The sequence below is a fragment of the Polypterus senegalus genome, chromosome 15 (genome assembly GCF_016835505.1).
Source record: "Polypterus senegalus isolate Bchr_013 chromosome 15, ASM1683550v1, whole genome shotgun sequence".
Classification (NCBI taxonomy): domain Eukaryota; kingdom Metazoa; phylum Chordata; class Cladistia; order Polypteriformes; family Polypteridae; genus Polypterus; species Polypterus senegalus.
The window spans coordinates 58,070,455-58,142,543 of NC_053168.1; the positions used below are offsets into that span (position 1 = coordinate 58,070,455).

The 72,089-nt window shown below is 38.7% G+C and overlaps 1 protein-coding gene across 1 annotated transcript; it reads right to left on the bottom strand.

The window, feature by feature from the left end:
• Positions 1 to 1,220: 1,220 nt before the first annotated feature.
• On the bottom strand, positions 1,221 to 57,264 carry LOC120516035 (leucine-rich repeat-containing protein 72). The gene is made up of 9 exons (XM_039737466.1): positions 57,201 to 57,264; positions 52,602 to 52,675; positions 44,391 to 44,460; positions 23,376 to 23,457; positions 19,271 to 19,384; positions 9,298 to 9,387; positions 4,468 to 4,605; positions 2,676 to 2,706; positions 1,221 to 2,023 (listed from the first exon to the last, which is right to left on the bottom strand). Exons 3-9 carry the CDS (start codon positions 44,421 to 44,423, stop codon positions 1,861 to 1,863), a joined length of 651 nt encoding a protein of 216 aa, XP_039593400.1. The 5' UTR covers positions 44,424 to 44,460; positions 52,602 to 52,675; positions 57,201 to 57,264; the 3' UTR covers positions 1,221 to 1,860.
• Positions 57,265 to 72,089: the final 14,825 nt, after the last annotated feature.

Below are 72,089 nucleotides of genomic sequence, written 5' to 3' on the forward strand. Positions count from 1 at the left end.
CCGTACCCCTTTTTACATCCCCCTTGTGAACACTGCCCACGGTGCCACCTGACAACAATGTTTCAAAATATCTATGGCAAAGAACTGGATTAAATCTAAACTGATACTTTATTTAGAGGTATCTCTTACTGAATTGCATGCAGCACACTGCTGGGGTGTGTGGTGTGGGGTACAAAATCTGTACATTTTGGTTTATATTTCCATTATATTTTTGTTTAAGACAGGGTAACAGATGAATTACATTCAGGGCAAATCAAAGCATGTCTTCTTCCCAGTTATATCTCACTTTTAAAACAGCTGTTCCAACAAAGAAAGGAAGACATGCTGGTGGCACAGGCTATCAATTACTTTATAACCTGAGAAAGGATGGACATCTAATTATTTTACAGTCCGGAAAGTAAGACATAGCAACACCTCAGAGAACATCAAAAATGTTTTATTGTTTGGGAAAACAGGCTGGGATTGGCTCCAGCAGACCCCTGTGACCCTGTAGTTAGGATATAGCGGGTTGGATAATGAATGGATGGAAAACAGACAGTGAATTCATTCATCACATTGACAGCCAGCCAATCAAAATATCTTATCTTGCAAAACCCCCCAGTAGAATTTCAGAATAAATGCGCCTTGTCTGAGGAGCGATATAGTAAGAAAGGAGGGAGGAAGAGAAAGGAATGATGACTTCAGAAGAGAACAGAACGACGGTAACGTGCGGCCATTTCCATCTGGTCATCAGAAAAGCATCATGGATGAGTGCTAGATCACAAGCCGCCTGTGATATTCTTCCTTGTCATGTTTACTTTTTCGTAAGCTTTTTCTAAAGACTATATATATCCAGACTTTACTATCAGTCCTATTTTCTATTATTCTTTGTTCCACTGGTATTATTATTATTCCTGTAATAAATACCATGCTGCTTTTAACTTTCTATGCTTTGTCTTTATGTCTTGAGCGATTGAAGTAATAAGTTCAATTTCTTTGAGCACCTGGTGCGGCCGGAGGTTTGCCATTACCTCAGTACTGCGAGGTTTATTAAGGCTAAGGGTGAGAGCTCCACTCAATAGTAGGGACCAGTACATACAGTAAGGCATTTTTGGCTGATAAATGGCCTGTAGTCAAGAGTGCTGAGCCTTTGTATGTTTAAATGTATTCTTGTAGACCAAAAGTAATATTTCGGTCTGAGATATCTTTAAAACATCGTATGTTGTTTGTACCGATAATAAGTAAGTCTCTTGAAGTGCTGAGAGAGTGACAGGCTGTGTTATTCCCAAGGCACTTGTGTGGTTTAAAGTGCTAAACGTTCACTATGTTTGCTTTTTGCCTGACACCCAGTGCTGCTGTGATAATCCCCAGCTCACTGAACAGGGCATACAGGATTAAATGTATACTTCTGTTCAGTTCCCTTCCCATATTTGCACACACGACACACGTGCTTAACCTTCTAGTCCGCTGTCAGTAGACGGCCGGAGCACACATGTGCACAGTGTTACAGTGACAGCAGCATGCAATGTCTTTATGCGAAATAATGTTATAATGTTGCGATTTAGCTTCTGTAGTGACATTTTAAAGTAATACAAGTGTTTTCACTTCAATAAAATAAGTTCTGTGTTACATTACTTGTTACTTTTCAAAAGTAATTGGACTGCGTAACACACATTACTTTTACTTCGTTACTCCCAGCATTGGTTACAAAGCATATTAATCACACTTTAATTTTACAGGAATTTATAGCTGATAAATTAGCACTTAACATTAATGGAACCTGTTTGGATTCCAAGAAACCAATACATGCAGATCTTGTTTGATAACAGAATACTAAGGTGGGAAAGGTATGTCCATGAAGTCGGATGGCTATGCAAGGAGTCATCTGAATCGGATAATCACTCGATGTGGCGTTTCAAACGTCTCTCCCTCAGATGTTTGTTTGGAAGTCGCCATGGTGTTCCAGTCCACAGTAGAAAATTGCATTAAAGATCTTTTCATTTTTCTTGTAATCAAAGTGCCATTTCTTCCCCTTAATAATGAGCTGAATAAAGAAATACAATAACAACGTGTTTACCATGTCTGTAATCCACCAACTTCCCCCAAAATAACCCCACAAAGAATTTGTTACATGGAAAACATCCAACTAATGTTCTGTTTTAGCATTTGCTTTTCAACTTTGTTCACTCTGATGTTACATATCCTTGCATGCACATTATTAAATTTCAGTTCATATTATTTGTTCTTTAATTTGCCCTGTTTTAATAGGCACCCTGTCAGAGATGCCTTTTGTGAAGTGTACCAGTGTTGCTAATAGTTTATAAATGAATACGTAAAGCCCCTTCTCTTTGAAAAATGTCTGAAAACAACTACAGAGAGTCTTTATTTGTTTATTTTTTCTTTTCTTCTCGTTCAGTACTCAGTGTTTTCTGTATCCAGTAATTCTGGCACAGATGCTGCCACCTAGCTAGGCAGAAAATGTGAGATATCACCTGGCCCAGGGGGCACCAGTATGACACACGGTACACTTAGCATCAGCGATAGCCCTGGCCTTAGTGCTGCTCTTAATTTAATGGAGGGACAAAAGGACCCTGGTGCTATCAAAAAAACAAACTCCACACCACGTGTTACTAATAGTGACAATTTATCTTCCTTAATTTTCTGGAGGCTCCCATTGGCTGAAGTACTTCACTTACCAAGTCTGGAGTCTTCCTGTGGCATAATCACCTGGGGAAAAAAGTTATTAAAATGAACACTTTTTTTAAATAAATACACTGATATATCCTTGTATTATGCCAGCCCTTACTTTGATGAAGTACTTTGCATTAGATATGCAGGAAGGCATGTTGTTTATTGGCCATTTTCTTTGCATTCATTGATGAACAACACATGGTAGGAACCCTACCGAGAAAGCTCTGTTTGTCAAGACAGACATTTTACTTTATGGTGTTATTAGCTGAGGATCACCATTACAGAATAACGATACTGGTTCTGGATCCGAGTCTTGGTTAAATGACCCCTCAAATAAATACAAGTTCAAGATTTTGAGTTCTATGCACAGCTTTAGCATATTTACACACAGCTGGACATGTTAATGACACAAAGGAAAGCTGAAGGAGCTTTATAGCCAAACAGAACAGCAGGATCAGTGGTTGGATCACAGCGTGATCACCCTAAGCTGGCCAGTTTGTCTCTGGCCTAATGTTAACTTTACAGTGCAGATGTTCGCTCATCACTTTGTTGGTGGGTAAGCCTACCATTTTAATGCAGCAGCACATGCTGGTAAAATACCATGGGGGCTACAATGCAAAGGAGTGGAGTGGGCTATAAGAAGCCTGAGTAAATGCCTAGATTTTCATTTTGGAAAACCAGAAGCTTCATTTAAATGTATGGATGTTGTAGTAAGAAAAGCTATGTGAAGGCATTAGGCACAACTTTATTTTGCAGTAAGATTGTTGTAGCAATAGATGGAGATGATTCAAGAACAGTGCTGCAGCCAAATATAAGCCTTTACTGGCTATGTGCTCTACATGGAATATCTTTTATTCATAATTTTTATAAAAGAGACATTGCTAAGTTGAAAAGGGGAAAGGATCTAGCCAAATACTTGGCAGTAAATGCAGTTGTTTTAAACATGAAATAAACGTACTATTATATAGTAGATGCATGTTCATCTAGCTTTAACAATTGATTGGCTGGCTTTAGTTTTGATTGTGACTGAATGCTCGGTGTTGTTCTAGAAATAAATGTCTCTAAAATCATCTGCTCATTTAAAGTAGTGTTTTTCAAGTCACCTCCTTTCAGCATTCATGCCTTAATAGTGCTGGTGTCGCCATCACAAGCCAAGCAAGACTACAGGCACTGATCAAGCTTGGTGCAACTCTGACCTGGGATAAGGTCACTGTTCCTACCAAAGCTGACTGACAGAGGGACCAAGAGAATGAAGAGCTCGGTGAGTAAGTTATTATTTTGTGTCCTGGAGATGGACCTCAGAATGGACAGTAGTAAAACCACTTTCAGAATTCTCATTAAGTGAAAATTGTTACGCCATCATTGCAGTGCACTCTAGAGGAGGCCAGCAAAGTTAGACTCTTATTTGACTTGTCTGTTTTACTTTCTCTGGATCTGTTTACATAGGAGTTTTCATTTCTTCGTCTTTATTTCCTACTGTCTTTACCTATATATTGCTTACCACTTACTTACAATTACCTAGGAGCCTTAACAGCCTAATTAAAAATTTTTGTACATAAGCAATGTATATGGATTGCACATTGCATGGTGTGTGTTGTTCAACACTGGTAAACTGGTGTAGTTCTTGGAGTTTGTTGAGTATTCTACAGTATATTCGTGGTTCAAATGTACTTCTGTTCCATATTCTTTTACAGGAAAAGTATTTAAAATAGGAAGATGTAAAGTATAGATAAAATAAACAAAACCCCTGCATTGGTGAAGGCCTCATAAAAAGACAAAATGGCAATTATTGCTCACCATGCTGAATGAGAGCTCTGGACTGGCTGTTTGGCACCACAGACTCCACACGTTTCCCAAACGCTATTGACTGCAGAATCCTGAAACGCTCAGGGCTGTATTTTCTAAATGCTGCTTCTTTTTCTTCTTGCTTAATCTCTGTAAATTGAAATTGCTTCACATTGCTATTAGTATCAAACTAGTTAGAACAGATCCAGGTCAACTGTTAAAACTGTACAAATAAATGAAATCATTTCCTTTTGCAATGACAGTCCTCTTTTTAGTAAGCATTGCTACCCATAAATAGATAGATAAATACTTCATTAATCTCAAGGGAAATTCACAAATCATAAATTATCTAAGCAAACAATACTCCATTAAAGAGTAATTTTATTTTGTCTGTTTATCCATTTGTTAATTTAGATTTTTGTTTCAAATATTTGTGGGACACTTTCTGAACTTGACATTAAACACTAGCATTGGCGAGAGTCTGCCTGATGTGAAATACGTGCTATAAATCATTAAAAAAGGGACAGACACCAAGGATCAGAGCACAAACCATTACAAAGTGTGCAATGAAGAGCAGCGAAATCTGGTTTCTCCAGTCTGTGCATTTTAAACTGCTGCTAAGGGCTTTGGGGAGAAAAGAAAAGATTTGACACAGAGAAGTAAAAACTGCTGTTATCCATTCAGGAGCTCAATAGCACAAGGTCAGTGAAGTTTAGTGATTAATGCGCACCTTATAATGAGTACTGCGACAGCAGACACAAACAAACACACATTGACCACCACATCGACTGTACTGTGTGGGCTCCTTTGTCTGCTACTGTATGTTTCTGTCATTTGAACTGCTGCATCACTATATGACATAACAACAGCAAACAGAGTTTATATAAGCATTACAATTTGAGTTTAAGCGCTGCAGCTATTTAATTATGGCATGCCTGCATTTCCAATTAGACAGTAATGTTAAGTTTATTTAGTTATTTATTCCAACATGCGGTCAGAAGGTAGATGTTGTGCAGCCTCATCTGTGTATCTGCTGGTGTTGTTAGGCAGATTTGTTGATTTGGGTGTCTTGAGTGCTGAAATCTGTAAGTCACCCCTTTTATTGGCAGTCCTTTGGATGGAGTGTGACAGACAGTTTACTTCAAATGCATATTTTTCAGTTAATATTTTCATGAATATAGCTGCCAGTTCTTTGAAGCTTACATCGACTCCTACGCTGTTGTAATGCTGAACAATAGACAGCACACACAGCACCTGCAACAACATATCCATATTTACCATTCATCCTCTGATGCCTTCAAATGCCAATTTTTAAACTGATGTCACAGAAAGATGTTTCTATTGAAACAGGTTATGTTTATTTTTAAGAGGTGTGATGTGCTCTATGCACGCTCGACACACATTTATAGGACTAATGGGGCATTTAAGAGACCTTTTTGACTTTAGACAGTTTATCATAAACACAAGCCTGCTGCCTGTCTGACCAGGTTAACAAGAGCACATCTGATTTTTGTAGTTCAAAATTACCAACCCTACTTTGAGTGATGCCTTCATGAAGCATTGGATTGGTTTAGGAATGTGACAGTGAGTCGTCTCATGGTTCCCATCCAATTTTGAGCAAAGTTCACTATTGGTCGTCTCCAGACATATATATATTATACGTCCAAGGATCTAGAAACGTCTTGGGTGTTGGAGAAAATGAATTAGAATTAGCTCAGCCTAGGGTTGGACAACACCCGCTTTGAACCAACAAGTTATCCCCTATGGCTTTTCTGAAGAAAAAGTGTGGTATGACCATCCATCTTCAGTATTTTAGCTAGAAAGTACATATAGCTTTTCACAAATTCAAAGCCCTGCAAGGCTTTCTGTATTATTTGTGCTGAATATTTCAGGTAATACTGCAAGACTGTGACTGGCAATGATTTCCATTACTGTAATAAGCTGCATTTTAAGCTTTTAATTTTTCTAATTGTCTTTGAAACATGTATAAAAATTAACTTCCAAAAGCTGTTGAGGATATGTTCTCAATCATTCAAGTTCGAATTTATTCCTTTGCCTGAAAAAGGCCATAATGAGTCACAATCTGTGAAAGTACTGGCACTGGATGGGGACACCAGTCCATAGCAGGTCTGTTTGTAATGCCAAGATACTTGAGCATACAATATACACAAATGAACAGTTTAATTCAAAATTGTGTTACATTACAGTTGTGCTTGAAAGTTTGTGAACCCTTTAGAATTTTCTATTTTTCTGCATAAATATGACCTAAAACATTATCAGATTTTCACTCCAGTTCTAAAAGTAGATAAAGAGAAAACAGGTAAACAAATGAGACAAAAATATTATACTTGGTCATTTATTTATTAAGGAAAATGATCGAATATTACATATTTGTGAGTGGCAAAAGTATGTGAACCTCACGGATTAGCAGTTAGTTTGAAGGTGAAATTCGAGTCAGGTGTTTTCAATCAATGGGATGACAATCAGGTGTGAGTGGGCACCCTGTGTTATTTAAAGAACAGGATCTATCAAAGTCTGCTCTTCACAACACATATTTGTGGAAGTGTATCATGGTACAAACAAAGGAGATTTCTGAGGACCTCAAAAAAAGAGTTGTTGATGCTCATCAGGCTGGAAAAGGTTACAAAACCATCTCTAGAGAGTTTGACAGATTGTGTACAAATGGAGGAAATTCAAGACCATTGTTACTCTTCCCAGGAGTGGTCGACCAACAAAGATCACTCCAAGAGCAAGGTGTGTAATAGTCGGCAAGGTCACAAAGGACCCCAGGGTAACTTCTAAGCAACTGAAGGCCTCTCTCACATTGGCTAATGTTCGTGTTCATGAGTCCACCATCAGGAGAACACTGAACAACAATGGTGTGCATAGCAGGGTTGCCAGGAGAAAGCCACTGCTCTCCAAATAAAAATTGCTGCTCATCTGCAGTTTGCTAAAGATCACGTGGACAAACCAGAAGGCTATTGGAAGAATGTTTTGTGTACGGATGAGACAAAAATAGAACTTTTTAGTTTAAATGAAAAGCGTTACGTTTGGAGAAAGGAATACACTGCATTCCAGCATAAGAACCTTATCCCATCTGTGAAACATGGTGGTGGTAGTATCATGGTTTGGGCCTGTTTTGCCACATCTGGGCCAGGATGGCTTGCCTTCATTGATGGAACAATGAATTCTGAATTATATCAGAGAATTCTAAAGGAAAATGTCAGGACATCTGTCCATGAACTGAATCTCAAGAGAAGGTGGGTCATGTAGCAAGACAACGACCCTAAGCACACAAGTCATTCTACCAAAGAATAGTTAAAGAAGAATAAAGCTAATGTTTTGGAATGGCCAAGTCAAAGTCCTGACCTTAATCCAATCGAAATGTTGTGGAAGGACCTGAAGCGAGCAGTTAATGTGAGGAAACCCACCAACATCCCAGAGGTGAAGCTGTTCTGTACGGAGGAATGGGATGAAATTCCTCCAAGCCGGTGTGTAGGAATGATCAAAAGTTACCGGAAACGTTTAGTTGCAGTTTTTGCTGCAAAGGGGGTCCACATGCTGTACTTTTCCCACTCACAAATATGTAATATTCGATCGTCCTCCTCAATAAATAAATGACCAAGTATAATATTGTTGTCTCATTTATTTAACTGGTTTCTCTTTATCTACTTTTAGGACTTGAGTGAAAATCTGATGATGTTTTAGGTCATATTTATGTAGAAATATAGAAAATTCTAAAGGGTTCACAAACTTTCAAGCACAACTGTATATCCTCATACTGTATGTGTAAACTTAAAATGCATGAACTAGGTCGTGAATATGCATTGTTTATGTGTTATTCTGTAAATATAAATTTACTTCAAACTCAAGCAAAATACATTTTGTAGATAGTTTTTTTTTGAAGAAAATACCATTGTCTTGTGGGAGCCAAACATTGATTCCTATATTTTATACATTCTTCCTTTGGCTTGCACAGGTTTTTACGTTTTGCCATTCATTTGAAAGACATGGCAGTTAAGCTAACTGGTCTGGTATGAGTCAGTGTGGGTTTGAGTGAAATTATGGTCTGTGGTGGACTCTCAACCTGTCCACATTTGCCTTCTCGCTTTTGAATGATGCTGCTGTGATTGTCTCCAAAAGTCTCTCACAAATGTGTATTTAAAAGAACTAAAGGACATGGATGGACAGCTGAATGATTTTTCAGATATCAAAAGTGATTTCTGCAGTCTTGTCATCCAGTGCCTTATAAATGTTTTGATAATCCAGATGTTACATTGTATACTGACAATACTGCTGGACTCTGATATTTGGAACTATAATAGAAAATGTGAGAGAAGTTACTGTGGACATATGGGTCCATTTGCAAGCTTTAATGTGTTTATGACTCCCTGCACAGCAGATCTCGGGCAGGTGGATTGTGTGTTCTTTTATATAAATATGATTTTTAACATTTTTTTTTCATTTTTTTGCTCTGTTTCTCCCTTTGCAATTTTTCTTTTTTTGTAATATTTATCTAGCTAAGTTATTAGAAAATAGAATAGAATTTTATAATCATGGAAATATGTATCATATTCTTCATTCACTAGTATATGTTAGCATTTTTTAGAAAGTTTCTTTGGAATCATTATTCACCACATGAGCTCCCCTTGCTTAAATGAATCTCCTTGTTCAATGAATGCTCCTTCATTTTTGTGTTTCTCTCTATTGGTGATCTTCTCTTCCCTTCTCTTCCTCCATTTTTTCCCTACACAGGCTCACTGGCAGTCAAACTGACATACTTCAATGGACACACTTTATATACATTGTTATACTAAATAAAGCATATAAAATACTTGCAACCTTTTTTGTCAAGCATCTTCAGTAATGGCAGATGATGAATTACATAAAGGCGATATGGTGACTCTTGAGCCAAGGGATTCAAAAATAAACCTGTAGAAATACAAGCCAAGAACCGTAAATTAACAGTATCTGTTTTGGAAAAAATTCATTGCAAGATAAATCTGGAACAGCACGACATGGTTTCTAAATTGATGTATTGCATAATTTTAACACACATTGCCAGCACGGACAAACTAATCCTGTCTTGTTACCGTAAAGCTGAATGGCTTATGAGCAACTGACTGCACAAAATGGCTAACCCAGGAAAACATGTTCTCATAGTGTCAGGGCAGATGTGGTTTTACCTTTAAACAGAGAGTAGTGTAAGAACTGCAAACCAAAAAAACAAAGCACGCTGTATTGCATGGGTAAATTGATGTGCATGTTAAACAACAGATTTTAAACAGTATGTTAGCAGAAGATGCCAAATAATTAAGAACAAATCTTACAAATGCATGAGTTATTGTTTTTTAGATCTTTGTTTGCCCTCGTGTCTCTCTCAGCAACAATACAGTATACACATGTCTACTCCATGTATTGTGTTACCTTTGTCCTTTGTTCCTCAACTTTTTGAAATATTTGTTTTACTATCTCCAGGAGACCAGTTCATATCCTGTGCAGGTGCAGTCTGATTTATTTTAGCATATTCTTCCCACGTCAAAATGGGGTTCTTTTCCCAAGCAGTTCACTTTTCCTCCCATGTCCTAAAGTCAAGTCGGTTTAGTTGGTGAATCTAACAGCACCTGATGTGAATGTACAGTAATGCACTAACATCCTGTATGGGGTTAATCTTTTGGGTTTCATTGAGATCTGCTAGCTGAAAAGATTCAGTTTATCATTTATAGTAGGAGGTGGCAGAGGGTTAGTGCTGCCGCCTCACATATTCAGAGGCCTAGGGTTAAAATCACATGTGGGCCACCATCTGTGTGGAGCTCACACATTATCCAAGTACTTCCCATTACCTATGGATAGCTATTAATTCTAGGATGGCCCAATGGGATGTGTACTGTAGAAGTGTGTCATACGATAGATTCAGGGTAGGTCCCCACCATGAGTCCAAAGCTGCCAACACAGACTCCAGCTCTCACAGTCCTGAATCAACAATATCTAATTGGGGTTAGAAAATCGATGCCCTGAGATATAGTCAGTAAAAGAAGAGGTGTTTGTACAACAAATGTTTAACTGGAGATATGAAATGGTGCTTGTGGTATTCAGGCATCTGCTAGGACTAAAAGCCAATTTATAGTAGTTATGTCAAGTCATTTTTGTATCAGTGCATCACTGGTCAATGACATCATGAAATGTATACTTGTGAGACAAAATCAGACATGATTGATTTCTATTTGAAATACGTAGCCTGATCATGATGTGCCATGTTTTGACAATACGATTGGCCGTTTTCAAGTGTCACAGTTTTTATTTTCACTTTTCAATGAATAATATATTTAGAAAGAATGTGATTATGTGATTGACCTGAAGGAAATAATATATAAAGAATATCTAAAGCAGGGGTGTCTAATTCCATGGCTGCAGGTTTACATCTAAACATTTTCTTAATTAGTGACATGCTTTTCCTATTAAATAACATTGCCTAAATTTTAATTGAATTGATATTTAAGACTCTTGTTTCTTGTTTTCTTAATTAGCAGCCAAACAATAATGAGATAAAAAAGAAGCCAACACATTACCAGCTAACTTGTGTCCATCATGCAGTATTTGAAAATATGTTTCAAAATGTCAGGCAGATCAGGAATTAAATAACAGATTTCATTAACAACAAGAATTGCCTCCTAATCAAGAAATTGATTGGAGTGAAATTGGTTGGAATTTGAGAACCCAGTTTAGGTGGTCATCTTTTGGCCCACTTCTGTTTGGCTGCCATTTAAGGAAAAAAGAAAGGCTTAAGTCTTAAACAAACAAAAAAACACGGCAGTTGAAATGAAGGGAAAGGAAATCAATTAACACAAGAAATTGGTCACTGATTTAAGAAAGTGAAAGAAGAAAAGTTACAGCCACTGCAGCCCTCTAGAATTGGAGTTGGTCACTAAAGAAAGAATGTTTTATACTTTTGTGCGCTCCTTCTGATGATAAGTTACAGCTTACATTTATTGGAAAACATATAATATAATTGCAGTGGTGACTTACTGATTCATTCTCCTTTCTCTTTTCAAAGTGGCAAAGGTTAGCACAGCACGATTACGGCTAAAACAGAGCAACTGTCTTGAGTTTTCATGCTGCATGTGTGGGTGTTAGTTCAGGTACTCAGGATTTCTCTGGCATCACAAATACATGCAGGTTAGATGAACTGGTTCCTTTGAACTGGCTTGGTGAAAATGAGCGTGAGTCTACCTTGTGATTGACTGGTACTCTATCTAGAGTTCAGGTGGTTCCTGCCTTGCACCAATGCTGCTCCATTCAGCTTTCTTTTAAACATGTCAGATAAATGGTCATGTAGATTTTATTAAGAAATTTAGAGCAACCTGACGGGTGCAAGTCTTGATGGCAGTAATTTAAGAGGATGCAACAATGACTTCTTTCATTCTTTATTGGATTCATTTTACAGACTATTTGCTCCATAAAACTGTTTCTGTTTGGATGCCTTCTCTTCAGAATGCTAGATAAACATTATTACAAAGAATGATACAGAAAAAGGTTATTTGGTAACTGGAAACTGGCCCAGTAGTTTGTGCAAGTTTGCCCTGCAGTGGAATGGCACCCAGTCCAGGGCTGGTTCAAGTCTTCCACCCAGTTCTAGCCCTATAATCCTCAGATGTATCAATTACTAAATATTATATTTTATTTGGAAAATTGGGTGTCCCAGGCAATTTTGTCCTCATGTTGTTTCCCTTTGGACCTTTGTATCTTGCTCCATGTCTGCATTCCTCTCTCTTGATATTCCATTATTACCTGAAAATCAAATTCTGTCCTCACTGTACCTCACCTCTTACCAGCAGAATCTTCTCTGTTTAGCTAATCTTGTTGTAACTGTCACTAATGATAACCGAGTATGTAACTTTTACAGTTTTTACATATGGAGTTATCTGCCTCTTGTATTATCAAAAATTATTGAGGGCCAGTGTACCGCTGTTCAATCTTTTAAAAGCTGGAGGTCTATTTCTTACTAATGCTACTGTAGGTTTAGTACTTCCAGGCTCCAAATGGGTGAGTTGGGGTGATCAGTTTGCAACAGTCAGTCTACTATACAGTATTATCCATTTATCCATCCATCTATTATCCAACCCACTATATCCTAACTACAGGGTCACGGGGGGTCTGCTGGAGCCAATCCCAGCCAACACAAGGGCACAAGGCAGGAAACAAACCCTGGGCAGGGCGCCAGCCCACCACAGATCCGTTTATTCATTTTCTTTTAAAAAAAAAAAACGTTCTTCCATTGCAGAATCTAAAGGAGATGAAGCCTATCCCAGCAGCATTGAGTGGAAGGAAATGAACCAACCCTTGAAATGATGCCTGTCTGTATATTAATGCAAATACTAATAATGCCAGAATTTACAGTTGCCAATTAATGTACTGTACATAAAAGTATATATAAAACACACATAGCCATGTGTGTTGTCCGTCTGTGTGCACCTTATGTATTGAGTAAAATTCCTTGCACTTGTTTGTGAGGTGAACGAACTTGATAATTATTCTGATATGTGCATTTGTACGGGTGTAGGCGGACCCAGTACCCAGTTGGAGGTGCATGTAAAGTCCAAGATGTGAACAAAGCCGAGATCTAGAACAGTTAGACAGCAGTGTTAATCACTTTTCTATTGTGCCAGCTTCCTCCAAAGTAAATTTGGAAGTCCAATATTGGAAATGTAAACGTTTTAAACCTCAAAAGTGATGACAGAAGTACTCAGTGTAAAAGTGAGATGAAAGAGAACATTTATAACAAAAACTAATTATTTGCTTTTTGTTGTTTACTATTAAACTATTCTTAGTATGAAGTTTACCAAAAGTGATTACTGTTTTTTTAAAAGAATGTTCCAAAGTTTTTCTCTCTGAAGTGAAAGCTCTTGAAAGCCCTGAATTAAAGTCCTGCTTTATAGAGATGTATAAAGAATTCTGTATAGCATCAAAACTTTATCAGTTATTAATTTTTTATGCTGAATACTAATTATTCAATCCTTTAATGTCTGAAGCCATTTTACTATATTCTGCATGATCCACTGGATCTCAAAATACAAATTTAAAAGAAAAAAAAAACAAAAACAAACCTATATTCCACTATGTCTGCAAAGCCTGTAGTGATCTGACCACTCTAACACTCCCTGAATAGCAAAGCATTTCCACAGTTCCAAACAGAATATTGAATTTCGCCATCTCTCATAATGGATTTACAAGATACAGCCACACTGCCAACACCAGGCAGAATCTCTGAAGCAAATTCAAGTACTTGATGTAGGAGCTGTCAGGGTTCTCTTGTCAATCTGTATCTGAAACTTTACTTGTACTGACCCAGTAACAATCTAGACACTGTAATCTGTTACACTGTTCAAAGGCAATTCACTTCTGTGGGCACGGCTTTACCTGTTATTGCTTAATGCATGTTGTGAGAGTTTTGTCCAATGGGCAAACCATTGTCCTCTTTTCTCAGAGTGAGAAAGAGAAACTTCAGTTAGCAGTAAAAATGTCAACTTAAATGCCAGTGTAAGAAATTCACTGTTTGGAGACAGTAAGTAATGGATAGATAGATAGATAGATAGATACTTTATTAATCCCAAGGGGAAATTCACATAATCCAGCAGCAGTATACTGATAAAAAGCAATATTGAATTAAAGAGTGATATCAATGCATGTAAAACCAGACAATAACTTTGAGTAATGTTAGCATTTACTCCCCCGGGTGGAATTGAAGAGTCGCATAGTGTGAGGGAGGAACGATCTCCTCAGTCTATCAGTGGAGCAGGACAGTGACAGAAGTCTGTCACTGAAGATACTCCTCTGCCTGGAGATGACACTGTTCAGTGGATGCAGTGGATTATTCATGATTGACAGGAGTTTTCTTAATGCCCGTCGCTCTGACACAGATGTTAAACTGTCCAACTTTACTCCTACAATAGAGCCTGCCTTCTTAACAAGTTTGTCCAGGCGTGAGGCGTCTTTCATCTTTATGCTGCCTCCCCAGCACACCGCCGTGTAGAAGAGGGCACTCGCCACAACCATCTGGTGGAACATCTGCAGCATGTTATTGCAGATGTTGAAGGATGCCAACCTTCTCAGAAAGTATAGTCTGCTCTGACCTTTCTTACACAGAGCATCAGTATTGGCAGTCCAGTCCAATTTGTCATCCAGCTGCACTCCCAGATATTTATAGGTCTGCACCCTCTGCACACAGTCACCTCTGATGATCACAGGGTCCATGAGGGGCCTGGGCCTCCTAAAATCCACCACCAGCTCCTTGGTCTTGCTGGTGTTCAGGTGTAAGGGGTTTGAGTCGCACCATTTAACAAAGTCTTTATTAGCTTCCTCTACTCCTCCTCCTGCCTACTCCTGATGCAGCCCACAATAGCAGTGTCATCAGCGAACTTTTGCACATGGCAGGACTCCGAGTCGTATTGGAAGTCTGATGTATATAGATTGAACAGGACGGAGAAAGTACAGTCCCCGCGCTCCTGTATTGCTGACCACAATGTCAGACCTGCAGTTCCCAACATGCACATATTGAGGTCTGTCTGTAAGATAGTCCACAATCCATGCCACCAGGTGTGAGTCTACTCCCATCTCAGTCAGCTTGTCTCTAAGGAGCAGAGGTTGGATGGTGTTGAAGGCGCTAGAGAAGTCCAAAACATAATTCTTAAAGCACCACTGCCTCTGTCCAGTGGGAGAGGGATCGGTGTAGCATATAGATGATGGCATCCTCCGCTCCCACCTTCTCCTGATATGCGAACTGCAGAGGGTCGAGGGCGTGGTGGACCTGTGGCCTCAGGTGGTGAAGCAGCAGCCCTCCATGGTCTTCATCAGATGTGACGTCAGAGCAACAGGCGGATAGTCATTCAGCTCACTAGGACGTGATACCTTTGGGACTGGGGTGATACAAGATGTTTTCCAAAGCCTTGGGACTCTCCCCTGTTCCAGGCTCAGGTTGAAGATGCGCTGTAGAGGACTCCCCAGTTCCAACACACAGGCCTTCAGCAGTGTGGCGATACACCATCTGGACCCGCTGCTTTGCTGGCACAAAGTCTTTCAGCTCTCTGCTCACATGGGCTGCTGTAATTGTGGGTGGGGATGTCTCACCTATGCTGGTATCAGCAGAAGGATGGTTGGAGGATGCAGTACTCGAGGTGAGAGTGGGTTAGGGTGATCAAACCTATTAAAGAAGTTGTTCATTTGGTTTGCTCTCTCCACGTCTGTCTCGATGGTGGCACCCCGCTTCGAGCTGCAGCCAGTGATAATCTTCATCCCATCCCACACTTCCTTCATGCTGTTATTCTGCAACTTCTGCTCCAGCTTTCTCCTGTACTGCTCTTTCGCCGACCTGAGCTGGACTCGGAGTTCCTTCTGCACCCGCTTGAGCTCATGCTGATCACCACCTTTAAAAGCCCTTTTCTTCTGGTTCAAAAGGCCCTTGATGTCACTTGTAATCCATGGCTTGTTGTTAGCATAGCAGCGTACTGTTCTTACTGGAACTACAATGTCCATACAGAAGTTGATGTAATCAGTTGTGCATTCAACAACCTCTTCAATGTTCTCACTATGTGACCCAGCAATATATCCCAGTCTGTAGTTCCAAAGCAGTCTCTCAGAGCCTGCTCTGCCTCAGGGACCACTTCCTGAATGAGCGTGTGGTTGTAGGTAGCGTCCTCACTCTTGGTTTGTATTGAGGCTGAAGCAGAACCAGGTTATGATCTGCTTTCCCAAGCGCAGGCAGCGGGGTGGCGCTGTATGCGTCTTTAACGTTTGCATACAGTAGGTCGATAGTCCTATTTCCCCGGTGTTACAATCCACATACTGGGAGAAGGCAGGTAATGTTTTGTCCAGCGTCACATGGTTAAAGTCTCCAGAGATTAGCACAAGTGCCTCAGGGTGCTGCGTTTGTAACTTAGCAACTGCGGAATGGATGATGTCACTCGCCATCTCCACGTTCGCTTGAGGGGGGATGTAAACAATAACAACAATCACGTGTCCAAACTCTCTGGGCAAGTAATAGGGACGCAGACTTACGGCCAACAGTTCGATGTCCCTGCAGCAAGTGGAGATTTTAACGTTTACATGTCCTGAGTTGCACCATCTTGTATTGACATAGAGTGCGAGTCCTCCTCCTTTCTTCTTTCCGCAGGTACTTGCGTCTCTATCTGCTCTAACTGTGCTAAACCCGGGTAGCTCCACGTTTGCATCTGGAATGGAAGTTGTTAGCCACGTTTCACTAAAACACAGCAAGCTGCATTCTCTGTAGATTCTAACATTTTTCACCAGCACAGCCAATTCGTCGATCTTATTTGGTAGTGAGTTCACATTTCCCAGGATCACAGATGGCACCGACGGTTTATAACGCCATTTTCTCTCAAGTTGCCTGGCTTTTATCTTATCTTTTATCTTTGCGCCAGCGAGGCTGACTGATATTGTCTTCTTACCTCATCAGGTAAATAAGGAACCAGACCGGCATGAGCATTTCTTCTCAGTGCTTTAAGTTGACTACTTGAATAGGCGAGTCGCAGAGTGTAAAAATCCATGTCAAGTAGTAAAAAGTGTCCAGGGAGCGATTCCACATAAAAGAAAGTGGTAGAAGTGATCAGTGAAACAGAGAAAAAAAAATAAAAAAAATAGAAAAAAAGGTAAAAAGATAAAGTCATACACGGAGCTGCTGGAAAGGCTGCCACTCGGATGCGGCGCCGGAAATTAATGTTGTTGATGAATGAATGATATTGATATAAATGAATAATGTTGATGTGCTGTAAGCTTTGGAAGTAGATAGAGAGATGCTAGGCGTTTGGCAAGAAGCCAACCAATATCACGGATGAAATGTTGCAGAACATGGTCTCTAGCCAGGAAAGATTAGCCCTTCTAAGGTTTAGGACTGTTAGGATGTCAGTTATTGTCCTTTAGCTTGTTACGTGGCAGTACCAATTTTGAACTGGGAGGAGCTGCACTGTGTTTTTGATTTACAATCGTTAGCCGTGAGGCTAATTGGAAATTCAGGCTACATGTATTCAAAGGAGTAGAGGCTCCACAGAGAATTCTGTCCTGACATTTCTGCAGCTAAAACAGGCCACCCCAACTCTGCAAATTATTCTAGAACTTTGCTTAAATGTAGCTAAAAATTGAAAGGTATGTACATAAGGTCAGAGTTCATTCAAGTCCAAAGTTATGAGTTGAATAGCTATTGGTGGAGTACTGTACAGGAGATACTTGAATTGATACTTCAATTATTTAATGAATGTCTGTCTTGTCAAGCTGAACAGAAGTACAGAAGTGTATTCTACGAAAGTTGAAAGGTCAAGCAGGATTCAGAGGGTTTTGCTTAGATAGAAAGTGAAGTAGGTTCTTAGAATGTTTTGTGAAGCCAGTCTGTTTGCAGCTTTCGATTTCCATGTGAATATAACCTTGAGTTTATGATAATGATTTAGTAACATTTCTGTGTTTTCAGAAACTGTAAAAATGTCAGCTTCACTTCTACTGTAGTTGAAACAAAGAAGTGGGGTGAGAGAGAGTCACTGCTGTGTATTAGACTCTTTTCAGAAAAGCTCTCTCAGTTTAGCTGCTGCTTTTCTGATACTTTTGTAAAGACCTTAGCTCAGTGGCAATATTAGATTCTTGCAAAGAGCTTTTCTTTACGTTAAATGGACACTTGCATGGAGCTTTATATCTGTTTAGCTGCTGGACACTTGAAAAGGAGTTTCTTGGTACTATTTTCTTGGGGAACTGTTTTCTTCACTGTAGCTTAGGCTTGCATATTATCCATCTTTTGACTGTCCACTTCTGCTTCATCAGTGCTTATGGTCTTCTGTGACATATAAAATGGCGCAGTGCACAAATTTGTGTAAAGAATCTTATTCAGCAGCAGAGCTGTCAGTAAGCCATGGAATCATCTGATTTTGAGTACAGATCTGCCATTAAGATATTGTGTCCGTACAAGACTCAAAGCCCAAGTACAAGTACAAGGCCCAGTGCACATGCATACTCAGATCATAGTTTCATGAACCACGGAACTTGCTGGGTGGGGTAATTGTGGAAGGGCCATGTTTTCTATATTACATTCTGTGTTGTTTTATTTTACATATTCTATTGCACAAGACTCACAACACGTGACACCATTGTACGTGTTGATTAAGCTTGCACATACTGTAAGAATAACATTGTACTTCGCATTCATTACAACTGACTACGCTGCATTATGGTTTTCTTTTGTCAAAGTCTTACATTTTTTAATCAACAGTTGATAACATCTCTTGGCTAAAAAAGGGATGTATTCAGTAGGTTTTAAGGCTTTTAGAAACATGCCCCTTTAACTCCATTTTAAAATGCAACAACAGCCATGATTTTTTTTTAGTTTATTCAAAAATGCTTCGCTTTACAACACAAATTAATTTGTCAAATTAGTATATAACTTAATTGTGAACAAATAGATTTGACTTTACATTTTAAAATGTTGACAAGCAGCTGAATTACAATCAAACAAAAAGGTATAAATATTAACAAAGGTCCTGATCAGTAAAAGTCAAGTGTCTTTCCAAATCTCTAAATAAAACATAGTTGTGAAAATGATTTATATTTAAAGTTCTGTAGACATAGAGCTAGATCTATTAATTTAATTAAAAAAAAAAAAAATCTAAACAAAATTTACACTAAAATAATATATTGGCTGGAAAGAACACCTGCAGCCTCTGTAACCATCCAGCATAAGAGTTGAACACCCCTTTGTTAAAAAATGAATTATAAATCTCATTATATTACACTGAAGGTTGTCACATAAAAGTAAAAACCTTACTTAAAGTCTTTAGAAACTGCATTCCTTTGAGTTCTGAAATGGTTTCCTCCAGCTTTGTCAACTGGTTGTTGTGAAGCGTAAGAACTTGCAGTGATTTCAAATGGTTCAGAGCTCCTAAAATGAAAGATCATGTGGTGAGTGCCTGTTACAAGAACATACAGCCGTGGTACTGCTCAGTTTACATGGCTCTTGTGCCTTTATGGCAAACATACTTAAATAGTCAATGATCTAAAATCATAAACACTACAAAGAGCACACTGAAATCTAAATGTTCTGTTGTGTTCACTTTCAGAAATTTAAATTGTCTTGCATTTTTGTGAGTGCTGCTGACTCACGGTTAGGAGATCCGGGTTCGCTTCCCAAGTCCTCCCTGCGTGGAGTTCTCCCCGTGTCTGCGCGGGTTTCCTCTGGGTGCTCCGGTTTCCTCCCACAGCCCAAAGACATGAAGGTTAGGTGCATTGGTGATTCTAAATTGCCCCTAGTGTGTGGGTGTGTGTATGTGTGTACGCGCGTGCCCTGTGGTGGGCTGGCGTCCTGCCCAGGGTTTGTTTCCTGCCTTGCGCCCTTTGTTGGCTGGGATTGACTGTAGCAGACCCCCGTGACCCTGTAGTTAAGATGTAGCGGGTTGGATAATGGATGGATGGATGTATTTTTGTGAAGGGTGGCATGGGGGCGCAGTGGTAGCACTGCTGCCTCGCAATTAGGAGACCCGGGTTCGCGTGGAGTTTGCATGTTCTCCCCGTGTCTGCGTGGGTTTCCTCCCACAGTCCAAAGACATGCAGATTAGGTGCATTGGTGATCCTAAATTGTCCCTAGTGTGTGCTTGGTGTGTGGGTGTGTGTGCCCTGTGGTGGGCTGACACCCTGCCCGGGTTTGTTCCTGCCTTGTGCGCTGAGATTGGCTCTAGCAGACCCCCGTGACCCTGTGTTACAATATAGTGGGTTGGATAATGGCAGACTGACTGTATTTTTGTGAAGTTCAACAAGCAAAAATATTGTTTGTTTAGTTTTTCATTATTTCTTTGTTATTTACTTATTTAACTTCTTTACTTTTGTTTATTTGCTAATCCTGTCTTTAAACTGTTCTAACTTGAAGTGCTTTATGGTAAGTACTGTTTTGTGTATTTCAACAGGGTGTGTTATTTCATGGTTGCTGTATTTCAGCCAGTATTCCTACCTTCACTAGGTTTCAAATCCTTGTTTCAGGTCCTTTTTCCTCATTTTTGAGTTATTTATGTAACTTTTGTTAATTGAATGCATTATGCCTTGTTTTTGATTTCATCTCTAAGCCACTACCAGGGCCAAACCTCAGTCCTATAATGGCAGAGGGTTTCCCACAATTCCTGAAGGTTCTCTCAAATGTGCTTCGTAGTACGTTTTTTTGAGATTTTTGTCATGCCTTGTGCTTATTATGATTTTCTGGATTTTAGCTCCGCTTTTTGACTTTGCCTTAGGTTTTGTTTTGGGACTACACTGCATTGCATTTATTGTTATGCCTTTTGAGCTCCACTGAGCTTTCTTTTGTGCATCAGAGCATTTTTATAAAACTAAACCAAAGTTTTCCCTTGCATCTAGCCAGAGTCTGATGATGTATTCCCCCGTAGTGAGCATTTCTGGGACTCTCGGCTTCATAACAGTGAAATGTTCTAGGTACACCATGGTTCTTGACATGTCAAAGGTCAGGATGTAAGAGGGGGGCAATACTGGGTGTGGCGAGTGTTTGGGGTTGGTACCCAGCCGGGACGCACAGGAGCTTACACTTCCTCCAGACCACGTGGCTTTGGGGACCACGGGAACAGAGCTTAGAAGCTCAACCCTATAGGGGCCCGTTTTCACCGCCAGGGGGCACCCGAATGCCTGAGGAGCCCTGGCCCTCAGCACTTCCACCACCCCCGGAAGTGCTGAGGGGAAGAAGATCCGGGTCACCCGGAGTGCTTCCGGGTGCGCAGCCGGTACTTCCGTCACACTGGGGAGTGCCGGCAGATGGTGATCGGGAGGCACCTGTAGCACATCCGGGTGGGGATAAAAGGGGCCGCCTCCCTCCATTCCTTCGCTGGAGTTGGGTGGAAGAAGGACAAAGTCTTGGAGCAGAGGATTGGAGGCGGCCTGAAGAGAAGAGAGAGGCATTGTGAGGCCTGGACTTTGGGGGAGTTTTGGGGTTGTGTGTGAGCACTTTATTGTAAATAAACGTGTGTGAGTTGAACCAACGATGTCTGCCTTTCTGTGTCCGGGCCGGCCTCCACATGGGTTTTCAGGTGCATACTCGTCGTCAGCTGGAAATGTTAACTGGGTTGGTCAAATTTTTAATGCCAGCCCTAACAAGAAGACAAGATGAGTGGATATCTTAATTAACAAAGCGATTTTATTTGTAATTCTTGATATTAAATCAGACATGGAAAAGCAGTACTATCAGTGCATGGGTTTTATTGCAGGACTGTGGAAATTGCACCTGTGTTAGTTTATAATCCTGTATGGTGTACTTTAATTAAGGGGGAAAATCCTGCCACTCTTGCAAAGGCACAAAAGGCCTTTATTATCACCAATTTTATCCCATTATAGAATTACATAATTATTAAGAACATTATAGAAGTGAAGAATTAACTTGCAGTGGAGTTCACTCTTTATCTTTGTTCATGTTTAGGTTTGATGATGTCTTCCTTGGGCCTCTAAGTGATGGAGGTTCTTTGCCGTATCCTTTGCATCTTAATCGGGTAATGCATGACTCTTTCTGGCACAAGACTGTAGGTGGTGAAATACCTTTCTTTATGTGACGCTTCTTCTGTCACATTGGGCTATCTTACTTAAGTGGCCTTGGATAAAGGCTTCAGCCAAATAAAAGTAAATTAATTTATTCTGACAGTATATTAAGTTTGGAGGAGTGAATCTTAGAGCTAGTTCAGGATGCCTAGCTGTAAGGCTCAATGAAGAGTAGCTACCAGGCCCAAAGAAAATGACCTCTGGCTTTCAAGAGCATGGATGGCTAAGCTTTCTGCTTACTTCTAAGAATATTGAGTTGTCTTGTTCCAAAGAGAATAAGCAATGCGGCTCTTAGTGTTAAGGGAAGTTGTAGCCTCTGGTCAATGGATCAAGGTCCCTTCTCGTTACAGAATTTAGAATGTGATAAGAATTCATTAATGCTGTTTTAAAATAAACATGGCAAGGCTCTGGTAGATGTGTTTTGCTTCTTAATATATACGGTATATGAGGTGCCACATCAACCTGGGTTGTCATAAAGCAGTCTGAGCTGGGCAGGTGGTGAAGTGTTCAGTTTCACTTTTGTAAAACACAATGTTTGTATTACTGTACTGATGTATCTGTGACTGAATTGAGCTGTTTGTACTCTGTTCTCTGAATAAAATTAACAAAAAAGTAATGAAGAAAGCAAACATACAGCAGGTTGTAAATGAAAAGAAAAATTCAGACATTGTAATTCTACCTTAAAATGTGCTATAGCAGTTGTGCAAATAAATGTGCTCATTGAAGGTATCCCCCTTGGTGTGAGTTATAAAATGTGAAGTTTCCTGAACCCTATTTAATTAACATAGTGAAAATAAAGTTTTTGTTAATATAATTTTCATTTTTGGCCAGATTTTGTTTCATTTTCCTGGTATTATACATTTTTAACATCATATTAACTGTATGTATTTATTTTTGCCACCATTTTGTTTATTATTAACACTGTGTTTTTAACTATACTATTGCTATCAGTTGGGCTCCATCGCCACCATGGCATTACTTGTGTGGTATTTGAGATGTCAGCGTCCTGCTTGAGGCATCCAAGACTATGGATCTAAAAATAAAAATCTTTCACAGTTTTATCAAGTAAAAATAAAAATCTTCAGCATATTTTTTTTGTTTTACATATTTGGCTTTGTTATTTTGGTTTGTTGATTCCCTAGCTTTGAACCCCACCTGTTACTTTGAAAATTGTTTTTTTAAATTCATCTCCTGCTTTATTTCACTATGATTTACTGCTTTTTCACTGTGGCAGGATATCTGGTGCCAATAAAAAGTAGCATTAGTAATATTAGCATTAATAAAACATATAGCATTAGTAATGTTAATGCAAAGCCTTTCCATAAATATAAGGTGAGGTCCAATTATACCTGTGACACTGGTAAGCTGATTGTTGTGAAGGTACAATTCTGTTATTCCGTGATTGTGTTTCAAGCCACTCACATCTCTAATCTGTAAAATAAGCATTAAACATCAATGTTCAAAATTGTTAGCAAATTATTCATCCTTCCATTATACAATCTTACTTTTAAATTTTAAGGTTTCTGTCCAGAATATTTAGTTTCTTCATGGATGTGCCTTATTATACTGTTTTTTAAATAACTTATGTTCTCAAGATAAACATGCATTACAAAAAATGCTATTGATTTTTATGATATCTCTCTATTATATAAAAAAAATCCTGTGACAAGACTTTTTGGAAGATTTTTTCAAGTCCCACGAGATGAGACTTTGCCCATGAGATTTTTTCAAGTCACGCCCTCCTCTCAACCATATTCAACAATGCACACGGTAATCTCACCTCTCATCCGTGTGAATGCTTTTGACAGACAGTTTCTGCTCTCTCAGCTCTTATAAATTATTAGTGTTTTCCTCACTTTAAGTTCCCAATTAAAGAAGACATATTATGTCCAAATCTTATTGAAGAATTTCATCACGAAGGGTTATCAACAGAAAAAACGAGTACACGGGCAATCCTAGCACTGAGAAATGATGAAGTCAAATGAATTAATGCCAAAAATGTTCATCGGTTACATAGCAAATTGGTTAAATGCGTATCAATAGTCTATGCTGAAACAGTTGGTGATGATCGTGCAGAAGATGAAAACATCGACTTACAATATCCCGAAGAATATCTACAACAATTAACATTGTCCGGTCTTCCACCGCATAAATTACTGTTGAAAGAATGATGTATCCAAGATAGGTAATGTAGTACATCTTCCGTGGATAACCTTTGACAACAAAGGAGATCTTGATATGCCATTCATATTAAAACGTTAACAGTTTCCCGTTAGAATAGCTTTTGCAAAGACAATTAACAAATCTCAGAGCCAAACATCGCAAAAGTCATTTTATTTAATAGTGAGAAAGAAACTAAACTCAGTCATGGGCAGTTATACATTGCGTTGTCACGATGAAAGTCCAAACACAGAATCAAAATTCAATGTGACATTGACAAAAATTTAATTCAAAAAATTGTTTTTACTTAAGTTTTACAGTAAAATTGTAAGTTTAAAAAGTATTTGCATGTTAATATCAAAGCCAAACAGAACAAAATCGTATTACGCAACAAATAACTCTACGGCAACGTGAAGCATAATTTACTTTCAAATTATTACATTTTACTCTTTTTTTAAAATGGCTAATTACTCTTCAATTCCACCCGGGGAGTAAATGCGAACATTAATTTTATTTACATTTTTCTTCATTTTTATTACTATTTAATTTAATATTGTTTCTTTGTATCAGTATACTGCTGCTGGATTATGTGAATTTCCCCTTGGGATTAATAAAGTATCTATCTATCTATCTATCTACTCGCTGTAATATAAAATAGTTCTATTATGCATATGTAACAATTCCCATGAAAATAAAAAATTTGTTTAAATTGTACATCCGCATCCCCATAAGCAAGGGACAGAACTGCAAAGAGGCTAGTGTGTAGCGCAGGTACAGGGGTTGGCAAAGCCCCCTAGTTAAAGAGAAATAAATTCTTCCATAAACATGACAATCTTTAGAGTAAATTATAAATAATGCAACAACCCCCTGCAAAACAAGTTTAAAAAGTAAATTTTAAAAAGTATTAATATTTTCTTGTAGGGTTTAAAAATAGATTGCATTGAAAAGGAACTTATGACTGGAATACATTGTGGAGCTTTGGAAAACAGGTCAAATTTGGTACCTACACTCATAGTATGAATGGAAGAAATACTATAGCTTACTGCCATTTACTCTTATGCACTTATGTACCTGCTCCCTACAACCCTGAACTAGAAAATTATGTTAAAATATGGATTGATGGAGCCAAATGAAGCCTAATGTGTATTCAATTGTTATGCAATGGTTTTCACTTTGCAAAGCCAACATGTGGAGTTGAACATCTTATGGGGCACAAAGTGTGAAAAGAACAGTCTAACCCACTTCAGCCATAGGAGATCTCCCTTTCCTGAAGTGACTGTTTGTCTTTTAGCTTTTGATTATGCATTTTCTTCCTACTGAATTCAGTTCAGAGTTGTGGGGGGGCTTGGAATGTATTCCAGCAGCACTGGATGCAAGGCTATTGAAGGCCACACTCACTAGCAAAGGGCAGTGTGTGTTATCTAAATTAATTTCCTTCTCAGGGTTGTGTTTAGTTTTTTTTAACAACATTATATAATATATATAATTACCTCATTATTATCTCAAATATTTTTTTATTTTTTTATTTTATTACAATCCATACAAAGCAATCAAGTTTTTACAAAAAGAAAAATTAAGTTAAGAACAGATCGATCCCCACCCCTGAGAGAGAGAGCAAGCCAAACGGCGTAAAATTTCAGGCTTTTAAACATACCTAAATTAATAAATTATCTGTGCTTTATGAACTTATTTTAAAATATTACTGATTAGATCCTGCCATGTTTTGAAAAAAGTCTGTACGGATCCTCTAACTGAGAATTTGATTTTTTCCAATTTCAAATAACATAACACATCGGTTTCCCACTGACTTAAAAGAGGAGAGTTTGGGTTCTTCCAGTTTATCAGAATGAGTCTGCGTGCCAAGAGTGTAGTGAATGCAATAACAATTTGTTTGTCCTTCTCCACTTTAAGCCCCTCTGGAAGAACCCCAAACACAGCTGTTAATGGGTTAGGAGGGATCGTGAGTCCAAGGCTATCTGAGAGGTAATTAAAAATGTTTGTCCAGAATGATGTTAATTTGGTGCAGGCCCAGAACATGTGACCTAGTGAGGCTGGGACTTGGTTGCAACGTTCGCAGGTTGGATCATGCCCTGGAAACATTTTGGAGAGTTTTAGTCGAGACAGATGTGCTCGATATATAATTTTGAGTTGTATAATTGTATGCTTTGCGCATATGGAGCTCGAGTGAATTCTCTGCATTGCTACTTTCCATTCCTTTTCTGATATATTAATTGAGAGATCTTTTTCCCAGTGTCCTCTTGGATCTTTGAAAGGGAGGGATTGTAAAATGATTTTATATATTGTAGAGATGGAGTCTAAGTCCTTGAGATTGAGCAATATTTTTCCAGCATGGATGAGGGTGCAAGATGAGGAAAATCTGGAAGGTTCTGTTTAACAAAGTTCCTGATTTGAAGATAGTGAAAGAAATGTGTAACTGGAATGTTAGATTTGGAATGTATTTGTTCATACGATGCAAAGATGTTGTCTATATAAAGATCTCTAAGCAAGTTAATTCCAAATTTTTTCCAGATATTAAAAACTGCATATGTTTGTGAGGGTTGAAAGAGGTGGTTCTCTTGCAGAGGTGCCACAGATAGAAGCTTCTCCATCTTAAAATGCTTTCTACATTGGTTCCAGATTCTAAGTGAGTGGAGCACAATTGGGTTATTAGTGTATTGCCGATAACGTGTGTTTATTGGAGCGCATAGCAAGGAATACAAAGAAGTACTGCAGGATTTTACTTCTATTGCAGACCAAGCCTGTGTATGTTCTTCTATTTGTGTCCAGGTTCTTATCGCCTGTATATTTGATGCCCAGTAATAAAACTGGAAGTTAGGTAGAGCCATGCCACCTTCTGCCTTTTGTCTTTGTAGGGTCGCTCTTTGGATGCGTGGATGTTTTGAGATCCAAATAAATGAAGTTATTGTTGAATCTAATTGCCTAAAGAATGATTTATTAATGTATATTGGGATGTTTTGAAATAAAAAAAAGAGTTTAGGAAGAATATTCATCTTGACAGTGTTAATTCTTCCAGCTAGTGTGAGATGAAGGGTTGACCATCTATGCAAGTCTTGTTTAATTTTTTCCATGCAGACGGCGAAATTTTGTTGATAAAGAGCTTTTTGTTTACTTGTAATGTTTACCCCGAGGTATTTAAACTGTTCTGCAATGATAAAAGGTAGGGTGTCTAATCTAATATTATATGCTTGAGAATTCACTGGAAAGAGTACACTTTTATTCAGATTAATTCTGAGACCAGAGATCTTTTGAAATTCTGTGAGTGCTACTAAGACTGCAGGCACAGAATTTTCTGGGTCCGATATATACAGTACCATGTCATCTGCATATAATGAGATTTTCTGTTCCAGTCCTTCTCTGCCCCTTTATCTGATCAGTATTTCGACAATGTATTGCCAGTGGTTCAATGGCAATCGCAAACAGCAGCGGTGACAAGGGGCATCCTTGTCTAGTGCCACGTTCCAGTTTAAAGTAGTCTGAGCAAATGTTGTTGATGCAAACTGAAGCTTCTGGGTTAGTATACAGGGTGGGCCATTTATATGGATACACCTTAATAAAATGGGAATGGTTGGTGATATTAACTTCCTGTTTGTGGCACATTAGTATATGTGAGGGGGGAAATTTTTCAAGATGGGTGGTGACCATGGTGGCCATTTGGAAGTCGGCCATTTTGGATCCAACTTTTGTTATTTCAATAGGAAGAGGGTCATGTGACTCATCAAACTTATTGGGAATTTCACAAGAAAAACAATGGTGTGCTTGGTTTTAACGTAACTTTATTCTTTCATGAGTTATTTACAAGTTTCTGACCACTTATAAAATGTGTTCAATGTGCTGCCCATTGTGTTGGATTGTCAATGCAACCCTCTTCTCCCACTCTTCACACACTGATAGCAACACCGCAGGAGAAATGCTAGCACAGGCTTCCAGTATCCGTAGTTTCAGGTGCTGCACATCTCGTATCTTCACAGCATAGACAATTGCCTTCAGATGACCCCAAAGATAAAAGTCTAAGGGGGTCAGATCGGGAGACCTTGGGGGCCATTCAACTGGCCCACGACGACCAATCCACTTTCCAGGAAACTGTTCATCTAGGAATGCTCGGACCTGACACCCATAATGTGGTGGTGCACCATCTTGCTGGAAAAACTCAGGGAACGTGCCAGCTTCAGTGCATAAAGAGGGAAACACATCATCATGTAGCAATTTCGCATATCCAGTGGCCTTGAGGTTTCCATTGATGAAGAATGGCCCCACTATCTTTGTACCCCATATACCACACCATACCATCAATTTTTTTGTTCCAACAGTCTTGGAGGGATCTATCCAATGTGGGTTAGTGTCAGACCAATAGCGGTGGTTTTGTTTGTTAACTTCACCATTCACATAAACGTTTGCCTCATCACTGAACAAAATCTTCTGTGTAAACTGAGGGTCCTGTTCCAATTTTTGTTTTGCCCATTCTGCAAATTCAGTGCGCCGATCTGGGTCATCCTCGTTGAGATACTGCAGTAGCTGGAGTTTGTAAGGGTGCCATTTGTGAGTAGCTAATATCCGCCGAAGGGCGAGTGCTATGCTGTGGGCTCTTGCTGAATGAAGCTAGGATAGCCACTGATGTTTCTTCATTAGTGACAGTTTTCATGCATCCACATTTTGGCAAATCCAACACTGAACCAGTTAAACGAAACTTAGCAAGCAGTTTGCTAACTGTAGCATGGGAGATGGGTGGTCTCGTAGGGTGTCTTGCATTGAAATCTGCTGCAATGACCCGGTTACTGCGTTCACCAGACATCAACACAATTTCTATCCGTTCCTCACGTGTTAACCTCTGCGACATGTCAATGGCTGTAAACAAAGAGAAACTTGTAAATAACTCATGAAAGAATAAAGTTACGTTAAAACCAAGCACACCACTATTTTTCTTGTGAAATTCCTAATAAGTTTGATGTGTCACATGACCCTCTTCCTATTGAAAAAACAAAAGTTGGATCCAAGATGGCCGACTTCCAAATGGCCACCATGGTCACCACCCATCTTGAAAAGTTTCCCCCCTCACATATACTAATGTGCCACAAACAGGAAGTTAATATTACCAACCATTCCCATTTTATTAAGGTGTATCCATATAAATGGCCCACCCTGTACAGTAATTTAATCCATGCACAAATGTTTGGGCCAAACCCAAACTTCTCCAATGTAGTAAAAAGGTATTTCCATGCAATCATGTCGAATGCTTTTTCTGCATCCAATGATAATAATATTTCTGGGGTGTTTGATTTAGTTGGTGAGTATATTACATTAAACAGGCGTCGAAGATTTGAAGATAAGTGCCAGCCCCTAATAAATCCAGTTTGGTCTTGTGATATTACCGAGGGGAGCACTTTCTCCATCCTTCTGGCTAAGATTTTAGAGAGTATTTTAACGTTGTTATTCAGAAGTGAAATTGGTCTGTATGATGCACATTGTAATAAGTCCTTATTTTGTTTTGGAAAGACAGTGATTAGTGCTTGGCGAAAGGTTTGTGGAAGAGATTGGTTATCTCTGGCTTCTGTAAATGTTGCTAATAGGAGGGGAACTAGCTGAGCGGAGAATTTCTTGTAAAATTCTGCAGGGTAGCCATCAGGGCCTGCTGCTTTCCCACCTTGGAGTGACTTTATAGCATCTAGTAATTCTGATAACGCCAGAGGTTTATCAAGTTCCTCCACACTAGAAGCGTCTATTTGTGGTATCTGTAATGTATCCAGAAATGCATTAGATTGTGTATTGTCTTCCTTAAACTCAGTAGTATATAGGGATTTATAGTAGTCTCTGAAAGTGTGCATTATATTTTTGTGTTCAACGATTTTATCTCCGTTCGTGTTAGTGATTACCGAGATTGCGGTTGCGCACTTCTTGCTTGTGAATTTGTTGAGCTAAAAGCTTATTAGCTTTCTCCCATGTTCATAATAATGATGTCTGGATTTGTAGATTAGTTGTTCAGTTTCTTTAGTTGTCAAGAGGTTTAATTCCGAATGTAAAGCCTGCCTTCTCCTATGTAGAGTCTCGCTTGGTAGTCTGGCGTGTTCTTCATCTATTTTAATAATTTCGCTTTTTATCTCTGCTACTTTCTTGGCCTTGGATTTATTTCTGTGGGAAAGATATGAGATAATCTGTCCTCTTAAGAAGGCCTTAAGAGTTTCCCAGAGTATTCCTGCACAGATCTCGGGGGATGTATTTGTCTCTAGAAAGAATTTGATTTGTTTGGATATAAATTACAATTATAAAGTACAATTCTCGTCAGCTAATAGAAGCGGGTTGAGTCAATTTTGTGAGTGTATGGGGCTTAGTAATTTTAGCTCCAAGATTATAGGTGCATGGTCAGAAATAACAATAGCATCGTATTTGCAAGATTTAATCTTAGGCAAGAAGTTATTGTCTATAAAGAAGTAATCGATCCTTGAGTAACAATGATGTACTGGTGAGTATAAAGAATATGTTCTTGAATTTGGGTTTAAAAACCTCCAGGGGTCTGATAAGTTGTGATCAGTTATAAACTTTGTAATTATCTTTGTGTGTTAGATGCCGTTCCCCCTGTGGAAGAAGTCCTATCTAAAAGTGGATTTAGAACACAATTAAAGTCCCCAGCCATTATAACTTTATGAGTGTTCACATTGGGAATGGATGCAAATAAATTTTGTATAAATTCCTTATCATCAACATTAGGTGCATAAACATTTATCAAAATCATTTTACAGTTAGATAAGTCTCCCATGACCATTACATATCTCCCTTCAGGATCCAATACTACATCTGATGCTACAAATGGTACAGTTCTATGTATGAGAATTCCCACACCTCTAGTTTTCTTCGTAAAACTAGAATGGAACATTTGGCTAGTCCAGTCTTTTTGCAGCCGGAACTGATCCTTGCTTATTTAGTGGGTTTCCTGTAAAAATACTATTTTAGCATTTAGACCTGTTAGGTGAGAGAGTACTTTCTTTCTCTTTAATTCATGATTCAGGCCTTTAACATTCCAGCTTACGAAGTTAACTGTCCCATCATGGAGACACTGATTCTGAGTTTTTGATGTCATTTGATGAGTTTTGCACTTAAAATATATATATAGTCTTCAGCAATTTTAGTGCATTAAGATGATACACCCAGATAATAAACCCGGGGGATGGTGTTAAAATGTGTCCAGAATAAGCATAACAAGTCTTAATGCAGTAATAGCAATAACAGTAAACCAAGGGTATGATATTGAACAGTCTCGTTTAGGGTAGAGATGAAATAATTAGAAAAGAAAAAGAGAAGAAAAAAAAAGAATAATTAAGCACAATAAAACATAAACAGATAGCGCCCTAGTAATACTAAGTAATAATGAGAATATATTAGAATATATGCTGATAAAAACCCGTATTTTAAAATGAATAGATCAGACAAAAGATTATTAATCCTTGCTTTATCATTAACCGCCATGACTCACTATTATGTATCAGAATAGTCCCGGGATCAGCTTTCTTAATTCATTTTCTGCTCCTTCCTTGCTATTGAAGACATAGAAATGACCTTGCCATTCCACTTTCAGTTTTGCCGGATACAGGAGGCTGTATTTGACACTGGCTTGCCGTAACCGCTGTTTAATGTTATAGAAGGCTGCGCGTTTGGTAGCTGTTGCTGGAGAGAAGTCAGGGAAGATACGAATGTGGATATTTTCATATATAATATCTTCCTTGTTTCTGAGGAGTGCCATCACCTCTAGCTTAAATGATAATCGTTCAAAACGAACTATAAAAGATCTTGGTCGGGGTCTAACGGTGTTTGTTCCGCGTAGGCGGTAAGCCACTGCTATCTCAGATTCTGCTTTAAAGTCATCCCCGATTATTTTAGAAAAAAGTTCAGCTGCGAATTTCACAGGGTTTGAACTTTGTCGATTCTCAGGCAGACCTTCAATTCTGACATTATACCTTCTACTCCCATCTTCCAAAGCAGCCAGTCTGTCTCCGAGTTTTTTGCATTCGGAGCTGACATTTACTACTTTTTCCTCGCACTGGCAGCTACATTTTCGGCCATATCAATCTGATTCGTGAATGTCTCCTTGAGATCCTCCAATTGATCAGTAAGCGTGCTCAGTTTAACCGAGTTTTCCTGAATGTGCTCTTCAATTTTACCCAGCACCTGTCGAAGCTCAAGTTGCACCTCTTGACGCAGCCTTTCATTTGCCTGTTGGAATTCCTGTTGCAGCCATTCATTTGCCTGTTTCAATTCCTGTCTCACATCTTGTCTCATTTTTTCGCTTGCCTTTGCCCTTGCTTTCTCATTAGCCTTCTCGCTTTTCTTTATACCTTGCGTGAGCTCAGCGAGCAACACCTTCAGTTCAGACAGTTCAATTGTGCTTTCTTGTACCGTAGATGAAGCAGCAGACTTTGCTGTAGCCGGTGTCCCCGCTGCTCCTGGCTCGGGTAATTGCGTAATGGAAGCAGCGGACTTTAAGGCCCTTTCCAGTTTCATGTGATCTTCTCTGATCAGCGAGCTATCCAAATCTGCACTCACGATCGCACCTTCGCTCCCCTTTTCGCTCTCAGCCGGCGACGATGTAGCGGACCGTGGTTCCGAGGTGTCTGTGCTTTCGCCCATCTGATCCAGGTCTGTCTCTGAAAGGCCGTATCTTGAACTGGGGCTTGCTAATCGTAGCTTGGGTGTAGCTTTAGTTTTCGATTCTTTCGAACCCCCCTTCTTGTTGGCCATGTTTATATGTGCTTACATATACTGTAGCAGTCTCTCTCGGGTTGAATAAATACAGGATATCTCAGGATAATAAGCAAATAATATGAAAAATAACACCGCTGCTAGCGGAGCTCCACTTCAGACGTCCATCTCTCGCATCGGATGAGACCAACTCAATATATATATATATATATCTCAAATATAATTATCTCATATTAAAATCATCAGGTAGAAGAAAGTAAACGCAGCCCTAAATGCAGATGAACGTGCAGTTTTATTTAATCCATAAATAAACAATGCAAAGAGTTAAATGAAAAGTTTGATTAAGCGATGTGTTTCCTTAAAGCCTTTTTCTATTATTGGGCAGTTCAATGTTGAATATATGTTACAGAAAAAAGTATCTTTTTGGCTGTGATGGACTGGCATCTCATACAAAGCCCAGGCTTTTTCCCTTGATGGTGCTGGAATAGGTAGACCTCCATGACTTAATAAAATTGAAAACAGATCAAGGGATAGGTGGATTTCTTCAGGCAAATTAAATCTTAAAGGAACAGCCTAAAGCAGCCCAAGAGAACATCTGGGGTCATTTTATTTGTAATAGGCTAGAGGGCACAGATTTCATCTACATATTCTGTCATTGTCTAGTCAAGCCTAAATATCATTGCATTGCATTATTAACTGCTTTAGTTGCATTTAATTAACTATAATTTTAAATATAGACATGTTGGTTAATTTTCATTCTCTTGTTTGTATCTACCATTATTGGTATGTGGAAGAAATGAGCCACAATATTTTAACTTAACAAAATGAGGTTTTTCATAGCATTAATGCTGATCAAGAATGTTAAGTTCTGAATATTAGTTAAAGCAGTCTCCAGTTTATTATAGCTTGGAAATCTTCCTCCCACTCTAATATCAACCTGCTTACTTCATACCAACAACAGTTAGGTCATGCCTGGTGACCCTTAGTTAGCAAACATTTATCAGATTTTACTTACACAGATCATTAATTATTTTATCAGTAACTGCCTGACCCTTGAAACTCCAAAATACTTATAAAGATACAGATTTGTTTACAAATAACTGTGAAACTACTTAATATTCATGAAACCAATTTCACTATTTATTGTTAAGCAACTACATATATTTTCCTAGTGATAGGATTTAAAGTTAACAGAGCAGAATACAATCCCTGAATCTACCTCTCTATTATAAAAAAAATCCTGGGAGAGAAAGACTAGAGAGACGAGACGTGATCCGAAGATCACGGGAGACACTTAAAAGACCCACGAGACGAAAAAGATTGGCCACAAAACGTCTCGCGGGGACCTTAAACATGAGACTTTGTGCCAAGAGACTGACCCAGGACCGTCTTGTGGGGATGTAGAACATGAGATTCTTGCAAGACATGCCCTACTTACAACCAATTTCAAATAAGACCACGGGCTGCAAAATACTCAGTCGTGTAAAGGCTATGAGCACACACAGATCCAGGGCTCTCCGCGCATATAAATCGTTATGAGGACAATACTTTATAGATGAAACGTCAATGACTAAGCGAAGAAGAAAAAGCAGCATGAAGAAAAGAGACTCAAAAGCATTGGTGAGAAAAAAATGCAAAAAAGAAAAAGAATAATTGAGGTGCAAATTCAGAAAATAAGGAAAGTAATAATCAGCCCAGAACAAGTGGAACTGAAAAAATGCACGTCCAATTGGGCTCAAAATAAAAAGACAAAGAGTAAAAGACAAAGCAGAACTTCATAACGTTGACGCAATACAAATGCAGAGAAAGTTAAAGAATATGAAAGCAGGAAAATCAAAAAGTGTCAAAAAAAGAAAGTAAAGATCACAGTAGCACAAACAAACAGAAATTATTACTCGAAAAAAGAGAAAATAATCACCACGGACCAGGTGTCATTGGAAAAAAAAGCAGGACAAAGCAAGGTCAGAAATAAAAGAAGACAAACAGTATCAAAAAAAGTAAAACGTCATAAAGAGGTTAAAAAACAAGGGGGCCAAACACATGCAGATTAGATTAGAGATGATGAAAAGAGTGGAATTCAAAAGACTGAAAAAAAAAACGTAAAACGTTAAAAAACAAGGGGGCAAAACACATGCAGAGCAAGATACAGAATATGAAAGCAGAAAAAAACGAAAGTGTCAAAAAAAAGTAAAGGTCGCATTAGCGCAAACAAAGAGAAATTAGTATTCTGAGAAATAACGAAAAGGTGAATAGAGATTGAATACATGGACATAGGTTAATATGTCAGAAGTATGTAAATAGTGTAAGGCTTTGAAGTTTAAGTCAGAGAATTTCAAAAATGGGGCTTACCTCACATGCATTTATTGGTTACTTTGCAAAAAAAATGATTAACTGTTGATGATGTGGATTGTTTTGTCTGTGCTGAAATTCCAAACAGAGAAAACCTATCATAAATTATGGTACAAAGTCATTAAACACATGTCTCACTGACCTCATTGAAAAGATTCAGCACGTTGGGACTCAAAAGATTCTAAATATTGCTTTTGACGAAGTTCTGAAATAAAAGTGAAACTAATGAAATAGCAACAATTCGAAGAAGAAAAAAAATCTTAAAAGTGTGTATCCGGAAAACTAAACACGGGGGTTGGAGAGCGAAGCGAGCAAGGGGCAAAGCTCCCTAGTATACTGTATATAAAAGTTAATGTGTGTATGTACACTCACGTAAAGGATTATTAGGAACACCTGTTCAATTTCTCATTAATGCAATTATCTAATCAACCAATCACATGGCAGTTGCTTCAATGCATTTAGGGGTGTGGTCCTGGTCAAGACAATCTCCTGATCTCCAAACTGAATGTCAGAATGGGAAAGAAAGATGATTTAAGTAATTTTGAGCGTGGCATGGTTGTTGGTGCCAGACGGGCCGGTCTGAGTATTTCACAATCTGCTCAGTTACTGGGATTTTCACGCACAACCATTTCTAGGGTTTACAAAGAATGGTGTGAAAAGGGAAAAACATCCAGTATGCGGCAGTCCTGTGGGCGAAAATGCCTTGTTGATGCTAGAGGTCAAAGGAGAATGGGCCGACTGATTCAAGCTGATAGAAGAGCAACTTTGACTGAAATAACCACTCGTTAAAACCGAGGTATGCAGCAAAGCATTTGCGAAGCCACAACATGCACAACCTTGAGGCGGATGGGCTACAACAGGAGAAGACCCCACCGGGTACCACTCATCTCCACTACAAATAGGAAAAAGAGGCTACAATTTGCATGAGCTCACCAAAATTGAGACAGCTGAAGACTGGAAAAATGTTGCCTGGTCTGATGAGTCTCGATTTCTGTTGAGACATTCAAATGGTAGAGTCAGAATTTGGCGTAAACAGAATGAGAACATGGATCCATCATGCCTTGTTACCACTGTGCAGGCTGGTGGTGGTGGTGTAATGGTGTGGGGGATGTTTTCTTGGCACACTTTAGGCCCCTTAGTGCCAATTGGGCATCGTTTAAATGCCATGGGCTACCTGAGCATTGTTTCTGACCATGTCCATCCCTTCGTGACCACCATGTACCCATCCTCTGATGTCTACTTCCAGCAGGATAATGCACCATGTCACAAAGCTCAAATCATTTCAAATTGGTTTCTTGAACATGACAATGAGTTCACTGTACTAAAATGGCCCCCACAGTCACCAGATCTCAACCCAATAGAGCATCTTTGGGATGTGGTGGAACGGGAGCTTCGTGCCCTGGATGTGCATCCCACAAATCTCCATCAACTGCAAGATGCTATCCTATCAATATGGGCCAACATTTGTAAAGAATGCTTTCAGCACCTTGTTGAATCAATGCCACGTAGAATTAAGGCAGTTCTGAAGGCGAAAGGGGGTCAAACACCGTATTAGTATGGTGTTCCTAATAATCCTTTAGGTAAGTGTATGTTCCAGCATCATGTCCGAACGGCTGGAGCGATTTTCATGAAACTTGGTACACATGTTTCTCAATGGTTGACTAAAAATACTGAAGGGGGAAATCAACCCTAACCCACCCCCTTCTGGGTAGGGTGGTGGGGTGATCTTGCGGTCTTGTATGCATGTTATCATCCAGTTGACACTCAGAACGACCACCAGAGGACGAACTGAAGGTGAATGCCAGCATTCTTTATGTTTGAGCACCAACGCGCCCCTGTTACTTTTGAAATTAAATAGAGTTCTACGCGTGCAAGTGTTTGTGTCTTTCCGGTCCGGAAGTGAGACATAGAGTCGGGGTGAGGGCTCCAGCTCCGAGGATACGCAAGCGAGGCCAGCACACCGGCAAAAGGAAACCTCCTAAGAAAGACATTTGCTTAGCTGCTGATGCACAAACGATGCGAGCATGTCAGCAACATGAATCCTCATAGAAGAGAGATGCCCAGATTAGTTCTGACAATTTCAGTACTTTCTAGGATTCCCATGTTGACTTACACAGTTAGTAAAGAGCAGGTGACTTCCAGCATTCTTTATGTTTAAGCAGCACCGTGCCCCTGTTGCTTTTCACATTAAATACAGTTAGCCGGTTCCGAGCGTCAACTGGATGATAGCATACATACAAGGATATTAGTGAGTCTTTATTGTTTGTTAATTTATTTTATTTTTAAAGTTGTGGTTTTTTTTATTGTGTTTTTCTCAAACAATAAAAAAAACACTTTATTTTCCTCCTGGGTAACACTGGGTATTTCAGCTAGTAGACATATACAAATTGAGCATATATTCTTCCACGGGTATTGCACACACTCCTCAGACAGTAAATTGGTCAACTTTTAAGTCTACCTTGTTGGTGCTCTGAGACAGCATCCCTAACCACGGCCACACTGTGCCATCCTTGAAAATTTAAACTTGCTATAAATCAGCAAGTGATTAAGTGATGATTGTGGGTATAGCTAAGCATGATATACTGTTTGCTGGAGAAAAGAATAAGGCTTCTGAGATGTTAAAAACTATGTAGGTTAGTACCAATCCAGTTATTTCAGTTGAGATTTGCCATAATGATAGTTTGTTTTTCACTTTGTTCTCTGTAGCTATTCTCTAAATAAAGGTTTGAATGCTTTGTGGTGATTTGCTCCCTGGTGAAATGCATTCAATAATCCTAAGTGGCTGAGGTTCAGAAAGCAAACAATAATATCTGATTGTTAAAGGTCTGAAAGTGAATTGCCAAGATGCCTGAATAAGGAGCACTTTTCTAGATATGGTTATGATATTCCTAACTTACTAAATGTAAATAATGTATCTGTATGTGCAATTTTTAAATAAGAATAAATATGTATTTCAGTCACAGAAAAACAAAAAAAAATGCATTCTAATCTCCCTTCCTCCCTGTGTCCTTTGCCATCATGATGGTGGAAGATGACAGCTACCGGAAACAACACCACAGCAGTATAAACTGTATTTGAGAAACACAAGGTTCAGCTTTACAAATTAGACTAGATCTGGTGAAATTACTATTAGATATGAATAAATTTGTGTTTAAACTATGTTTAAATTTCACATAACATCTGTCAGTAGCAGAATTTGTTACCAGTGTTTGCAGAGTTATGACCTTGAGCTGACTTTTCCTTTCAGTTATATAAAATAAAAAAATATAAGCTTGGGTAGAAACAGCATTGCTGTATTTCCTTTAAGTTTATAGTGATATGACACAGTGGGATGGTGCAGTGGTAGCACTGCTGCATCTCAGTAAGGAGACTAGGGTTCATGGCGATGGTCCTCCCTGTGTGGAGTTTGCATGTTCTACCTGTGTCTGAATGGCTTTCCTTTGAAAGACATGCAGGTTTGATGGATTAGCAATGCTAAATTGGCCCAAGTGTGTGTGTGTTGTATGCATGTCTGTTTTCCTGTGATCGACTGGCATCATATCCTGGGGATTGTTTCTGCCTTGTGGGTGTAGAAAATGGTATGGAATGATATACAGTTAACTAGTTTCCTTTACTTTGGTTTTGCTAGATTAATTATATCAAACCTTTTTCTTTTATACTGATAAAGCAGCAAAATTACAGCAATCTGTGTTTCTCTAAAAACCTTGACTGAAACTGCACATGATTACAACAAAGTGAGAAGGACTGACATCACAAAAGACAACTTCAAAATTCCCATAAATAATGACTACAACATTAGTTTACCTTGAGAGCTGTAAGGCAATACTAAACAATTGAAAAAATAAAAACTGTGCAGCCCCCAACTCAAATAATGGCCAGATGATTTCATATCAAACAGAAATGTTGTGGACTATAGGGGGCGCTCCAGCTCCCCAAACTCGACAAAAAGGCATGGACACAATTATAAAATAAATGAAATAGTTTTAATGTGGTAAACTCTTGTAGAAAGTGTTTCCCACATCGCAACCACAACACAAGATACAAGCAGCACACAGCAATTACTTGTCTTTGTCTTCCTCTTTCTGTCTCCCTTTCTCCATCACTGCCTCCTCCACCCCTCATGCAAGCTGCATCTCCTTCCTCCCAACCCTGGCACCTTGAGTTATGGTGGGCAGCTTCTTTTATATTGTTCCCAGAAGTACTTCTGGTGTTCGTAAGGCTTGGCCCAGAAGGACTTCTTGGTAAGGCTGGAGCCCCACAAAGTAGGACTTCCCAGTCCCCACAGCCCCCCTGGTGGCACCCATGGAACCCAACAGAGCTAATTCGAAGAACTCCAATTCCAATGGCACACTGTGGGAATCCATGGTGCCACCACAATCCAGGGGTCCAGCGGAGATAAAATCCTTTGTATGTTATCTTCCCCGGTCTTTCCCAGGTGAGGGCATCCCAGCCATCCCTCACAATATAAAAAGATACCATTACATTTGTTTTTCTGTGAGTATATTTCCCTGTTTGCAGAAATTGCAACAAATGCCTTTTGCCCAGCCACGCCTGTCTAAGGCCATCCCCTTGGGTACCTGAATGTGGGTCCAAAAGAGAACAGTTTTTCTTGACATAGAAAATGTTACAGATATATCTGCAGGCTACACAATATGGGACTAATCTGTTGTGACAGATATGAAATGAATTTAAATGAATAATTAATATGAAAATGTGAAAACTATGATGCAAAGGCCATTCCCAAAAGATGTGTTTACATTACAAAATGTGATCCTGTTCAGATACTTCTAGAACATTTAATCTGGTTCAGATTGCAGTATTGCTACTCATAATCTGGATCAAAACATTCCTCATGTGTACCGTATTGAATAATGTATCTGAACATCCTTCAAACTCCTAATCATCCTTCGCTGGTTTCCAAAGTTGGTAATTGATATATATACTAGGGGGCTTACCCGCTGCTCGCTTCGCTCACCAATCCCCCTGGCCTGAACTATGCACCAGCTACTTGGCGTCCCTGCCGCTCATGTTGTGAAAAAAAGGGAAGAACGCACCCCAAGGAGGTGCGGTTGCACCTCCGAAACCACCTCTTAAACGGTGATACAACGGGAAACAAATACAGTTTTTTTTTTCCTCCTCTTTGCTCGATTAGCCAATGGCTTGCTGTTTCTGCCGTGCTGCATGATCTGCATCTCGCACAGCACTTCAAACATTTAAAAAACTGTATAGCAGCTGTCCTAATCTTTGTCTTTTGTTTCCGGCCCCAAGCATGGTTAAATCTCTTGGCACAAATTCTTGTCATGCAGGATGTGAGTTCTTGATATTTTCTAGTTTATAATTTAAAAACAGAATAAGAATCTGAAAATCTAACAACATCACATTAAAGTTTGATAAATTCTAAAAAGAATGATACCAAACATATATATGTAGGTTTTAAAATAAGCCCGACTTAAAGCATGACAAAGAATGTGATATAAAAATGTCACATAAAATCACTGCACAAAATCATTGCACTTTTAGGCTTAGAATTTTATATATATAGAATATACATCCATTATCCAACCTGCTATATCCTAAGTACAGGGTCACGGGGGTCTGCTGGAGCCAATCCCACCCAGCACAGGGCACAAGGCAGGAAACACCAGCCAGCCCACCGCAGGGCATGCACACACTATGGACAATTTAGAATCGCCAATGCACCTAACCTGCATGTCTTTGCACTGTGGGAGGAAACCGGAGTACCTGGAGGAAACCCACACAGACACGGGGAGAACATGCAAACTCCACACAGGGAGGACCTGGGAAACAAACCCGGGTCTCCTAACTGTGAGGCAGCAGCACCACCATGCCGCCATATAGAATATATATATATACACACACAGTAATCCCTCCTCGATCACGGGGGTTGCGTTCCAGAACCCCCCGCGATAGATGAAAATCCGCGAAGTACAAACCATATGTTTGTATGGTTATTTTTATATATTTTAAGCCCTTATAAACTCTCCCACACTGTTAACATTATTAGAGCCCTCTAGACATGAAATAACACCCTTTAGTCAAAAGTTTAAACTGTGCTCCATGATAAGACAGAGATGACAGTTCTTTCTCACAATTAAAAGAATGCAAACATATCTTCTCTTCAAAGGAGCGCTGTCAGGAGCAGAGAATGTCAGAGACAGAGAGAGCGAGATAAAAGCAAACAATCAAAAAATCAATACGTGCTTTTAAGTATGCCATTCGCCAATAGCGTCCCCTTGTATGAAATCAACTGGGCAAACAAACTGAGGAAGCATGTACCATAAATTAAAAGACCCATTGTCCGCAGAAATCCGCGAACCAGCGAAAAATCCGTTATATTTAGATATGCTTACATTTAAAATCCGTGATAGAGTAAAGCCGCGAAAGTCGAAGCGCAATATAACGAGGGATTACTATATATATATATATATATATATATACAGGTAAAATTCCGTTACAAATATCTTTACAATGAAATTTTCATTACAACGAAGTATTTTTATGGTCCCGACAGTTTCCCCATATGACAGAGTCTATAAAAATCTTGTTACTATGAAGTACATTCAGCAGATACTTTCATTACAACAAAGTGCTCAAAAGACCTTGAAATGCCTGAATGAATCATCCACAGAGCAGTTAGTTTTGTGGTCGCAGCTCAGTTGTACACAACGATCTCCAAACAAAAACATTGTAAAAAAAGTTTCTTTCTTTGAACTTTGCTCGTACTGTTTTTTTGCTGTTTTTGTTTTTGGTGGTTTTCAGCGATACCTTTTGCTTATTGCTCATCAACATTTGGAAAACATCCATTGGAATTTAACTCATTGTCACCCTCCTATAGAAACGGCTGACAAGAAAAAACGATAACAGTTCATATTAGAAAAAAAAACTTTTGCAGCTCTCGATTACGGCAAAAAGAAATTTTTGCCATCGACATTGTCAACTTTCTTGAAAGACAGAGCAAAAAAAAAGAAGAAAAATCTCAGGGTTGCAAATGCATGCAAACTGCTGCATTTGAAGATGTCAAAAAAGCCGTTTTTATGTGGTTCAGTGATGCACGTTCAAGAAACATTCCTATTAATGCAGCACTCATTCAAGAAAATGTGAGGTTTCTAAACTCTCTTGGGACCTCCCCCATCTGGACAACACACTGAAGAGCATCCCGAGGTGCAATCACTGTGTCTGTGGAAGACTGTTTATCTGTTGCCGGGACTACAGCAGGCTCGCAGCTCTGCTGTGTCTCCCCGCCAAAGCAAACTCGATGGGTGATACAAGGAACATTGTAAATGCAGGGAACAGGATTACTTAGCCTCTAACCTGGCCACAACCCTGTCTGGCTGTTGTGTCTGTGTACAGGAGAGTGGCAGATCACGCTACAATAAATAACAGTGTTATTCCTATTTCAAGCTGAATAAAGCTGGTTTTGCTTAAGCACTTAGACTCAGCCTCGTGTTTTTGGGTGTAAGACAGGGACTTATAGTGCGATCACAATCTTTTAGGAGTCGCTTCTGTGAAGCCTCACTGAACCGCTGTGAGCCTGCTGTTGCCCTGCCCCGGCAACGGACAAACAATCTTGCACAGACGCGGCAATCATGCTTCGAGACGCACTTCAGCATGACGTCCCCATTGGGTGAGGGGGATCCCAAAAGAGTTCAGAAACCTCAAAATATGAAGAAGAAGAAAAGGGTGATTCGGCTCCTTATTGATAACCACAACATGCTTCCGCATTTAGATAATGTTTGAGTTGAATTCCTCCCACCCAGTTGCACAGCAGTGCTTCAGCCATTGGGTTTGGGCATCATTCGCACCCTGAAAGCGTATTATCGCAAGGAAATGCTGAGAAAAATTCTTGTCAGCATAACTTGTAGGCAGGAGGAGATTAAAATTAACGTGAAAGAAGCTGTTCAAATGATTATAAATGCCTGGACAGAAGTTAAAGAAAGAAAGCACTATAGTGACAAATACAGAATCTCATTACAACAAAATACTTTTTAGATCCATGGAAGTTTGTTGTAACGTAATTTTACCTGTATATATATATATATATATATATATATATATATATATATATATATATATATATATATATATATATATATATATATATATATATATATATATATATATATATATATATATATATATATATTCTCTCTCTATAGCTTGTCTTAATATAAATAGGGGATAATGCAAACATTTAGTAATCCAGAATCAACACACATGATGTGCTTCTTGAACTCATCAGTTTTAAAATAAAAAAAAAAACTAGCTAACTTCAGGAACTGGAAATGAACTTTTGATATTCTAGTCTACATGTATGCTGGCTTCTACTCATAGTTTCTATTTCTTATGAATCCACTAAAAATAAACACTTGTAAACATATGTCCAATTACAAAATGATCTGATTTTCCTCCATTGGATGGATTACTTTTGTGTACTCCAGGAAACAGGCAGTTTTTAGGCAGGGCACAAAAAAACATCTTGTTAACATACAGTAATTGTGTTCACATACTGGAAGTAACACAGATACTGTAACAAGTTAATAAAACTAAATAATAAGTTATTTGTAGACACTAGTTTTCAGCATTATGTCATATTTGACTAGACCTAGCTATTTTGGATAAAGTGGGTTTAAATATTTATCTATTCATTTTCTAGTCAATTGTAAAACCTCTTAGCAAATTCAAAACAAAGCTCTGTGAAATCTGTTTAGAAAGAAATCCAACAACTCAGCTAAAAGAATATTCTTTCTGCTTAAAAGGTTGTTAATGCTCATATGTTTGTTGCAGGGAAGAGAGAGCAACGCTCATAAAAGCCTATCAGGCTCATATACTGTAGGATGAATGTAATCATAGGTCTCCAAACATTTGTAGGTAAATAAAAAGCGTGAATTGAATAAAGATTCTATTTAAAAACAGAAATACACCCTGTTTAATAAACCCATTTAAAAATACAATTAGTAAAATACAGAAGCAGATGTGGTTGCCAAGTATTGATGTTCTCTTCAAAAGTATACCATGCCTCATTAAGCAATTTTAAAAGCATTATCGCTACACAGCACAGCAACTAATATAATGAATTTTATCACATACCACATTAGACAAGTTTTGCATGTTTGCTGGATTCACTTTACCTTATTGTTATTCAGCCAGAGGTAATTTAACATCTGGAATCCTGACAGATCAGCAAAATGTATTAATCCACTATATAAAATAAAAAAAATATATTTAATGCATATAATTGTTATTGATTCATTTGTCAGAACAATCATTATTGTAGTTAAGATTAAATCAACACAATCCTGAAACCAGCCTTGCATGGGACGCTCATCCATCACAGGATATACTCACTCACTCACAATAAGTAACATAACATGCATGTTTTTGAGATATAGGAGGTAAATGTAGACAGTGCCAGACAACTCATTAGGCGACACAGTCAAAACAAAAAACAATGTTGCTTTCTCAGAACATGTGCCTTCATTGGCACTACCAATGAACAGTTAAATGATGTGGGTGAATGGGCAAGGTGTCGAGGTCACTGCACACTTAAAAAAGTGCATTGCAAATGAAGACTTGTGAGAGGAGTGTTTCAAGATGAAAACGCAAAAGCCATCAGGTGCTCAGTACCTCAAAAGGAAGAAGGATTAAGTAGAGAGGAGAACTAAACACCAGGGTATGAACATTCTGTCATTGTGTAAATCGCGTTTGTTTTATTGCCACAGCATGATGGCGTCACTATCACTATTAGCACAAATGTAGGTCAAATAAACTTGCTTCGCTAGATAATGGATGTGCAAAGTTAGTATGCAGGCTGTTAACCACTTGCTTTTATTTACTGTAGATACACAGATAGTCTTTTCTTCAAATATATATTAGTGCTATCAATACATCATAGAAATCACCAAGTTCTCTAGTGGTCAGAAACGTTTTAAGGAAAAGATTTTACATTCAATAAAGTTACTGTAATGCCCTAATTACTTAATACCTAATACCTCAATGGCCATGTTTAGTCAACAGGCAATATGCCACTAGGTTTGATTGTGCTTATATCCTTGATCATTCAATAGCTGCAATCATTGACACGAGTCAATAATATTGTAATAAACGATAATAGGGGCAACTGCTTAGGAGTATTTCAGAGTACTGTTATTTACGTAAGTTCAGATGTAAGCCCTTAAATGTTGTTAAATGCTAGTTCTAAAAGATCTGCAATTATTGTGTTATGTTAAGTGATATAATGCATAACACACATAATTCCAGAGATAACTGTGTTCTTTAATTTATTCTTACATTCAGATATTTTAACTGTGTATTTGCCTCAATGTTTATTATTATTATTATTACCTTGTGTGCACCTTGCATGTATTTAGTTTGCCATTAATTTAGGTTCCTGTGTTTTTCACATCCATTGTTTGTGCATTTATTTTGTCATGGCCAATGATGGACCTTGACTATGTCTCCAGACGGGCTTTGACTGGCACTGAACTTGCCCAGAGGGGACTGGGCGGTCTCTTGGTCTGGAACCCCTACAGATTTTATTTTTTTCTCCAGCCTTTGGAGTTTTTTTGTTTTTCTGTCCACCCTGGCCATGGACCTTACTCTTATTCTATGTTAATTAATGTTGACTTATGTTTATTTTTTATTGTGTCTTCTATTTTATTTTGGCTAACCTCTCTCTCTCTCTCTCTCTCATTTCTCCTAGGGCACGAAGTAGAAAATGGCCGACAGTGGGGTAACTCGCGTTGAAATCGTAATTGAGGAACTCCAAGCACTTGATGAAAAGATTCAGAAACTCCTGTCCCGACGGAAATACCTGAGAAATCTGAAGGCCCGGCTGTTGGATAAACCGTCCTTGCCATCTGGAACCGGCGAAACATCAACCCCGCGTTGTGCCGACCTCACCCGCGTCTGTAGGAGCGGCGCGCTGCTGACCTCGGTGGATTTCAGCTATGCAGGCGGGGTTCAAGGCCAGAGCACCTCCATCGGCACAGGCGAGCATTTTATCTCAGAACCGGTTTGACCCTCTCCGCGTCCCCATTTCGCCTTCAGCACCTGGTGATGTATTAGTGGTAGGTGATTCCATCGTTAGAAACCTTAATGTCGCATGCCCTAATGCAAAATCGTTTGTTTCTTGTTTTCCCGGTGCTCGTGTCCGAGATGTAATGAAACGTCGCCAGCAGTCTACGAGAAACACAAGGAGAGGGCAGTTGGATCAATCGTCTTGCATGCCGCGTAAACGATATAAGGCACCGACAATCAGAAATCCTGAAGGCTGACTTCGCAGCTCTGATTAGAGACACGAAGGAGAGGACCCCATCGGCAAAGCTCTTCGTTTCGGGTCCACTACCTCTCGTCAGACGATCCAACGAGTACTACAGTCGTCTGCTAGGGTTGAACAACTGGCTACAGGGTTTCTGCAAGAAGAAGGATGTCGGTTTCATCAACAATTGGAATCTCTTTTGGAAAGGCGCGTCTCTTCAAGCGTGATGGCCTGCATCCGAACAGTTTCGCGCCGGGTCCTCTCCGAAAACATATCGAAGGTAATTCGTTTTCTTGACTATCTATCTCTGCTCTTAACCCCTTCCGAAATAATACTGCTGTGCCAGGACATGATGAATGTTTAATAGAGTCTTCCGTTAAAGTTCACACCATTAATACTGTAATAAGCAATCTCAATGCACGTAGAAAACCTAGGAAATACGGCATAAACTCCAATAATCTAATTAAAATCACTATTTTAGAGGAACAATGTATTAAAACTATAAAACAGATCACAGATTAAACAAAAATATACACAGAGCGCTAATAATAATAATTTAGTTCCTATTCCAAATAACAATACGCACATAGTACTCATCTCTGCACCTCCGAAACATTAAATATGGCACTATTAAATGTCAGAGCTTTAACTAACAAAACGTTTTTATCAACGATCTTATTAGTGATAAAAATAGATCTTATTGCACTAAATGAAACATGGCTGAATTCAGATGCGCGTCAGTTTTAATCGAATCTGCCTCCGGATTACAGTTTTACTCATTCAAACCGCCAGGGAAAAGGGGCGGATTGGCTAACATTTACTCGAGCGATTAAAATGTAAAGATGTCAGTTTTGGTAAGTTCAAGTCCTTTGAGTATCTCGCCGTTGTTATTCATGGAGATTCTCAAGTTCTAGTACTATCCGTGTATAGACCTCCTAAATATAACGCTCGTTTTTGAGGAATTCTCTGACTTAATGTCAATTTTAATTACTAACTATGACACACTCCTAATAGTTGGCGACTTTAATTTTCATATAGATAATCAGTGTGATCTAAAAGTAAAAGAATTTATGAACCTCCTGGATTCTTTTGATTTGAGACAACTCATAAATCAGCCTACACATAAAGCAGGTCATACATTAGACTTAGTGATTACTAAAGGACTGAAAGTTGATATAAAACAGATCATTGATATTGGTCTATCAGACCATTTTCTTCTACTTTTAATATAGAAATAATGATAAAAACACTCATGAGAAGCATATTGTTAAAAACGCTTCTTTGATTCGCAGCAGCTTTAAAACTTACAAACATTTTAAGCAATCAGTCCGTTTATAGTGCCAGCTATAATAGCGAGGACAATGTAAATAGTAAGGTGGAAAGATTTAATTCTAAAGTGAGAGCTGCTGTTGACATAGTTGCACCTGAAAAGACAGTGAAAAAATCTTCTAGCATTGGTATACCATGGAAGACCCAAAGAGTGTCTGATTTAAAGAGAACATGCCGTAGAGCTGAGCGTCAATGGAGGAAGACTAAACTTACTATCAACCACGAAATATTAAAAGTCAAAATAACAGAATACAATAACACTGTCCGTCTTGAGAGACGCTGCTATTTCTCAAGATTATAAATAACAATGCTAGTAATCCTAGAGTCTTATTTTCAACAATTGATCACCTACTAAACCCAGGTAGCTCAAAGGAATGCCTCCTAAGTGCTTCCAGTGAAACCTGTGAGGCTGTCGCTGTATTTTCAATCAAAAATTAATGATATTAGAAATAACATAGTATATCTCCCCAACACTAAGGATCCCCTAAACCCCAACATCCTGTTATAAACAAATTAAACTCTTTCACTAGGATAGATTTACCTGATTTACAAAAATAATATCTCAATTAAAACCCTCCACCTCGTCCTTGACCCGATACCAACAAGGTTTTTCAAAGAAGTATCAGGCGTGCTAATTGATAATGTTCTTGACATAGTAAATTCGTCACTAGATACTGGGGTCTTCCCAGACTGTCTTAAGACTGCTGTAGTTAAACCCCTACTTAAGAAACATAATCTTGACCCTCGCTCTTGAAAATTTTAGACCCATCTCTAACCTGCCCTTCTTAAGTAAAGTTCTAGAGAAGGCAGTCATTATGCAGTTAAATGACCACCTAAATAAACATGCTATTCTTGATAAATTTCAGTCAGGTTTTAGAACAAATCACAGCACAGAAACTGCACTCGTTAAAGTAGTAAATGACTTGCGGGTAAATGCAGACAGAGGCCATTTATCTGTTCTCATCCTCTTAGATCTGAGTGCTGCATTTGACACCATTGATCACAACATTCTTAGAAATCGCCTTAGTCAATGGGTGGGCCTCTCTGGCAGTGTCTTAAATTGGTTTGAATCCTACCTGACAGGGAGAAAATATTTTGTTAGTTGTGGGAATTACAACTCAAGACACATGATATCCAATATGGTGTTCCACAAGGCTCTATCCTGGGTCCGCTGTTATTCTCAATCTACATGCTTCCGTTAGGTCAGATTATCTCAGGGCACAACGTGAGCTACCACAGCTATGCTGATGACACACAGCTGTACTTATCAATAGCACCTGATGACCCTGATTCTATTGATTCACTAACACAATGTCTGACTAGTATCTCAGAATGGATGAATAGTAATTTTCTCAAGTTAAATAAAGAGAAAACTGAAATTTTAGTGATCAGCAATAATGGATACAATGAGGCTATTAGAAATAAACTGGATACATTAGGATTAAAAGTCAAGACGGAGGTAAAAAGCTTAGGGGTGATTGTTGACTGTAATCTGAATTTTAAATCACATATTAATCAGATCATTAGGACAGCATTTTTCACTTAAGAAACATAAGTAAAGTTAGACCTCTTATATCACTGAAAGATGCTGAGAAATTAGTTCACGCGTTTGTTTTCAGTCGACTAGATTACTGTAACGCACTCCTCTCAGGACTACCCAAAAAGATATAAATCGTTTGCAACTAGTGCAGAATGCAGCTGCTAGAATCCTAACTAGGAAAAGAAAATCAGAACACATTACTCCAGTTTTGATGTCACTACACTGGTTACCTGTGTCATTCAGAATTGACTTTAAAATTCTGCTTATGGTTTATAAAGCCTTAAATAATCTCGCCCCATCTTATATATAGAATGTCTGACACCTTATATTCCAAATCGTAACCTCAGATCCTCAAATGAGTGTCTCCTTAGAATTCCAAGAACAAAACTTAAAAGAAGTGGTGAGGCGGCCTTCTGCTGTTATGCACCTAAAATCTGGAATAGCCTGCCAATAGGAATTCGCCAGGCTGATACAGTAGAGCACTTTAAAACACTGCTGAAAACACATTACTTTAACATGGCCTTTTATAACTTCATTTTAATCGTAATTTAACTTAATCCTGATACTCTGTATGTTCAATTCATCATAACAACTATTCATGGTGGCTCTAAAATCGGTACTGACCCCTACTCTCTTTTCTGTTTCTTTTTCCGGTTTCTTTGTGGTGGTGGCCTGCGCCACCTCCACCTACTCAAAGCTTCATGATGCTCCAACAATGATGGACGGATTAAAAGGAAGAAGTCTACGTGACCATCATCATCATCAAGCCCTTCCGTGAGAACCCTAAATCCAAAGAGGACTGTTTCATTTATGTTAGGTAGAATGCCCAGAGGGGGCTGGGCGGTATCATGGTCTGGAATCCCTACAGATTTTATTTTTCTCCAGCCGTCTGGAGTTTTTGTTTTTCTGTCCCCTGGCCATTGAACCTTACTCTTATTCGATGTTAATGTTGATTTATTTTTTATAATTATGTCTTTCATTTTTCTATTCTTTAATATGTAAAGCACTTTGAGCTACTGTTTGTATGAAAATGTGCTATATAAATAAATGTTGTTGTTGTTGTTGTATTTTTCTATTCATTTTGTAAAGCACTTTGAGCTACATTTTTTTGTATGAATATGTGCTATATAAATAAATGTTGATTGATTGATTGACTGAATATGGAAGAATAATAAAAGCTCCATGATAACAATGACCTGGCCTGCAGTCAAGCTCAGGTCTTTGAGGCTGTCAGGTGTCAGTGCAAATCACTGGGGCACCATAAATTCACAAAAGGAAACCTTTTCCAAGGAAATGTATTTAAGACCAACATGCTAATTAGCAAATTAGTAATTAGTAAATACTGTGACGTCCCGTCGAATAAACACACTCAGGGGCCACTTGTCTGGGGGAGTCTTTCAAATACAGACTGGCTTTTTATTGAATATGCCACGATATAAACGATGCCCTACCGATGCCCGTTGTCTGGGTCACGGGGACACCTCCAAAATAACAAAGATAATTCACCTTCGTCCTATCCATGGACATAGAATAACTAGACGCCTCATGACCAGCCCAATCGTACGTCAACGTCGTCGCCATATTGCGAGTGGCACTGCTGTGGAGTGAAGTAATGGATAAGATGCCTCACACATGTTCTGCTTGGGATTTTACAAACCGCTGTACACTCCAAACCAGATCCCGGGGGATTACATTTCATAGATAAGGCTGAACAATCATTTTGGCTATATTTGGCCATTTGAAAATCCCGTTTTATAATCTTTACTTTAGCTACGCCAGGCTAAGCTAGCAAAGCTATGCATTTATGTGCTCAAGTGAGCCTCCAAACAACGTTTTGGCTAAACGTATTTAGCCACTAACTATGTTGATTGTTGTTAGCTGTTAACATTTCTCAAGGAGCACATTGAGGAAACACTGTTTGAAATTGACAACCATCATTTTATGCTCATGTCTTTAGTTGTGTCTGTCTTCCACAAACTAAGGCTGCACCATATTGCGAGACTGAATACTCTCAAATTACAGGATCTGAGTGAGCGAGAGGGAATGTCAGTCTGTAGGAGATCAGTGAGGTTGTGGGGAGCTTTAAATGTTAAGAGCCGTATTTAGTATTGTATTCTGTAGTTAACACAGAGCCAGTGAAACAGAGAGAGTAGGTGTACTATGTTCAGTGGATTTAGAACAGCAGGTTATTATCCTGGCAGCAGAATTTTGAAGAAGTTGTAAGCGATGGATACGTTTTTGTGGGATGCCAGATAGAATAGCATTACAGTAATCTATACGTGAGGTGACTCGGGCATTAATCAATACTTCAATACTGTGTTTGCGTAAGAACAGGACGAAGTCTTGAAATGTTTCGGAGATGGAATAAGGCAGCCCAAGAAATGCTACTTATATGGGAGGAATTATTTAATAATAATTATTATTATTTAATAATTGCCATTATTAGTGTATAAATGGATATAAACAATTGCATTTCAACGATTCGCCAAAATCTGTTGTATGTAAACGATACTTTTTTAAACGTTATTGTTTTTTCATCGTCTACCTGTATTAGTTTAAATGGCACTTTTGCCACTCGCAATAAGGCTGACGCGCTGACGTATCGTATCGACTGGGAAATACAGTGAATGCGGCGTCTATCTATATATGTCTATGGTCCTATTTACCTCTTTAACTGTTCGTTCCCTTCACCACTTGATGCTGTCTTCCTTTCGCTCCAGCCACAGCTACCACTTCCGACCACCACTTCCCCTTTTCTTCACACACCGTTAATTAACCCCGTTCCTTGTCACTCAACTCTTTTTCTCTAGGGAGGTGCCCCAAGCCCTTACAAAAAGTGTCCCCCCAAGACTCCATCCCAACACTGCTTCCACTCCCTACAGCCCATGCAATGGCAATACACGTCGCTCTAAAATATAGGGAACTGGCCTCCCAATGAACAAGCTGTGCTTCAATTCTGAATATTGTGCCCAAGACCCATCAGTATGTTTCCTTCAGAACATACACACAGACAAATCTGGAAAAATCACCACCTCAAAACAAAAAGTGCAAATCTCAACTACAGAAAGTAGCTGCCTAAAGTATTCTATTGCTGAGACAATAAATAATAGCAGTTGTGATGTGAATCGCTCTTCAAATCCCAGTTTTATCCACATCCCCGCCCTCCAGCCCGGTTCCATGCAGAGATCTGTGAATCGGATTTACTTTACTCACGTGTTTGCCAGGCACAGCTCAGTGACATCGGATGCTCTCTTTATTCCACGCTTCTTTGTGTAATCTTTGATAATCTAATAGGAGAAACAACGTCGTAGTAAGTTGATTTTATAAGTAGTACTTCCAATACAAATTAAGAACCACTGAATATTGGCAGTGAAGCGCAGAAAACACCTGTAAGGTTACGATTTGGGGCGACTGCAATGTAGAAGAAGCAAACTGAGAGTCAACGATTAAACATGAAGGTACTAAGCACAAGTAAATCAACAACTTTTTATCATAATGCTGGGGTTATGGAACAGGCCTGTTTTAGAAAAGAATTTCTAAAGCGCTGAACAATCCCCCACCTCTTCGCAGGAGGCCATGTCTCCGCTAGCGCCCAGTCGGCGAGTTGACCGTTGCTAGGATACAGAGCTGCGAACTTCGCCCAGCGCGCGCTAACGGCTGGCAGGCTGGCTGGCTGTGGTTTGGTTTTCGCTCCTGTGAGTTTGCAAGCGTCGACTTTCCGTCTAAATGTGTATCACACAAGGGCCGAAACAAAGCGCCAGTCTTGTTCGGACCTCTGATATCGTCCATAAGAATGAAATCTTGTTTTCAGAAATAAAGGTGACGTGTTGGGTATAACTTTAAGAACATGTGCAGTTATTTTTGATGCTTTCTAGTTTTGTGACTGCGAAAAATCCATCATTGCCATCTCGTTGATCTGCAGATATCCACAGCAATGGACAAAAGAACTGCAATGGGATGAAGCGGCGCGTACGTTTTCAGTTAGCGGTGCCAATAATCTTTTATACAGGGTTATCTTATTAATGTTTGCTAAGGTGTAACTACAACACTGAACAACATGGTTTCTCAGACGTTTTACTTCCTGAAAATGTCTGGGCGATTACGATAGACGGCTTCAACGTAAACACCAACAGGATTTCAGATCGAGTGTATCACGTTGGAATTTGGAGAAACGTTAGATTGTCTTTTCTTTGGTTCAGTAGTTGCTTGATGATGACATTGGTGACACATTGCATTGGTGCATTTGCTGCTGATTTTCGTTTGTATTCAGCATCTAATACTTCTCTTTTCAGTTTAAAACAACTTTGGGCCAGCCTTAATGGATTCCACATGCCCTGCTATCCCTTTTCCATTGTTGTAATGTCCTGGTGAAGTCTTTCACCATGTTCACTTCTGAGTGCACAAAGATTAACAGGGTAGAAGTCCAAGTGTGAACGCAGAAGCTGAATCTTTAGCAATATATTGTACTTTTTGCTTTGCTTGAAGTATATTGTCAACCACCTGGACGTGCAGTAGTTTGGGGCTTTGTACACTCATAACAATACTGGTTCTTTAAAGGCACAGTATGGTTCCTTACTTGGTTGTGTGGTTCCTAATTGAGCCATTGCTTGACAAAAGCACCATTTCATTCTGGGAAATGCTCTTTGCCTGTGAAATTTGTTCTTTTTGATTTGAAAAATTTCCTAATATGTAAGAAGAAAATCTTTAATGTATGATATACTCCCTAGCAGGACACTAAGAGGTTAAGAAATTCTGGATTTAGCCCGTGTTAATGTAGGAATGTAGCAAGAGTCCTTCTGAAATAATGAGCCATGAGGTATTTCACAAATTTGTTACCATCTATTCTTTACTGTATGGAGCCAGTTATGGATCTAAATAAATAAAGGTTCTTTCTAGAACCTTCATATGGATGGGTCTTTTGGGAAACAAAAATGGTTCCCCCATTGCATTGTTCTGAAGGACCACACTGGCACCTTTATTTTTAAGAGTGTAGACGGTAAGAACATTCTCAGCAACATCCTTTTTTGCATTCCATGCGATTTCTTCTAGCCCTGTTAGATCTTTATTTCACTTATCATCGATAACATGTCCAATAAAGATACCTTCTGTAATCTTGGCATCAGTTACACCTTCACCCTCCTTGTTCATCAATTTCACAGACGTTTTGATCAGTATAAGTTTTATACGAAGAGGAGACAAAAATGTACCACATATTTCAGCCCTGGAACCAAAAAAAAAGCATAAAGAACAAAGCGACCAGTTCTTTTTAATGGAATGAGACACTTTAGCACAATTTTCCCATTTGAAAATGAAACAGCAGTACTTGGTATGTCTGAGCTGTATTCCTAGTTGCAATGCCACTACTTTCAGATCACCACAGATGTTCAGTTGGTAGTTGTTTCACTGTAACTGTAACTTATAATATGAGACAAAATCATAAAAATAAGTGATGTAAAAAAACTGAAATACAGAAAAACTCAAAGGTGATTTTTGTGATTAGCAGGCCAGAATCCATAAGATACAAACAAAAGTGTTCAGGACGCAAAATCTTCATTGTCTGTAAGTATTCTACAGATATTGACCTTAGAATACTATAAATGTGACTATCCTATTGCACAAAATTCGCTGGGTGTTTCCGGTAACATGAAGGGATGCCTGTCACCGCACGTTTTAGTTGCTGGCAGTTATTGATGATAATGAAACCCACTCATTTGGCTCTGTTTTAGTACATACAAATTCAAATTGTTTTAATTAATCTATCTATCTTTATTAATGTTAATGGTGCTCTTTCATAGCAGTTGAAAGATGAATTTGCATACAAAAAAGTAACTGATCAAATAGACGCATTTCTATAAATATGCAGTGAAACTGATTTGAATTGCTTGTGGTAAAACATGAGTTTTACAATGTAAATGCTTCCATAGGGCGGCACGGTGGGTAGTGCTGCTGCCTCACAGTTAGGAGACCCGGGTTCGCTTCCCTGCGTGGAGTTTGCATATTCTCCCCGTGTCTGCGTGGGTTTCCTCCGGGTGCTCCAGTTTCCTCCCAGAGTCCAAAGACATGCAGGTTAGGTGCACTGATGATTCTAAATTGTCCCTAGTGTGTGCTTGGTGTGTGTGTGCTCACCCTGCGATGGGCTGGCGCCCTGCCCAGGGTTTGTTTCTTGCCTTGCGCCCTGTGTTAGCTGGGATTGGCTCCAGCAGACCCCCGTGACCGTGTATAACCGATATAGCGGGTTAGATAATGGATGAATGAATGTTTAAATATGTTATAGACCAGTGTTTCCCAAACTTGGTCCTGGGGACCCCCTGTGGCTGCAGGTTTTTGTTCCAACCAGATTCCTAATCAGTGACAACACCTGATAGCACTGATCTCATTTAATTAGCTGGGATTATTTTTCTTTTATTTTACATTCAGAAAAAGCACAGCAGCATGATTTTTATATTTATAAGACATTTAGAAATATTTCTGCTTTTGCTATAGATTTAAATGCTGAACTCTCTTTCGTTGATTTCATTATATTTTGCCCTTTCTCTGTGCAGTTTTTCCCCTTCATTGTATCATATTAATGACAATTAAAAATGAGCAGAGCAGACACGCTGGCAAACACCACTGAATAATCAAAGGCTGCAAGTACTTTAGCATCAGACCCACTAATTAGTAAATAATGGATTAATTGAACAATTAGAACACCTAGAAAAATAGAATGAAAATCAGATGAAAATACTGTTAAAAAGAAAAAAAATACATTATTCCCATATAACTGCTTGATACATTTGAATATACTGAATATATATATATATATATATATATATATATATATATATATATATATATATATATATATATATATATATATATATATATTTTACCAAATTTCGTTTTCTAATTTCTATATTGTTCCCAAAACACAGAACTTGGGAAATAACACATTAGTTGATCAGCCCAGTAGTCCAATTAAAAACAAAAACCTGCAGCCACAGTGTGCCCCAAGGACCGAGGTTGGGAAACACTGTTATAGACTATGTCTATTAAAAAGACTGCAATTGTATATTACTGTATAATTGTAAATAGAGGTATGTTTAAAATAAAAAGCATATCTATCTATCTATCTATCTATCTATCATTGGAATTGCTGTGTGAAGTTGAGGTTAATTGTTAGCTTCATTGGCATGAAAGTTGTGTAAGGGGTGTAATTTTTGATTTATTTTTCATCTCTTGTTTTTGTAAGGATTGTGAACCCTTTAGACTGGTGGGATTCTGTGTTTTCCTCTGATGCATACATCTTTTTCACAACTTGAATTCAGGAGTCTAGTTTTTGGAGCACTAGAGGGCAGACTTTCTCTTTCAAACAACTCATTTCACTTAAGACACTGCAGTACAAAAAACAAAAAATCCCTGAGGCTATGTTGCCTTGCTTTGGTTTTTCTATTCTGTTGCTGCCATAGCTATGGTTTCTTGCCCCCCCTTATTGTGAGAAATGCCTCCCAAGAGCCACAAACAGTTATATCCCACGTCTACAAATGTCTCACATACTTCTCATTTTGGTTATCCCAGTCCTGCACAATAATCCTTTAACTGTTCAGTTGTTAGTCATCATTGTTTACTATGCTCAAGACCTCATTGTTCTCATCTAACAAAAAGCTTCATTTTTTTCTGTTTTTCTGTTTCTACTCCTTTTGGCCATACATATGTTTATTTCAATTCATTTTATTTTATCCTGTTCACTGCACACAATGACCATTTATTTTCACAGTTGTTAAAAATTAAAACATTTTAGAAAGGTAATATATATAATTAACAATATTGTACCTGTTTTAATAAAGCAGCTATAGCCTTAGTCCAGGGGTCTTCAATCACAGTCCTGGAGGGCCGCAGTGGCTGCAGGTTTTTGTTCTAGCCTGGTTGCTTAATTAGAAAGCAATCCTTGCCAATTATTTAATTGCATGGCTTGGTAGTGCTTTAACTCTGTAAAGTCAGGTAATTCTCATATCCTAGGTTTTTTTCCCCTTACTAATTATATCATCCAAATGATTTGAAGGCTGAAATGGATGAGTAATTCTCAGTCCTTCAATTTTTTCTCTTCACTTTCCTTCCAAGTATTTAATTAAACCCAATAGTAAATGATAAATACACACAGGTGTAAATGGTAACAAGCTAAATGGAGAAATGCTGGTCTCTTTTGTCATTTGCTTGTTATTGCTAATTAGGTGCAATTACAACTAAGAATACAGCTGCTTAAGCAATAAGGGTTCAAAATCTTAACGAGCGAGACAACTAAAGTGAAGCAGAAGTGTTACTTGAGCGATAAGTGCTGCTTATTAAGCAATTGGGTTGGAGCAAAATCCTGCAGCCACAGCGGCCCTCCAGGACCGTGATTGAGGACCCCTGCCTTAGTCAATATGTCTGCATGGGATTTCATAATAAAATCACACTCATAATTCTAAAATGTTTCTTTGAACTTAAGTCAAAATAGTAACTGATCAGAAACTCATTTTCTATCAAGATAAGTCATTCTTTTCATAACAACTGATATTCATTAAAATTACTAAACCTTTATTCAATCATGTATCTCTTTATACACATGTTGTCCATGTATGAATGCCAACGGCCAGTTTATTGGGAAATGTCCAACAGGGAATAATTATTAATAGTGTTGTACCTGATGTGACCATAATCCTAGTTGACTTGTGCAAGTGGTGCAGAATGAGAAAACACCGTTTTTCACTGTTGAACTACAACAGATGAGTGAGCACTGAAAGATGTGAATGGTCAAGGTAGCATTAGTTGATGACAACAAATGAACACAAGAATTAAAAGTAAAATAGAAAAATAAAATTGGCAGAGAAACATCATAAACTCCATCTAAGTCCACCTAGTCAACATCTGTGTCATTGAAATGAGCTGGAAAAAACAGAGCTCACAATAAAGCATCAAACAGAGATTCATTTCAGTAAATGGCTGTACCTTAATGGCATATGTAATAGGGGAGTAGCAACTGGTCAGGTGCAAACCCGAAATGGACTCGAAAAAGGATGAAGAGAATTTTGCGGTGTTACACTAACTGCGTTTCTGTACGTGTCTTACCTGCCATACACTGTTATTTGAGCTTCATGTATTAATTGAGTGGCAGAATTTGGCTCAATGCTATGGACAATGGAAAACTAAGTCACTGGTGGATCCAGGAGGAATAAGAGTGTTGCTACAAAATTATGCAAGATATTCATAAGGCCTGGAACAAGTTATAGACCATGACAACCCTTATACTCATTGTTAGGAAATTAGGATGAGGAGGTCTAATAACAGGATTGAGGAATAATGGTACTATAATGGAGGCAAACAATAGAGGGGCAAATTACAAAAATAATTTATTAAACAAAAAGTACTGCTTACATGTTCTGATTACATGCTCAATAAATAATAATTTACAAACAAGTGATAAAAAAATACAACAAATGAAAAAAAAAATGTCATATAAGGAGAAAGGTGCTTTAATGGTTAAAGAACTTTTTTCCTTATTTGAAAAAAGTAACTTTTCTGTCTCTCTCTTCTCTTTTTTACACAAAAAATAACCAAAGCTTTTATGCCTTGTCTAACTCAGTTTCTCCACAATTGAAAGGAGAAGAGAATTTCAAAGATCAGACAGTACTGATTACTAAGTCGTACTGTGACCGATACACCTGAGGAGCCCACTCAGACATGCACTGACAGCTTCTAAACTCTTTGGGGGCACCATGTGATGGAGCATACAAAGCTGTCCTCTACCTCATCATAACTTGTTACAATTCCCACTCTAGTGCACACATGCACCTGTGCACCTATTCCCCCCACTCCTATTCGCACAGACACAAACCAATCGCTTTTCACCAGCAACTTCTTGAGGTGCAAATCCTCCACCTATATAGTTTATTTGTTCACTCTTCCTAGCCAAACCCAGGATGTGGAAATTTCTCACTTCCTGGCTGTTGCTGTCCAGATTCCTGCCAGCAAAGAGGTGAAATGCACTCAGCATAAGTCCCATCTGATGAGACTTTTGAGCCCAGGTGACTGAGCCACCATCCCTTCCTTGCCCAACGCTTTCTTTGCCCTAATCCAGGGGTGTCCAACTCTGGTCCTGGTGGGCCGCAGTGGCTGCAGGTTTTCATTCTAACCATCTTCTTAATTAGTGAGCCATTTGTGCTGGTGATTAACTTGTTTTGCCTTAGTTTTAATTGATGTGACCCTTTAGTTGTTTTTTCTTTTTCCTTAATGAGCAGTCAAACAATAACAAGACACAAAACAAGCCGCCACATGACCAGCTAACCTGAAAATAAAGGATGGTGAAGGTCATGTTGGTCAGCTCAGGTCACCAAAACTTCGTGGTCTTAGAAAAAACAGAAAATCAACAGTCTGCTGTGGTGGAATGGGAGCAGCTACAAGTCATGATATTCAGTAATGGCTTTAATTAACAGCAAGAATTGGCTTCTCACTAAGAAACTGGTTGGAGTGAAATTGGATGGAGTTTGACATTCCAATTTAGCTGGTCATCTGTAGGCTCGTTTCACATCTCATTTCAGTTTGGCTGCCATTTAATGAAGAAACAAATCAATTCAGAGGACTGAATCCTTAAAAACAGGGCTATTAAAATGAAGGGAAAAGGCTAGTCCTTGCACGACACTTAAGAAGACAAATCAATACAACATATACAACATGGGGAGTGTACAACTTTTCTAAAGTCGGTGACTATTTTATACACCAAAATATGGGGAGAGCAAAGGAGATGCCAAAAATGTTTAAACAGTGAAGAACTACTTCATGTAGACTTTTAAAAAGGCACAATGGGCAATAGCACAGGTAGTTTGTCAAGAGAAAACACAAGAATAAAAAATATACCATGTTCAAGTGGCAAATAAGCAAGAAAATTCTTCCTTAAATATCACTGAAACATACAATGAAAATTAGGAGCAATGATCACTGTAAACAACTGGAAGACAGAAGGTGCTGAAGGTGTAAATACCACAGGTCAAAATACCACAGATCATTAGACTATGTTCATTCTGAAGGTTGTAATGGCATCAAGAGGAGCAAAAGTTCCACTTTGAAAGCATTGGATTGTAGTTCATCATCACAACCCGTCAATGAGATAAGTCGTCCAACATATTATAGGTTTTACATTTGTAAATGAAATTGCATTGATAATGACCACATATTTGAACCCTTCCCCTTGCAGGTTCTTAGATAGTGGATTCATTTTTGGAAAAATGAAAATGGGATCAGATAAAGAATCTGCCACACTGTAGCAGACATGCATTAAATAAGTGGTGTGAAAAAAAACACCTTGATACCACAAAAATGTTTGGGCAGTCACCTCGTGTACTTGAAGTTTTAACTGAAAAAAGCAAAAATATGAGCAATGAGTCTTTACAGACAAGAGTCCAAAACAGAACTGAAAGGCAGAAGGAATATGGTGGTTTTTAAAGTCAGTTAGGGGACATGATGTCATAAGGCCCAGAACCGAAAGTGTCATCATCGGGTCCAGGCAAAATTTCCATTGTTTGGTCTGCAGGGATAAAAGAGAAAGAATCAGTGTTCGCTGTCAACCCCGGTCTGTTGTGGAATTACCTTCTTTTGAGCCGTAGGGCTACCTTCCATGCAAACATGTGTGAGACTGGGAAATTCAGAAAGAGTCACCATCATCGTCATTGTCTTTCTGCTTTTCATGGACATCCTGTTCATGGTCATTTTCTTCAGACCTTGCCCAGACATTTTTATGGAACACCCAAGCACTCTTTAAGTATTAGAGGGATTAAATCCACTTCGCATATCCTATTACACAGTGGGCTTTGCCTTATAGAAGTGCCCAGGGTCCAGGGGAATCCTAGGTACATGCCCAAAGCACCTCAGTCCAGAAAAGCAGCAGGTGTACTCCACAATCCTCCTATATTACAGAGCTCCTCACCCTGTTCCAGAGAGTGTGCCCAGCCACTCTGTGAAACAACCCAATTTCAGTTGCTTATAATAATGATTGTAGTCTTTCAGTACTAACCAGAGCTTGTGACCACAAGTGGGGATGATGATGTAAATTGTTTGGTATATCACTGCCTTCATCCATGGACATAGCTCCTTTCTCATGATCACAGTCCAGTACAATACTCATACAACTGCACCAATTCATTAGTTACTCTCATGATCACACTTCATTCACTCTTAAACAAGAGCCAAAGGTACTTGGGGCAGCTGTCCACCCCTATTATGCAGATAAAAGCCATCCTTTTCCAGGACAGGACCACGATATTTGGAGATGCTAATTCTCATCCCAACAACATCACATTCAGTTGTGAATTATTCCAGCATGCTCCAGAAAGCATAATAGGGTGATGTCAACAGAGTAAAGTCATAGCATAGATGTAAACCTTAGGTTCTCCTTTGGCTGTGTCTTGATGTCCTGACCATAAAAGCAGAGAACACAAGAATGAGAGTTTATACCATGAATGCAAACACAACTCTCACTACACAGATACTAGAACCAAATGGCATGTAGCAGCAGCTCTGAACTATCAAAGCACACAGTCCATATTGCATATGTTGACAGAATTGACAAATTCCTATGACCTCTCATATATCTGTGGTAGAGTTAAAAAAAATAGTTCAATGTTCCACGGCCATTGATTTTCCCTGATCTGAGATGATTAAATGATAACTCAGCACCTCTCTTTCCTCAAGTGTTCTGCACATAAAGCCTCAGATCAGATAACATGATTACAAAATCAGTCGTTGATCTCTGGGTAAATTACTAGGTAAACTTGAGAGCTAGGCACAGAAATTCTATAATAAGTCACAGCTTAGATTCTGAACAGATAGGCTCACATGCCTGCAGCTCATACCCCACATAAGGACTGAAGTGTCCCAAGAGGACTACAGAATCATTAGATAGTACTCTTCTGAGCACCAAGTCCAGTATCTCTAAAAAGGCTGAATACTCTGAATAATTGCTTGGTGAATTGACATATTTCCGTTTTGCAAATGGAAGTTGCAACAAGGCACTCTTCATGTACAACAGAGCAAACTCTAGCTCTATAACACCTACCTTTGTGCTTCTAAATATCATGACATCTGCTCAGGACATCTCCCATAGGGCAAGTCTAGAGTAAGAGAGAGCAAGATGTTTGTTCGCAGAGGCAGTGCTATGAGGTGTAGTGAATCACACTAAATGGGCTAGAAAAAATTGAAATACAGCACATTTGTGAGGAGAACGTGAAATCACCACAAAGGCATCATCATGCTACTATTGGCAACTGAGGAGCAGCGTGATGCTTGTTAAAGAGAAGTAGTGGCAACAGCCCTTGAAAAAGTTTGACACTGGCTTATTGTATCCAGTGATCATAAAAAATATATGATGTTTGTAAACCACTAATAATTGTACTGTTCTCGGTTTTCAGCTGGGTTTTGTAGATCTCAACAGTACAAATAAAATACCTTTCTGATGTAAATGTATCTGATATTGAGGCTATTTTGTGTTTCTGGCCTAGAAGGCTATACTTTTGTTGTGTTTGTATTTATATCAATAGTTCTGAGTAGTTTCTTCCCAAGATTACATAAAAGAGAAAGTCTAAAATTCTGTTTTGACACATGGACTGTTTTTCTTAATCACATAGACTTTTAAAAATAGAAGTTCTTCACTCTTTACTGATTTTAGATTTTATCCCAAGACATAAAGCTACTACTTTCTAGTTAATTGTTTAGTGCATCATACAGACAAAAGCTTAACAGGTTACAAGTTTGCTTCTTGTATCAATAATATTATCCACATTATCCAATTTGGTTGTATGTGTAGTCCGGCTATTCTGCTACCTTGAGGTAAAAACAGATTTTATTATTTTTTTAAATGAAAGATTATGAGAAGACATGTAGTCATAAAACAGGCCAAGTTCGATACTAAAAAATGGCTAAACTATGACATCTAATGCTAAACATTATAATTGTTAACATGTTAGTCTGAAAAATACGAGCAGAGAAATATTAATCAGAAAAACAAGTAAAGAATAAACACACTGACAAGTCTTTCCAAATTGTGTATGCAAATTGTATCTGGTTCAGACAACCAGGAAATATATAACACTAACCTTTATACCACTGACCCAGTGATGTCACATTTCTTGTTGACCTTGCTGAACAGTGGCATAGCAACTATTAACAAAAATTACTCAAAATGACAGCACCCAAGGGAAAACAAAATGGTGTCATGGGAGAACACCAGAAAATTTTTACATTATGAAACAAATGGCAAACATATGTCAGAAATATGACTCCTTGGGCTTCAAAACCTATTCTACATGTAGAATGTTTGATAAAAGCCCAAGAAAACATAACAGTAGCAGTCATTTAGCAGAAAATTTTACTTTAAAAAAACACTAACATGGCAGAAAAAAAAGCAAACTTATTAGATGACTTCTGTATGCTACATTGCCAGAAGTCAGCATAATAGTAACTTCAGTCTCAGTTTTCACTCCCACTCAGTAGTAATAACAAAATCCTTTTAAATATTTAGAGGAATTAGGATTCTTCTTTTGCTTTTAAAGTAGCAATATTTTCATTTATTTAAAGGCTTTTAAAGTGTCAGTTGTTCCCATTATTAAATGATATAGACTGCTCACTAAAAGAAAATGACAAAGAATAAAAATAAAAAACTAGTTTAATGTGTCAGGAAACATGTTTTTTAATTTATGTATGTCGATATTTTGTTTATTTAATTTTTTCAGCTTATTGTTGCTATCTTTAATGCCAGTAGTACAATCTGACTAAATTCCAAGACAACATTTTTTTAGCTTTTTAGCGTAGGTTTTGTAAGAAGCTTTCTCGCCTTTACATTTGAAATATCAGTACTCATCAGTAAAAATTATAACTTGTACTGTAGTTTGTTGTACTTGAATGTGCACTTTATTAAAGATGCTGACTATTTATACAGCATCTGATTAACACCATTAAATAATTGTTGTTATTGTTTAGCAAGTTGTAATAAAAAAATATTCTGTTTAAATAAAAAAGCTTCATTGCTACCTTGTAGCGCACCATTCAAATAACTAAACCAAAGGCCAAATGATTACGCAGTACCACTCCGAGAGAAGCGCCAGCAGCAACATTAACTGAAACAGCAGGCAACCAACACTATGTCCCTACTGATTTCACACCAAAATATAGAAAACCAATGGCAATAAGTAAAAAGTATGAATATATATTAGAAAAAGGAAAAAAACATGTTCAAATATCTATTTACAAATACACCCAACCCCCCCCCCAAACCGAAATATGTATAATAGCCTAATGAATTATACAAAGATAATAACAAATAAATTAAAGTCTAGCAAAAACAAATTGTTTTAAATGGTTGTAGTCTGTATAGATGTCTCTATCATTAAAGGAACAACACCAGTAGGAGTTTCTGTGGTAGATGCAGCATGACGTGATGAATGCCACTCTTTGTCAACCACTATCTACACTTTTATATTAAAAAGGGTTTTGGGAATGCAGGTCTGCATCGTTTTCTGAGTTGAACTCAACAGTCATTTTCTTGTGTGGTGGTTGGAAACTCTTATCCAACGGGATGATAAGTAGTGGCTGAAGATTTGTCCAATGATTTGGCCAATGAACAGTTTGCATAGCCTAGCACAAGAGCAAGCAGGAGGTGTTGATTACTCCATTTGTAATACATTTGTAACTGCGTGTTTCTAAGTTTCTGTCTCAGAAATGGTAGCTTGGTGAGCATTTTAGGAACTTATTGGAAGAATTCAGTGAACCTGTTCACAGTGAAATGACAACTTCATGTGAAAAATAATAGTAGTAAAAGTAGTAGTAACAGCAGTAGCACTACTGCTAGTAGTAGTAAAGTATTAATGCATATAATTTTCTGGAATGAAGTGAAGGTAGATAATGAGAGCAGAGTGCACTGTCCATTAAAGTCAACTCAAAATTTCAGCATTGTGTGGAGATGGATGGAATAAAGTTTTCTACAATCACATGTTCTTAACGTACAGATGCAAAGAATGAAACCATAGACCATTAACTGTACTAGTCTCGTTATGAAGATACCATGACAGTTATGTGTAGCAGTTTACAATATAAAGGATTAATGATATTTATCCCTGGTTGCATCCAGGGCCATCTCAGAGAGGTAAAGGAAGTTATGGTACATCCAAAATGTTGACAGTTTTATCTTAAGGCTGACAAATACTCTGCATCTAAAAATTTGAAACATTACAAATGAATCCAAGACTGGCAACCATAACACATCTGAAAGGCAACATTTTACCTGACTGAATTCTTCTTCTTCTTTCGGCTGCTCCCATTAGGGGTTGCCACAGCAGATCATCTTCTTCCATATCTTTCTGTCCTCTGCAACTTGTTCTGTTACACCCATCACCTGCATGTCCTCTCTCACCACATCCATAAACCTTCTCTTAGGCCTTCCTCTTTTCCTCTTGCCTGGTAGCTCTAGCCTTAGCATCCTTCTCCCAATATACCCAGCATCTCTCCTCTGAACATGTCCAAACCAACGCAATCTTGCCTCTCTGATTTTGTCTCCCAACTGTCCAACCTGAGCTGACCCTCTAATGTACTAATTTCTAATCCTATCCATCCTCGTCACACCCAATGCAAATCTTAGTATCTTTAACTCTACTACCTCCAGCTCCGTCTACTGCTTTCTGGTCAGTGCCATCGTCTCCAACCCATATATCATAGCTGGTCTCACTACTATCTTGTAGACCTTCCCTTTCACTCTTGCTGATACCTGTCTGTCACAAATTACTCCTGACACTCTTCTCCACCAATTCCACCCTGCCTACACTCTCTTTTTCACCTCTCTTCCACAATCCCCATTACTCTGTACTGTTGATCCCAAGTATTTAAACTCATCCACATTCACTGACCCTACTCCCTGCATCCTCATCATGCCTCTGACCTCCCTCTCATTTACACACATGTATTCTGTCTTATTCATACTGAACTTCATTCCTTTCCTCAATAGAGCATATCTCCAGCTCTCCAGGGTCTCCTCAACTTGGCCCCTACTCTTGCTACAGATCACAATGCCATCAGCAAACATCATAGTCCACGGGGACTCCTGTCTAATTTTGTCTGTCAACCTTTCCATCACCATTGCAAACAAGAAAGGGTTTAGAGCCGATCCCTGATGTAATCCCACCTCCACGTTGAATGCATCCATCACTCCTATCACAGACCACACCACTGTTACATTTCCCTCGTACATATCCTGTACAATTTTTTACATATTTCTCTGCCACTCTCAACTTCTTCTTACAATACCACAACTCCTTTTGAGGCACCCTGTCATATGCTTTCTCCAGGTCCACAAAGACACAATACGACTCCTTCTGGCCTCTATACTTCTCCATCAACAACCTCAGATTTTAGCTGACTTCCTAGTACCACTAATAAGCCAATTCAATCAAGCAATTGTGCAACAAAATGACATAACAGGTCGTGTTCTGCTGTTTTGCACAGAGGGTGCTCACACCATAATATTCCTGTGTCCGTGACAGAATGTCTCTTCTCACTGCTGTAAACAAACCCCCCCATCAAGAAAGGAAATGACATGAAAGAATATCAAGCACTTCCAGTTACTGTATCAGCAGCTATGGGAAGTCCATAACAAGTGGCTTGACAATCCTGGCTCTGATGGCTTTCAAAGTTTTCGCCTGTCCTCACTTAAAAAGGGTCTTGTCCTAAACACAACAGTTGCAGGTGTGCCCAATCTCTCACCTCATTTTCGGTGGCTGAAATTCACTTACTGGGGTTTCATCAACTTTATTTATGCAAAATCCACCAACCTTTCATTTTTAGCATAAGTTATTTACTTCACTCATACTAGCTACTGTAATATATTTAATTACTGGATTCCTATTAACTACTTGCAGATGCTTGGCTTTCTGGTCATTTCTCTGTGGTGCCAGTCTACTAATAGTCCACCAAATTTAATGCTGAAAGCCTCCAGCATAGCACACATCCAAAACAAGAAGTGCCATGCAACACTGCACAGCAAACCCCCAATTAGTGATACCGATCTGCACAACACCTCACTCCTCAAACTCCAAGCACCAAATTATCCTAAACTGCCTTGCTGTATCTCAGTGTTTAATAGGGAAGCCAAACAGAACTAAAGGCAGTTGGTGCTGCAGCCAACAGTGGGTGATTTGTTTTCACAGAGCAATTATTTTTGGTTAGGACAGATTTGTATTATATGACCAAATTATTTCAGTCACAATAAATATGGAGTACTGTAGAGAATGGTGTCAGCAACATTTCACGTTCTGTGTGAATTTGACAGCCTAGTAAAGCATTTATGGTGGGCAAATGGAACAGACAGTCAGTAGTTTAATTATTTGAGACATGTTGATATGGTAAATGACAGCGTAGCTGAAGCAGAGTAACCATGAAGCCCAGGCATATGCAGTGGGAATTTGATTTTGATTTTTTGATCTAATATACTTTATTAATTCCTGAGGGGAAATTGTCCTTTCACATGACCTTTGGGGGTCGGAGTGCAGACTAGGCCATTGTACAGTGCACCTGGAGCAAATTTCCATGTATGACTTTTTGTACTTTTCCTTCTCTCCATTCACATCCCACACCTTCTTTTTCATGATACATTTCAATTCATTTTTGTATAGCACTCTTCACTGAGAAACGACTGAATAGCTGAACAGGAGAAAACATTCAAAGTGCAAAAACTACAACACACACTCTTTTTATGCAGAGGTAGTCAACAGATGGTTTCCTAACCATCCAAAAAGTACTTTTACTAATCACTAATCACAGCTAGTAGGACAGGGCTGAATAAAAAAGACAAGGGCTTCTTGACATTAGCTTTTTCACTGATGTGAAGCTTTCCTTAGCATATAAATTCCAGATGGATACTGACTCTTAAGGACCTTTAGCTCATTAAACTCAAACTCTGGATAAGCTTTAGCTACTCTAAGTTGGACCAGTAAATCATCCAGATACTGTTAGATAGATGTCATGATTTCCTGTCACACCACATTACCATTCCAGTGACCCTTGCTTCCCAGTTTCCTTCTTCAATTCTTCTTCTTCTTTCGCCTGCTCCCGTTAGGGGTCGCCACAGCGGATCATCTTCTTCCATATCTTTCTGTCCTCTGCACCTTGTTCTGTTACACCCATCACCTGCATGTCCTCTCTCACCACATCCATAAACCTAATTTCCTTTCATTCTTCAATGCAGTGTGCATTAATTTACATCAGAGTCCTCAAGTATTAATTCACTAATTAACTGAAGGATTTCTGCTGGATTGAATTCATTAATGTCTTTTGAGAGTCAATGTTTTTGAAGTCTGAATTTTGTTACAGATAACCTTATCTGCTGAAGACTAAAGAGGTTTAATTCTATTAGTCTATAAGAGTAAGGCATGGCCAATACTCCCAGTAGACACTTGGCCACTCTCCCCTACACATATTTAAAAGAAGCTGTCTTTGGTGACCACAATTGCACCCAATATTCCAGAAGTGGTCTCAATAACACAACATTGAGTATAATGTATTTTGATTTATATACCTTTTACAGTATAACAAAAATTCTTATTTGTCTTTTTAATTACTCCTCTGCACTGCCTGGGAGATGAGATTATTGTATCAACGTGAAAACCTAAATATGTTTCAGAATTTTTTTTCCTGTAGGTCAGTATTGATCAAATTATATTTATAATAAATTTTCATTTTCCATGTACGAATTTCAACATTTTACATTGGTCTATATTATACTGCATTTTACAAATGTCTACTGGCAATGGTGAGCACATAGTAGTTCCATGATAGTGGTACAACAGGGACTAAATTTATTATATTCCATCCATTGTCCAAAGAATGTATGCAAATTTGACAGCATATGCTGGAGTAAGAGCATGTAAAAGTGTAGAGGGACATTCAACTGCTTGACCAAATGAGCACAGGCTGGTCTTTTTCTAATGATACTGTTCTAATCCAGCGTCTTCTAGGTACTAGAAAACCAAATTATAAACTCATTTATGCAGTTCTACAATGAAGCCACCCAATTAATGCCATACATTTGGCATCACACTGTGTGACATTTTAAAGTGGACAATATACTGTATGGCAGTGAAGAGAAACAGAGAAGTCTATCATGTAGAATAAAATATGTCAAATCTCTGATGCCTTCATGCAGCAAGAGCAGTTGATTCTGACAACCACATTTATCAATTTCTGCCCTCAGAGTATTTATCAAAATGTCATCATTTTACACCATATTTGGTATGCTGTGAAACATCTGATGTCCTTCAGTCCTTCCTCGCCTATGTCCAGCAATTGTCTGGTGTACCAACAGGCAGTAGAGGCCAACAGGGAGTTAAACATTTTAAGTTCTTTACTTAAAGTAACTAGGGCATTGAGGATACCATCCATTGCAATAATGTTACTGCATACGTTTGTAAGCATGCAAGCTGTCTAATTGCAAATTTTGTGATGTGTATTGTAGGTTGATTAGCACATGTAAATACGTGATAATATTGTCCCTATTAACCTATAAACTCTAATAATGAATGACAGACAGTTAAAATGTATCCACCTCCCGGGGCCATATGCTCCCCCATGTATGACAGTTAGCAGCAGCTCTCTGGTGGGTCTCTCATATACAGTACATATGCACAGGGCTGCATGGGAATTGGGGTTCTAATGGTAACCCTTGTTGGGACTCATGGGAGCCACAAGTGGGAGCTATGGGGAGGAGGTTTCCTCATTTTAGGGTGTTTTTCTGCCTGACTTAGAAGTGCTGCCCGGATGCAATGCAGTAGCACCAGAAGTAACCCTGGGTCCAATGTAAAGGAAGCCTCTGATCCTCATTCGATGAGTCAGAGCTGGATGTAAGTGAACAAAGTTCACTGAGTGAGGAAGAGTGGAGGAGAGGGAAGAGAGAACGACAGAAGGAAGAGGAGTTTTGCTTGTAATTGTGCTTTTGCAACCTTTGGAGCAGCCAGTATGAGGTATTTGTGCACAATAAATGATTTGTTTGAACCTGGGACTTATGTAGTTGTGGTTGTATTTGGGGTGTTGCAATGCCAGCTACTGGTCGCAATATATACTGTACATACAGTATATATATATATATATATATATATATATATATATATATATATATATATATACTGTACATATATCATTATGACAAGACAGACAAATATGAATGGTCTGGGGCACTTCAAACGCAAACCCACTATATTGAAAAGCATAAAAGGTACAAAAAGGAATGCATGTTAAGCACATATGGCTTCTTGATTAAATTCACAGAATCTGTCCAAGATGGCTATGTTTATGGTTTTAATGGTTTCTGGGAGGACCCAGGAAATGACGTCATGGTTAGAGGCATGTCAATCTTCCTTTCTGAAAGGGGAAAGGAAGAGAGAAATCATTATTGCTTAGTGCCTTTCTGTGTTCCAGGGGAGTAATGTGATTAACCAAGCCCTTCAGTTGTTCCCCAAACGCATGCATGTGACTATATATATATATTATAATAAAAAAATCTTGAGTCGAGACGTGATTTTCTCTGAGACACTTTAACATCCCACGAAACAAGGCAGTGAGACAAAAGGACAGCTGCTATACAGGCTTTTAAATGTTCAAAGGGCTGCAAGACATGCAGATCACACAGCATGGCAGCAGCAGCAAGCCAGCTGATCGAGCACAGAGGTAAAAAATAATGTATTTGTTTCCCATGGTATCACCATTTAAGAGGGGGTTTCAGAGGAGCAACCACATAACCCGGGGTGGTTGGGGTTTGTAAATGAAGCGAGCAGGGGGCAAAGCCCCAAAAGTATATATATATATATATATAAATGTACAGTCACATGCATATGCTTGAGTCGAGAGGAGTGGAGGCAAAAAGAGGAAGAAAAAGATAAAGAAAAAGGCAAAGTACTGTGTGCTTGTATTGCTATGCTTGGTGCTTTACTATACTGTGCATTGGTGGGAAATGGTTGGAGAGCATTTCCCACAGCTGAATAAAAACAGTGTGTGTTGTTGGATTTGTGCCTAGTGTCTGTCTGTGTCCCATGTGTGCCCCATGGTAGCCACAATATATATAGAATGAGTATCTTAAATAAAGAATCCCCACACAAAAATTGTGATTTGAACTCATAGATTATTAGACGTATTTGCCAAAGTAAATGAACTAATTTCACTGAATAACCTGTGACACCTACTTTAGCAGCAATAACCTCACACTGTTCTGATTTGCAGAGATCTTAGCAGACAGCTTCTGTAAATCCATTTGTTCTATTCATGTTTATCATGGCTCCAAAGAGTAATGACATGTTAAATGGTCAGGCATGCAAGTAAAAATTTCACATTATTCTGTACATGTGACAATACTATCACTATAATATATATTAAGAATACAATAGCAGTACTTTTTCAATAACCAGATATAACTATACAATTGTGACATCTAGTGGTTGAATGAAAACATATAAAAACTTACATTTTATACTCAGAAAATAGTAATACAGTATACTAGGGTGTTGTATCATGTTAGCCATTATGGATGTAGTGAGAAGTTAAGCAAAATGAGACCTTATATTGGCTAACTAGAAAGATTACCTGAGTTGCCTCAACAGCAGAAGAGAAGGGCGAAAGAGATACAGTGGGGCTCAGTAACTAGTGAAGAAAATTAACCTGATT

What these genes read in the sequence shown, in the direction of transcription:
- LOC120516035 (XM_039737466.1), bottom strand. Translation starts at nt 44,423, where the DNA reads ATGTTAAATTACCTCTGGCTGAATAACAATAAG. An exon ending in GCAGTTTCTAAAGACTTTAA is followed by an intron (nt 9,388 to 19,270) that starts GTAAGGTTTTTA and finishes GTATTTCTACAG; the next exon opens with GTTTATTTTTGAATCCCTTG. An exon ending in CAGAGCTCTCATTCAGCATG is followed by an intron (nt 2,707 to 4,467) that starts GTGAGCAATAAT and finishes TTTTTTCCCCAG; the next exon opens with GTGATTATGCCACAGGAAGA.